The following is a 72089-nucleotide window of genomic DNA, read 5'->3' as shown; positions in this document are numbered from 1 at the left end:
TCCCAGAGGACCAGGAGTGCCTTACCTGCTCACTGAATGTGAGTGAAGGGCTGTCCCAGAGGTTCAGCCTTGTCTGGGAGTTCACTTTTGCATCTGCTTGTGTGAAGGATACATGTGTTCTTTACCTGCCTTCTTACAGAAGGTAGCCTTGCAAGGGAGTTAGGAAGGAGGTAGTTATAGGAAGCTTGATTCTGGTCACACACTGGCACTTTCTCCAATCCAGCTGCATCAGCAATAAATCTGAGCATTTGATTTCTCTCTGTCTGATTTTTCTATAGATCTTTCAACTGGTTCTGGACTTGAAGGCGTGCCAAGGAGTGGTCATTACCCTCCAACACTTCACGGGGCTGATGTCATGGTTAAAACGAGAACAAGGATATTAAGAATCTAGCACAGTGTGTTACACATGGTAGTTGTTTGGTGACTGTCAGATTCCCCTCCCATGTCTGACTGTAAACTGAACATGACCCAGCCTGTATCTTACAAATGCCCCTCCCCTTCCCCTCCCCCCATGCTTAATTAGTACAGGGTTTCAGATGTGAGCTAAGACTTTTAAGAGCCAGAAGAGACTTTACCAATCTGTTAGTTAAATTTCTTCATCTTCCAGATGAGAAATTTGAGGACCAGAGATGCTAAACGCCTTACCTGAGATCACACAGCTAGTAAGGGCCCACCTCATCTCTAAGAGCACTGTGTGATTTCATAGAACAAAGGGAAAACTATGTCTTCTACAGAGGGTAAATTACAAGGCTTCCTAAAACCTGAGAGCTTTGTCAAGGTAAAATGTTTTCATTTTGTTGAAGACAAGAGAGCTCCCAAAATACTTTTCTTTTGACCTACTTTGCTCTTACTCATCTCCTCCCCGCCCCCGCCCCCATCATCAATTGCTTCTTCTTGGAAAATCCTGTTATAGTTTGTCATTGTATCTGCGGCTCTGGTTTTAAAGACTTTCTCAGGTGGAGCAGGGACTTAAGAAAATACTCCCCAAGAAGACTCTGAGAGACAATGCGGACATACTATACCTGTACTTTACTTCTCCACGTGTCTTGAACTTGGGAAAATGCAACTGAGGGCAGTGGAGGAATGATAGGCCCTTTTCCATCCTCATAGAGTCCTTTGTGGGCCTAACGATGTCATAGAGACTACTTGCTCTTGTGGTTATCAATCAGAGGCCAGCTCTAAAGAGAGATGATAGCCATATTGAGTGTGTATATTTCTTTTTTCCCTGGACTGAATTGTGTTACGAATTCATGGTCTCATTCCCCTTCAGAACATCTCAGAAAAATAGGAGAAAGGCAGATCTTTCTAATCTCATTTTGAATGTAGGAAAGCAGAAGGAAGAGAAATCAAGAGATTTCAAGACATTCTCCCTTCTGCCATTCATTGCACTTGGTATTTTTTCCTGGAATGTTACTTCCCCACCTGACTTTTCCTGGAAAACTTCTACTCGCGCTGCAAAAACCAGCTCCTTGAAACTCACTTCCTCCTTGGTGCTCCGTTGCAATTTCTGTGTTCTATTTGGCATGATGCTTGAGCAGTTTTGCTGTGATTAATCATTTATATGTCTCTATCTTTCAGAAATGGATTCGTCTTTAATAACAATCGCTAAAATCCTATCATCCCCATTTTATAGAGAAGGTCACATACCTCAGAGGGGTTACATGACTTATTCTAAATCACATGGCCAGTATGTGATGCGGCCAATTATTGAGCATAGGGATGTCAGCCTCTAAAGCCCATTCTCTCCACTACAGTCTGAAGCTGTTAATAACAAAGGATTTTGTTATTAAAGAGAATGCATTTTACCCTTAGCTAATTCCTAATACCAATAACTAATTACTAACTCCCACTGGTAGAATGCTTTATGATTTACACAGCAGTTTTCCATATACATCATCTCATTTGATCCATATAACAAAGCTGCAAGGTGGGGATTGCGCAACAGTTTTAAAGTTTATGGCTTTACAGTTGAGGAATGGAGGCCCAGAGAAGGGACTTGCCAACAGCCATCCTGCTATTTTGTAACAGTTAGCACTTTGCAGGAAATTAAACACGCATCCCCTGACAACAAATCCCTTTGCCATGTTGCAACAATTAATTCAGGTCCTCAGTAGGTTTAACATGCAGTAACGGCAGAATCTCCAAATAAATAAACTGTACATAGTCCTTAGGAGACCAGGACATTGTCTTTGGTTCCACATGTCGTCAGACTTTTCCTCCTTTGGCAGTGGTGTGGTACAGTGGACGGTGCTGCACATCAAAGTCAAGGGAACGAATCCCAGACCTCAGAATGTGATCAAGGACAGTGGTTTGTCTTCCATATATTTATCATATTGTCACATGACTTGACTTGGTGTTACAGAGTGGCACTTCTCAATGCTTTTATTTTTCTTCAAACACATACAAGACACACGCCTGTGGGAGCACGCAGGTATATGCATTATTCCTCACGTTCTAACTTTAACTTGACCCTTTTCTACTCAAGAGAACAAAGAAAGGAGTGAGAAGGACATTATTAGGAGAAAAAGCTATATCTTTCATTTATTTTGAATAGTATATATATATATATATTTTTGCCAAGTTTCATATCTTAGAGGAAGCTTCTGACACAACTCACAGCTCACTGGGTCACACCTGTGTGATGTGTTCCATTAGTAAGAGTAGAAAGTTAACTACAGCAGGGCTCCGTCCTCAAGGAGCTCACAGTTGGGTGGGCAGGCAGACATGGAGCACCGACTAGCATTCAAGACAGGAGATCCTGGTACTAAGAATCTTTGTACTGGCGGTACAAAGAAGGAGTGAGGAAGTATTGGATTGGGAAAAACAAGCAAACTTTGATAGAAAACTGAATCTTTTTTCCCTTTATTGTTAATTGAAGTGTAGTTGATTTACAATGTTGTGTTAGTTTCAGGTGTACAGCAAAGTGATTCAGTTATACGTACATATATATATACATATATTACATATATATGTATGTGCGTGTATGTGTATTTGTATAAATCTATTCTTTTTTCAGATTCTTTTCCACTATAGGTTATTATGAGATATTGAGTATAGTTCCCTGTGCTATACAGTAGGCCCTTGTTGGTTATCTATTTTATATATAGTAGTGTGTATCTGTTAATCCCAAACTCCTAAGTTATCCCTCCCCCCCCAAAACCTGAATCTTTGAATTGAAACTTTGGGGGTGAGTGATGTTTTCATAGGTAGTAGGGGAAATTGAGAAAGAAGATGGAAACATCGTGAACATCATGATACCCTCTGTTGGGCCTGGGGAATGCTAAGTAGCCCTGTTGCAGTCAGAATGGACATTTGGAAAGAAGGAGGTAGGAAATGAATCTGAAAAGTAGGTAGTACTTGAGTGTCATGCTCTTGTGTTTGGATGCGACCCTATAGACAATGGGGAACCATTAAAGATTTGGAGCAGGAGCCTGGCGTGATCCGGCTCAGGTTTCTGGAAGATCACCCTGGCAGCTCTGATTCTATGGCGTCAATGATCATAACCTGACAAAGAACGTGCAGCTCGAAGTGGGGGACGAGGAGTGCTAGTTGATGAGCTGAAAAGAAAAAAAAAAAAAATCTAAGATCCCATTTTCCTACTTGTGTCAAGTCAAATAAATGGAGCCAGATAAACGTAGAAAAAAATCGAGACAGTAGCAAAATTGCCTGGAAGCAGAATGTTTTTCAAAGTCCCTAATGAGGTGTCAGTGAACCTAACGAGATGGAACTCCCTACCCTACACCTAGTTTTTCACGCTGTCCTTTTCATCCACTCATAATTAAGTTGTGAAATTGGAATTATATCCTAACATTAAAGACGGAGGCCAACTCTGCCTGCCTCTTGCTTCTCCAAAGAAGGTGACTCTGAAAAGCGCTCTGTTCCGTTGCTTCTTCTCCCAGTGACGCTTCCCCTGATGTGGCCGCAGGCGATGGCATTGTCGTTTTAGATTTTGATTAAGAAGGGCCACGTGGCTCCTCTTCATTGATTTCAGTATTGAATTCCATCATTCTTAGTTAGGAATTATTAGGCAGCTGAAGTTGAAAGGAAAATGTCACAGTCTTTTTGCGCCGTTGGCTTGTTAGTGGAAGGGAAGGGTAGGCCAGGGGAGGGAGGCATGCACTGTTGGCCAGACACTGGGTGGGGTTCTCTAGATATGTAAGGTCCCTCTGATTCTTTCAGGCTGTTACTATGAGAGGAAAGCCTTATTCCCATTTATGTTGATGTGGAAACTGAGGCTCACAGGGGTTGCAGGCCTCGTATATAAGATCCTCCAGGTTTATTCCAAACCCATGCTTTTCCCTCTCCACTGGGATAAAGATGGCGACTTCATTTTTAGACCAAGAGGGTCCACGGACAGGAGGCTTAGATCTATCAGCCGCCGCTCCGTGAGTGTCTCCCAGCGCCCCGTGCATCTTGCTAGGGCACTTTGAGGTGCATTTTTTTTTGTTCCTACAAGAATGCTTTGTAGGGACACTATTTGCTCCTTTTTCTGAGTGAGCTAATTGTGGCTCAGAGAGTCTAAGTGATTTACCTGAAATCACACAGGAAGTACAGGCTCCACCTCACTGCATTGCTTTCCAGTTGAGATCTCTACAGGATAAAATGCCTCCTCTGAAAGGATGAGGCCAGTAAGAGACATTTCTGGTACTGGGGCCAGCTCCCAGTAATTGAGATACATGTAAGGCAGGCCCATTTTTCTGAAACCCTGACGTACTGGAATATAGGGGTAGGGCCCAGAGGAAGATGAGGAGAGGAGATCAGAGGCCGGCTCTGTACAAGGGGGGCAGGAGCTCTGGGCAACATCAGCCTGGCGCAGAAGAGCACCTAGCATCACGAACTCACTAAAGAAATACGAGCATCGTGTCCTTTTCTTTTCAGGACTCTTTAGATAAACTTATTGAGCAGATTCATAAAGCAAGGACTGGAAATGCGGCTGCCCCATGACTAGCACAGCCGTGGATGCCCCCTCGTCCGGTGGTTGGGTCTGTCTGCTCCCCACTGGGGCGGCTCCAGCCCCACCTCTGCTCCAGCTTTTCTGAGGAACCGGTGCCTTCCTCTCCAATGGAAACACTAGCATGGACTCAGGTTTCCAGGTCAGGCCTGGTTCTCTCTGCTCTGTCCGTCATAGCTAGCCCAGTATAAAAATGCAAATGCAGGTCCATGATCTCCGACTTGGGACCTTAGGGGCCAGATGTCTGTCAGAAATTTAGAGTATTTCAGATCTGAGAAAGACCATATGATATGTATATTACATATTATGCAACACTCCCTGCCAGGCTTGGGGCAGCACCCATCATCAAGCACATTAATATTTCTGCAGTAAAATCTGTAATAAATAAATGTAGCGCGAATAAACACTGTAAGTAGTGTTCCATCAGTACAGGTCAGTTTGTGCCCTCAAATGAATTCAGATCAGTTTAGATATGCTGCCAAAATGAGTTACATATAGATGCAAAAATTCTCAACAAAATATTAGCAAACCGAATGCAACAACACATAAAAAGGATCATGCACCACAACCAAGTTGGATTCATCCCAGGGTCACAAGGGTGGTTCCACATATACAAATCAATCAATGTGATACACCGCATCAGCAAAAGAAAAGACAAAAACCGCATGACCATCTCAATAGATGCAGATAAAGCATTTGATATAATTCAAAGTGAACTGCACACACACACATGCATGCACACATAAAACTGTGTTTTCAGGACTTTTTGGATTTTAAAATTCAGATAAGAGATTGTAGGTTAAATATTTGTAGCTCACATAGATTGAGTTCCTGTTATATGCCTGGCATTGGACTGAGCAGTTTACAGACACTTACTGCATAAGAATCTCAGGGCCTATGACGAATATAGTGTTACTATCTGTGTTTTGCAGCGTAGAGCTGTTCTGTGCAATCAATAGCCACTAGTCACGTACAGCTATTTCCATTTAAATTAATTAAGTTAATTTAAATCAAATGAAATTTAAAATTCAGTTCCTCGGTTGTACTATCAAGAGCTTGATAGCCGCGTGTGGCTAATGGCTATGTATTGGAGTAGCTGTGTATGCCTAGTGCCTACCATACTGGGAAGCACAGAATGTTTCCATCAGAGCAGAAAGTTCTATTGGACAACGTTGGCCTACATGTTGGACAGGGTGGTGGTTATGAGCATGGATTCTGGAGCTGTACTGCCCAGCACCACCGTTTCCTAGTTATACGGCTTGGACCGAGCTTCTTTGCCTCTTGGCACCTTAGTTTTCTCATCTGTAAACTGGGGATAAAGATAGTACCCACTTCATTTGTTGCTGTGAGGAGTAAATGAGTTCATACATGTAAAGAACTCAGAACAGTGCCTGGCTTGAAGTTATCTCCTAGTAGTATTACCTATTATGCTTATTATTAAAGATGGGGAATTCAAGGCAAGAAAGATGTTTTGAACTCTACCTCCAAGTCCTTGCTGTTAGGCTGCATGTCCTATACCCTCTCCAGACATGCATCCCGTTCATCTCTTCTCCTGCATTGCTGAATGAGTGAATGGATGAGAGAGGCTGAGAGTGGTGACCTGGACACCCAGAGTGAGGAACAGCTGGTGATATCCTGGTCTTTAAAGTCAGGCTCAGACGTAGAGACCTACAGTGAACCATGGCTGTCCTTTATTGATTCCTCAGACCAAGACTCAATTCATATCTTTTATTTCCACTTTGTTCCATTTTCCTGTGTCTAAGCTTAATTTTTAAAAATCAGCTATAACTAGGCTATTGTAAGGCATCGAACCTGCTGTCAGGACTATATATTTGAGATAATATGTTGAAGCTTCATTGATTCTGTTTGACAGCAGTCGAAACAGAAATAGAGTGGAGCTGCTGCCTGGAAATCACCCAATGAGGTCCCAGATCACTCTCGCGAGAAGCACCTGCCAGACGTGCCTGCAAATAGCTGTGCGCAGTGCCTGGTATGGAAAGAGGGTGTAGTGGTTGCTGCAGGAACCCCAGGCATGGAGTCAAATGGGATGGGGTTTGGTTTCAGTCCTGAGCCAAACCTGGGCAACCTTCTCATATCGCTTCAGCTTTTCGAGCCTCAGTTTCATCATTTGCAACAAGGGGGTAATTATTCTGATTCTGTCTCCTTCACATATTGTCATGAAGACCAAATGCAAAGTAGATTAAAACACTTTATTAATTATAAAGCACTGAGCACACATAAGTTACTTACTAGTACAGGCAACACTTTTCTTCTGGTAGGAAGGGACGCCTCTGAGCTTTGGGAGAGACAAATAGAAATATCTGGTGTGCGTTAGTAACTGGCATTGCTTATTAAATGTTTGTCATTTTTGGCTTAGTGGAAAAATAATGTTGTAATATACATGTTATTAATGTCAATTGAAAGATGAATAGACCATCTTTGAGAAGTAAAGGAGTATGCTAGCATTGGCACTGCTCTTTTGGGGCTTACTGAAAGGAAGCCCACTGGTGAAGGCATTGTCTTTAGGTGGTCTTTTGTCTTCTTTATAAATTTTGAACTTTATATTTTGAATTTTGCATCAGTAAAAACTGTCCCGCTTATAAGCTTCTAGTTTTCCTTTTAAGAAACAGTGAGAGTTACACCATCATCATCTCTACCCCTACTCCCCTGACAACCACCAGGAAGCTTGTAATTATATTAATGCTTATTTGAGGTTGTCACCTTATTCTTTCTTCATGCAGTTTTAGAGTTAAAGAATTGAATTACAGAATGAGAGAACAAGAGGAAAGAGTAGAATTTAAATTTTTAATTTTTAATTTTTAAATTTTAAATTTTATAGATGAAGAAATTGAGAATCTAGAAAGAGCAAGAAGGATGCTTAGGGACTGAGGGCCAATCACTGGCAGACTAGAAATAGAATTGCTGTCTCTGCCTCACAACCCATTTGTCAGGCATGTTCTGATCAAGATTCGTATGGTGAGCATTGAAGCAGATCAAGGGAGTTAGGTAAGTCTAATGTATATTGGAGGAGCTTGATGTAGCCATCTCGCCATAGGGATGACCTGGCTAATGGGACCTGAAATACTTGAAGCCTGTGGCTACTGTATTAGTTAGGAATGTGTGTAGCCCCAAATCATGGCTCCCAAATAATAGCAGCCTAAACAAGTAGAATTTAATATTCCTCACCTAGGAAGAAGTCTACTTCTAGGCAGTTGTTAGCATTGCTTCAGTTGTTTAAAGATGCCTCCAGGGACTTAGGTTCTTTCTACCTCTTGTTCACCAGATGGCTGCCTCAGTGCCAGGCATCGTATCACTGTCCAAGAAGAAAGAAGAAGGGAAAACTGAAGCTAAAACTTTCCCAGAATTCTTTTAGCAGATTTCCACTTCCATTTAATTGTTTAGAACTGTGTCACCTGGCCACAGCTAACTTCAAGGGAGGTTGGGAAACTGAGTATTTATCTTTCTAGCCTCTATCATTGGGATAATATTTTTAAAAATTAACAATCAGTGGGGCACAGCCATAGACCAATCGCAATGGATGCCAAGCGTGAGCAACTGGCACAGTTGTAACAATGCATACATGAATGTTAGCCTTACCTATTGTAAAGGGTGACCAGGGAGAAGAGTGTTAAGGGTTGGTGTTGAGTAAGTCTCAACAGTGTTTGATGCTGTACATTGTTCTGCATCAGGGTCAGCACAGGGTCAATAGTAGATATTTTAGGCTTTATGGCTTTATGACCTCTCTTGCAGTTACTCAACTCTGCCATCATTGTGCGCAAGTAGCCATAGACAATACGTAATCAAACGGGCATGGCTGTGTTCCAATAAAATTTTATTTACAGAAACAGGCAGGAAGCCGTATTTAGCCTGTGGGCTATAGTTTGATAGCCCCTGTTCTGCATCCATCTCCACATTAGGGATGTCCTGGCAATGAGACTGGAGTACCAGCAGTTGGTTACCTCTAGCTATCTCTCTCTCAGTGGTATCCAAGTGGGCATGGCCAACATGTTTCCATTCTTGACTAGATAATTCTGCTTCCTGCCCTAGTGGAGAGAAGCCATTTCTTTCTCCTTCAGGCTCTACATCCCTCTACCATATACCTACTCTGAATAGTGACATGGAAATTCAATCTATGTCTTTGAATTTGGCGGACACCTTCCAGTATTACTCAAATACTGTCATCTTGAACGGTCATCATGCTTGGGAGATTCAATAAAATAATGATTATGAAAGTGCTTTGTCAACTCAAGAGTAGTATGCAAAAACTCCTACTTACTACAACCTTCTTATCTGCAGATGCTCCCCGTGCTTCAAGGACCTTCTGTACTTTCTAAGGTTTGTTCACATTTCCTGGCATCACATCTGCCCTATTTGAGAGCAGCTTATCTTTCCTTCGGCAGCATAGTCTGCTTAGGGGAGTGTATTAATTCCCACGATAGGGTCATTGAAGTGAGCTCTTCGTTTACAAGAACCCCCTAGGGACTCCAGGACACAAGCACATAGCCACACTCATACACTCTCATTAGATGGAAGTTTTTGCTGTTTGTGCCTCAGCCTCTGACAACAGATACTTTATGATGGCACAGTGGATGATGCAGAGGAAAAGGTGGGACTTTTAAGAATCAGATGTTTGCAAAAGTCAAATTATGCAGGTAGGATGCCAGTCATAGCCTAGCCAGTTATGTGGAGGAGTTTGGAAGGCATGTCATTCCGCCGGGTACCACGAGCCACACGATTGTCCGAACCAGAATCCTTTGCATCATTGCATATCCCTCTCCCATGTCCCTTCCAACCAATCAAGGGCTTAGTCCTTTTTGGCCAGAATCCTACTCACCTCCTTTTCTCCTTGCTGAGTTCTCCTTGCTTTTTTTTTCTTTTTTTTTTTTTCATTTTTCATTTTCATACTTACAAGTGGGTAATTTGTATGAGAATCCAAGGGCAATGCATGCCAGACAGAGGAAACAGTAGATGCCAAGGCATTGCTGCTGCGGGATAGGGAGAAAGGGTGCAAGTGGCGTGAGAGGGTCAGGGAGGAGCGTGGGCCCAGATTTGTATGCGGCCTGCTGGGCCGTTGTAAGGCCTTGGGGTTTATGCCAAGAGCAGTGGGACCTTACTGCAGCATTTTAAGCCATCAAGGACCCAGTCTAACTTCCTCAAGACCCCTGACTGCTTTGTGGAGAAAGGATTATAGTTAGATCAAGAGGGGAAACGTGGAGAGCAGTTAGGAGGGAGAACCAAAGGAGGGAGGAGAGAGGGAGGGAGGGAGAGAGGATGAGAGAATGAACGAATGAGTGGTGGCTTTTGGATTATGGCAGCCACAGTTGGGAAATGGAGAGAAGTGGGTAGCTCCAGGATGGTACCAGAGAAAGAGAACTTAATGAAATGGGAGCAGACACTGAGGGTTTTCCAGGGGAAAAAGGAAAGCACAGATACCCTGACCCAGGGTTCCCAAACCGTGTTCCAAGAAAACACCATGTCCTGTGGAATGTGAAAAGTTGTTCTTCGAAAAAAGATCAGATTCCTTCGTGATTTAAAAACAAAAAAGTCTGGACAATGCTGCCTCCTGTGTTGCAGAGTGAAGGTGAGCAAATAGTATATTCAGGGCTCTCGGAAACTCATTAGTAATGAGGCCAATTTAACTTTCATGTGGCTTTTCTCAAGTCTGTTTGATCCCACAACTCCTTTCACACAGAACACCTTGCTCTGGGCCAGCATTCCACCCAGAGTGTTTGATGGGACTGGATGACCTAGAACAGCATTCTTATCTTATTCATGGCAAGATGGTGGCCCAGAGAGGGGAAGTGACTTGCCCAAGATCACACAGCTCGGTAGAGGCAAAGACTGGCAGAAATCATAGCTTGTCTGACTTAAGACACACTGCTGCTTCTACCCCAGGGTGCTATCTGCATCTGCAGAGAAGACTTGTGCTGTTGTATCGATAGGGTCCTGACTACAAATAACACGCATCCTCACCGGCTGCATGAACAAAACACTCTGCCCCACACTCCACCCTCCCAGAAGGGCCCTAATTCAGAAATAGTGATGTGCCATTCCCTGGCCAAGGTGTCAGGCTTATAAATTCTTACCGTAGTGTACAAAAGAGAGTTGTAAAAACTGCACACAGGGAGAAATGCAACAGTCGGAGTGGCCTGAGGGGTCGAGTCCTATTGAAATATGTTTGCAGATTCCACTGCCCAGCAACAACCCAAATAACAATGGGCTATAATGAGGTGATAATTAACATTGAATCTAGAGTCAGCAAAAAGAAAAGATTTTATATTTTAACGGGGTAGAGATGCAACTTGATTGTAATTCTGGATGAGCTCCTGGGGGACCTGTCCGTTGTTGGAAAGAAAAAAGAACACTGCTGTGCTTCTGGCTGCAGGGCAGAGAAAGTGTGCTTCTGCATCAGATTTTAAATTTTATTTATTTATTTATTTATTTATGGCTGTGTTGGGTCTTCGTTTCTGTGCGAGGGCTTTCTCTAGTTGTGGCAAGCGGGGGCTACTCTTCATCGCGGTGCGCGGGCCTCTCACTGTCGTGGCCTCTCTTGTTGCGGAGCACAGGCTCCAGACGCGCAGGCTCAGTAGTTGTGGCTCACGGGCTTAGTTGCTCCGCGGCATGTGGGATCTTCCCAGACCAGGGCTCGAACCCGTGTCCCCTGCATTAGCAGGCAGATTCTCAACCACTGCGCCACCTGGGAAGCCTGCATCAGATTTTAATCCAGATTTTGCCATCTCCTAGCTGGGCAATTGTGTGTGAGTTGCTTAACTTCTCTGGCTTCAGTTTCTCACCTATGGGACAGAGATAATATGTCATTGCAGGGCTGATGCAAAAAGTAAATTGAATCCTGTGTGTGAGGTACCTAGTATGCCTGACTCACTAGGCGCTTGGTAAACGAGAGCTATTCGAATTATGTGTGTGGTTTTTCCCTCTTCTAAACACCAGATCATTCTGATGGCATTTGTCCTGAATGGCCTTGATATTAGCTATTTATGCACTTAAACTGCTGAATATACTTTTGATCTTCAAAATGATAGAATCCCACTTTGAACTAATTTAAGCCAAAGAGAAAGTGTTGTGTTTTGCTTATTTGTTGCTGACAATATTAGGTTACCTTATGTCATAGTGGTAAGGGCAAGGGAGTAGTTTGGCTCCCGGGACAACTAGAGCCTAAGGCTCAAATAAAGCCACACATCTCTCTGTCTCTTGACTCTCTGTCTTTGTTCTCTGTGACCAGCTTCCTGAGTGTGGAGAGAAATCACTGCCAGTGATCCTTGAGGACTCAGTTTAAAGTTTAAATATCTAGGGAGAGTCCCTGATTGGCCTAGAATGGATCAGGTGCTCAACCCAGGACCAATCAACTAAGGCTAGGGTGAATGAGCCTACGAGAACATACCAGCATCTACTCATTATCACAGAGTGAAAGAGAAGGATTATGCAGAGAAGAAATCAGGAATGGGAGCTGGTGGGCAGAACAAGAAATATCCAACCCCCCCCCCTTGAAACTAAGCTCTTTGTGGGAAATCTAGTAGACAGCTGCTTTTTCACTTGTTCAACTTCTACTCTACCTTCCTTGGTCAACAATACCCCCTTTGGCATTGGAGAACTCCCCTACCCCTTCCCATGTGCTTTGTCTGGGAGTGTAATCCATCCTTCTTCAAATCTACTGAGCCATCAGCTTTTCCACATTCCCATGTTTTTGGCCCACGTGAGCATTGTGCAAGTTGCGTCAGTCAGACTCTAGTTTTCTCCTGAGTGTTGGTTCTTGGGGAGACTGACTCATGGGTTAGAGCAGAATCATTCTGTTGACAGTCTTACAAAATCTGCCCATGAGCTCTCCCTACTTTGATTCCTAGAGCTTTATAGCTCTTGCGCTATCTGAAGCCTGATTGTTCCGTTCTGCAATCCACTCCAGAGCTACCTTCAGTGATCTTCTAGGAAATCCAACTACTTGTCTAGGTTAGCCGGAGTTGATTTCTGTTGCGTGCAACCAAAGATCCTTAACAGATGCAGGCAGAGGCTGAACATTATTCATGTCAGTATCCTCCATGCTCCTACTGGTTCCACTGCTACACAAATGCTCAGAAAACATGTGGTGGACTTGTTCTTTCTTTTATTTCTCCCCATGTCTTCCTTCAAAGATAATTCTAGATCAAACATGATATGTAAAACGGTTACAAGAGAGGCTAGACTACTTGGGTTGAGGAGAGCCCAAACCCTGAAGATTCAGCCTTCACCTTGCTCCTTAGGGATGTTTAAAGAACCCTAGTAGTCTCTGGAACACAGTTTGAAAACCTTTGCACTTGAGGGTGCCTCAGCTCCTTTCTGGCACTAAGGTTCTACAGTCTGACCACATGCCAGGGCTTCCCTTGAATCCGGGGTGTGTCATCCTCCTTCAACCCAGAACCATTCTCTGTATCAAAAGCCTGTTCCATTTGGGGCCCCCAAAGACACCTTTCTCTAAAGTAATATCTCTGCTTTAAAGTGCCTGTCAGTCTCACGCTCAGCTGAATGTTTTATGTACTTGTCACTGGGGTATTTCGTACTATTTGGAGCGTTTATATGTCATTAAGCATAAGGCAGCTCAGGTTAATTGAAATTGTTATTTTTGGAATTGAAGTTATTATTTTTTTCTTTAATTGAAGCCGTTCCCCAGAATAAAATTGTCACGGACTTTGGAATTCACAGCAGTGGCTCTGAAGATTTAGCGCACAGTAAGATCACCGGATCTCAGTGCAGATTCTTGGGCACCACCCCTGAAGATTTGGGTTTCGTATGGCTCCAGTGGGTCCTAGGAATCTGCATTTGTAAAATAGGGGGAATAACTGTGAGAACGTCATTAATTTGTTTTCATTCTTAAATGCAGTACTTTGTTTAAAGATCTTAGCTTAGTGCCTGGCTTTATGATAAGGATTTGATAAGTGAAACCATTATTATTGTTAGTTTTGTTTGTGATATAGTATCCAACGAGCTTATCCAGGACTGATTCAAGCAGGTGTTGAAGTCAACAACCAACCCTAAGGGTGGTATCTCTCAATTCTGTCTATTCTCTGCCTCTACTGCATTAGTTCAACTTCACTATCATCTCACACCTGTGTCATTAGCACAGCACTTCCTACAGCAGATTTCCTCGATTTCAGTCTCCTTGTTTGAGTTAATTCTCAAAAAAATAGTGAGAGTTATTTTACTAAAATCAAATCTGATCGTATTCCCTAATGCTGAAAATCCCTCCATGACTCCCCATCTCTTTCAGAATGAAGCCTAAACGTCTCACCTGTAGTCAGCATGGTCCAGTTCATGAGTTCCTCTCTAACTGCAACTTCCTACTGCATCTCCTGCTTTCTGTAGTCAGCGACCCTAAACAAACTGTGGGTCCCCCAAAGTCTCACGCTCACTCTTCTTGCAGGCTTTGCTCATTTGGTTCCCTCTGCCTGAAACACACTGGCCCCCCTTTTGGCTGGCCAGAGGTCCTTCAGGTGTCCTTTTGGCTGCTCCTCTTCTGTTAATCCCGCCCTGGCTCCTCAAAGGCTGGTTTAGATCCCTTTTTTTTTTTTTTTCTTTTATTTATTTCTGGCTGCGTTGGGTCTTTGTTGCTGCGCGTGAGCTTTCTCTAGTTGCAGAGAGCGGGAACTACTCTTCGTTGTGGTGCGCGGGCTTCTCATTTAGGAGCACGGGCTCTAGGTGCACGGGCTTCAGTAGTTGTGGCACATGGGCTCAGTACAGAGACCAGGATCCAGCTCTACAGAGAAAGAACTTCCAAGAGGTTGGTGGAGTCATGGTCTCAGCAAGATGGCTTAGTTCACAGCAGGTCCTCTCTCCTAGAAGACACTCCTGGAGTAAGAGAAGGAGCACGGGGTTCAAGCAGTAAAACCACAATTTCAGTGCTGCCCTGTCACTGAAAGCTTCACGGGGCTGGCACGTCACTTCATTTTTCTGGGTCCTCATTGTCCTCAACTTTAAAATGGAGCTAATAGTATCTACTCCATATAGTTGTTTCAAGGATGAAATAGTAAACTATTTATTTCAAGTTCTTTGCATATTGTAAAGCTGTGATCTTCTTTGCTAGGCTGTGAGCTTCTTGAGGGCAGGGGCTTTGATGTGATGCATCTCTGTGCCCCAGTGCCAGGCACGTGGAAAATACTAGATGAGGTTTTGTTGAATAAATAAATGAATGAATCAAAGGGTGACTGAATGAATGAATGGATAGGGAAAGTCTGACCGCTAGGTTGCCTAAGCAGGAAATGACAGAGAGGCTCAGAATAGCCTTGCTGGGGTGAGTTGCATACACATTGCTTTTCCCTCCTCCATGGAAACTTCCTTGAGGTGGGGACTGTTCCCTAATTCTCCCCACCACTCCTGACTCAGTGCCTTGCGCACCTGAGTCAGTGCTTAAAAAACATTTAGGAGGGACTTCCCTGGTGGTCCAGTGGTAAAGAATCCACTTTACAATGCAGGGGACGTGGGTTCAATCCCTGGTCAGGGATCCCACATGCCACAGGGCAACTAAGCCCATGCGTGCCACAAGTGCTGAGCTGGCGTGCCTCAACTAGAGCCCGCCTGCCGCAAACTACAGCGCCCAAGCACTCTGGAACCTGCACCACAACTACAGAGCCCACACGCCCTAGGGCCTGCATGCCACAACTAGAGAAGAGGAAACCCACATGCCACAACTAGAGAGAAGCCCGCGCACCACAACGATGGGCCCATGCGCTGCAGTGAAAGATCCCGCATGCCTCAAGGAAGATCCCACGTGTGGCAACTAAGACCCAATGCAGCCAAAAATCAAATAAATAAAATACTAAGTAAATCTTTAAAAAAAAACCAGAAACAACAACAACAACAAAACACTTAGGAGCTTGAGGTGAATTTGTTGCCTGTGTTACAATTTTCCAGTGGTTTGAAGTAGGTATATACCGTCACCCCCCATTTTATAAATGAAGAAACTGAGTGTCAGAGATGTTTAAATGAACTGTCCAAGTCTGCATGGCTGGCAAGGGACCAGTCCAGGACTAGAACCCAAGTCTTCTCACTCTTAATCCAATGCTTTTTTCCATCAGAGAATTTGTCTCTTTGTCTCCTGGCCTCCCCTGTCAGCAGTGTTTCTGAAAAGAAATGGTGTGTGCACATACCCAGCAAGCACATGGTGGGCCCTAAAGCAGTGGCAGCCTTATGCTAATGAGAGGGAAGGAACCCCAGCAAAGAAGAGCCTTCTGATGGGTGTGGATGAATGTTTACAGATGGGGTCTTGCTTTGAACGGAAGGAGACCTAATTTTAAAATGTATTCAATTATTGTCAAGCCTAGGGGGCATTTAGAAATGACCATTGCTAACCACCCAGACTAGGAATATTCCATGACCGTGAGACCCTGCCCTCTGCAGCAGACTTTCCGGTCTTGAAAAAAAAGCATCTTTTCCGGTGCTTGATCTCACGTGGGAGTGCCAACGTGCAAAATTTATGGAGTCCTCAGAGTTTTTGTGGTGGCAAATCACAAGACTTTATCCAACAGAAAGAGAAGCTTGCCTTGGAGGGTGAGAACATACTTTTCAGACATAGCGATGGGAATACAAACAGGCCAATTCAATTTCTTTTGGGGTCATGGTTTGTAGCTTTACTGAATGTGTGGCGTTCCCTTTTGAAAGTCCATGGGATGTTTTCACTTCAGAGAATAGTTTCCACATCCCGTTCGACACCAAGAAATGGGTAATTATTATATCATTTGGTGGTTATTTATCACAGTTTGAATGGAAATAAATTGCTTCAAAGTGAAATCACACTACATGGTTACCTGTCTGCCCTATTAATCTTTCGTTTAATTTTCTTTATTTTAATGTGCATACCAGTGTTTGTGACCTGTCTCGTCTGTCTCCCTCGTAATTCCCTTAAACACATTTAAATATGTTAAGAGAAATTAAATGAATGGGTTAAAGGAAGGCTCGGGATTTGGGAAATGGGGGTTTAGCTGAGAGCAGTAATTTATTTCTGAATTGGCTCTCCCTTCTCATGGAACAGGAGCATACTGGAAATCAAAAATGGGTAGGGCTTCCCTGGTGGCGCAGTGGTTGAGAATCTGCCTGCTAATGCAGGGGACACGGGTTCGAGCCCTGGTCTGGGAAGATCCCACATGCCACGGAGCAGCTGGGCCCGTGAGCCACAACTACTGAGCATGCACATCTGGAGCCTGTGCCCCGCAACGGGAGGGGCCGCGATAGTGAAAGGCCCGCGCACCGCGATGAAGAGCGGTCCCCGCACCGCGATGAACAGTGGTCCCCACTTGCCGCAACTAGAGAAAGCCCTCGCACGAACCGAAGACCCAACACAGCCAAAAATAAATAAATAAATAAATAAAGTAGCTATAAAATTAAAAAAAAAAAGAAGGGCAACAACAAAAAAAAAAAAATGGGTAAAACACATGGATATTCCTGCAATAGACCAGCTAGTTAGAGCACAAGTGGTGATGACTGTTTTCTGGGTCCGGCGCTATCCACAATGCCCACTTTGGCAATTTTCCCAGTGATTTCATTTCAACTAATAAAATCCACAAAATAGCACTGCCTTTCTCTCATTTTAAAAACGTGAAATCAGTCTTTCCGAGCTTCTTTGTTTCTGCCCTAGTCATCTAAACTCTGAAAATGTGGCTGAAAGGGCTTGTTCACTTTCATTTGACAAATATATATTGAGGGCCCACTGTGTGCTAGATATTGGGCAACGGAGGTCCTTTCTCTGAGGGGTGACCGTCCGGTGAGGGAGACTTCTCTGTTGTATTTCCCTTTCTGTGCCTAGCACACTGATGTACAGATATGATGAAGTAGATACTGTTTTCTTAGCAATCGTTGGAGAATACTTTTTAGGGAGAGGTTTGCGGCATTGGGAATATTTCTAGATAAGACTTCTTGAAACAGAAGCTGATCCTTCAAAGGGTCTGAAGCTGAGACGTGCCAGACATGGGCTGTGGGAAGGGGATTTGTTGTTGCTCTGAAATGGGAGGAAAAGTGAGAGGGTGAAGGAGCCCAGACGTGAGCCCCAGCCTGAAAACGCACAGCCTGGTTACTAGGACTCAGTTTGACAATGAGTGGCGCCATCGGAAAAATGGACCAAGGGGCCAGTTCAAGGAAGACCAGGGACAGAGGTGTAGGTTGGGAAGCCTGAGGCAGGACCCAAACTAGGTCAAGGTAGGTGAGGTGCTAGCCTCCAGGGCAAAGTTTAAGAAAGCACCGAGAACTCAGTCATCAAGATAAGTAATATTCGAATGCCATATTTTAAAAAATCACAACGAGTGCCAGAAGTTCCATGATAAGCACATTATCAAAAATTGAAATGGTGACAAGATCAGTAACCGGGGTGGTGTGGAGCCATATTGGAGCCTGAGACAAAAGGAAAACTTTGGTAATACTGAGCCTGTCTTTAAACATTTCAATATTTCGACATTTATTTAAATTATTTTGCAAGTAGTTTTATTGGACCACCGCCACACCCGTTTGTGTACATATCGTATGGCTGACCTCAAGCCATAACACAAAGTTTGAGTAGTTGCAACAGAGACTGTATGGCCCACGTAGCCTAAAATATTATTGACACTCAGGCCCTTTCCAGAAAGGGCCTGCCACCTCCTAGACTGGGTGATCCCTGGGTTCCCTTCTGGTTCTGATATTTGCAGACTATGTTTTCGGTTGACTTAATTAGTTACTTTTGATGCACGATGGACCCTAGCCTTTGAGGATATTTCATTTTATGTTTTGTAGACATTGTGTTTTGCATTACATTAGATAAGCTTTAACAGAAGGCTTACAGTGTATCAGGTACCACACAAGGTCTTGAGTGATAGCTTGGTGCTGTTCAGGGTATCTCGCCTTTCCTCTTATTAGACTGTGGGCTGCTTGAGGATCCTTGGGGGTGTTCAATCAGTGTTTCCTGAATTTACCAGATTGATTACCAGTGGTTCTCAGCCCTGGTCAGTCCTGTCCCTCTAGGAGGCAACTAGACATGTAGAGGGTGGTTTTAGTGTGGTGTTTACAGTGGCTTCAAGTTGCTACTGGAGTATAGTCGGTCGAGGTGGGATGCTGAACACCCCATAATACGCAGAATGTTTCATCCAAGAAAGAAGAATTGTCCCTCCCCAGATGGCAGTAGAGCCCCTGAAAAACACTGAGCAACCCTCTGTTCCTGCAGGTAAGTTCTGTCCTTTGCCTCCATCTATTGTCCATTTTCGCATCCTTTTCCTGAGGTTACAGTAGAATTCTGTTTTTTGTGTAATGTTGTACCACTTTAATGGAAATGCTGGTTTCAGGAAATATGAAAATGACTGGTTGAAAGGCTTTGAATGATGCTTACCAGGCTTTTCAGTTATTTTTTTATTGAGTTGTATGTATGCTAATTCATTAAATTCATTAAAGGAGAAAAAAAGTCTTTGGGAATACGCACAGCTTGCTATTTCCTATTGTTATTCACAAAACATAGATTTTTCTTGTTCCAGTAAAAAGAAAAAGTCATTTTGGTAAATTGACATCTCCCGTGTTTCAGGAAAAGTCCTCTTAAAGAATGTCCTTCTCTAAGATCTTGCTTTAAAAATAGGATTTGACCATCTCCGGATTAGAGAACGTGGAGCAAGGAGAAGGTGTCTCATCAGTTGTTCTAGGACTTTGGGGAAGACAGCAGGTTGGTTCCTGATACCCCCACCCTGGCAGGCAGTGTCACTCAGAAGCCACCTCCCCTGTAGAGAGTCAAGTGCTTTCTGGGGTCCAGCTTGATCACACTCTCTTCTTTCTCCTTCTTTATGTTCTCTTTCCTCTCCCTTTCCTCTCTCCATCAAACTTTCCCTTCCTTGGTCCCATTCAACCACACACCAGTGCATTGTGTGCACCATTGTGGGAGGCAGAAAGAGTTGTGGGTAAAAATGAAGCTGATAACGGGTTGGATTGCAGCTCTACAGCCAATTAGCTGTGTAGCTCTGGGGAAGTGACTTAACCTTTCTGTGCCTCAATATCCTCATCTCTAAACTGGGGATTAAATAAGTTAATACATTTAAAAAAAAAAAAACAAACCACTCAGAAGAGCATCTGTCAATCAGTAGGTATGGAGTGAATATCTGCCATCGCTGTGTGGAAAGGCCTGTGGTAGGCGTGATGGGGATTTGTGTCAGAGCTGGATTGAACCTCAGGGGCCAGGTAGCCCAGATGTCTGGAGCACGGAGAAACCAACTCTCAGCCACTGTGAAGTAGATGCCTGAGGGGCGGGGCTTTTGACCTCCAGCTCCCCTTTTGAATGCCCTTTGTGTTTACTCTTCTGTTTGGGATTCTGGGGGTGGGGCGGAAATGTTTCTATAATTAAAAAAAAAAAAGTTTAGTTCACTGATCTCTTTATATCCACCATATTTACAGATAGAGAAAATAAATTGCACAGAAGGGAAGTGACTTGCCTTTAGCTGTCTGTCAAGTTAGTGATAGGTTAAGGTTAGAAACCAATCAATTAACAAATATTTGTTAATACTTCATATGTGCCAGGTACTGTCCTGGGCCTTAAGTTCAAAACATTGTGTAGGATCCTCTGGGGTTTTTTACATCGAGCAGGCCCCCTCACCCACTATCCAGCCAGCCCCCCTTAAGCCCCTCCCCCGGCACCCTCATATTGTTCTCACTCTCTGTTCTGAGCTGGGCACCTCGCTTCATCCTGGATGCCTCTTCCCATGCCAGTGCAATCCCCTTAGCCACTGACCTGATGACTGGTTTTCCTTTCTGCAGCCTCACATCGATCCAGCACTATTGTGTCCCCTACTCTGATCTCTGGTTTCCCTCCTTGACATCCATCTTTTCTCCCCTTTGATGTTATTGTTTTGATACCCTGGGTAAAGACCTTACCTCAGTCTTTTGGTCCTTGGGACCCTTGACTTCAAGGTCAGGAATCACACCAAATACATTCATTCATTCAGTGAATATTTATTGTGCACCTACTTTGTGCCAGGCATGTTCTAGGTATGTGGGATATAGCAGTGAACCAAACAAAAAGAAATCCCTGCCTTCATTGGAGCTTACATCCTCATGGATGGTGACATTCAGTAATCAAAACTTTCTCTAAGTTCTCTCTGCATCAGTTTCCTTATATGTGAAATGGGGATAATAATAGTTCCTACCCCATAAAGTTGTTTGGAGGTTTAAATTAGTTGTTATGTGTAGAGCTAACAAGAGACAAATAAATATTAAATTGGTAAAACATATAGTATGATAGATAGTTATGCTAGGGAGATGGAAAACAATTTGGTGGTTCCTCAAAAAGTTAATAGAATTACCATATGAGCAAGCAATTTCAATTCTAGGTATATTCACAAAAGAATTGAAAGCTGGAACTCAAACAGACACTTGTATACACATGTTCATAACAGTATTCTTCATGATAGCCAAAAGGTTGAAACAAGGCAAATGTCTATTGAAAGATGAATAGTTAAACGAAATGTGGTTTATACACATACACACACACACACACACAAATATTTTTCAACTTTAACAAGGAATGAAATTCTGACATGTGCTACACTACGGTTGAACCTTGAAGACATTATGCTAGGTAAAATAAATCTCACTCCAAAGGACAAATATTCTACGATTCCACTTGTATGAGGTAGCTAGAATAGGCAAATTCATAGAGACAGAAAGTAGAATGGTGGTTGCCAGGGGTCAAGGAGGGAGGGATTGGGGAGTTATTGTTTAATGGATACAGACTTTCTGTTTGGGATGATGGAAAATTTCTAGAAATGGATAGTGGTGATGGTTTCTCAGCACTGTACATGTACTTAAAGCCACTCAATTGTATACTTAAAAGAGGTTAATGTGGTAAGTTTTATGTGAAGTATATTTTACCACAATAAAAAATGTCCAAAAAAATGCTACAGAGGAAAATAAAGCTTGAAAGGAAGGTAGTGTTGGGGTGATGGTGAAGAGGTTAATTTTAAAAGGGAGAAATTGCTGAGGAGATGACACTTAAGCAAAGACTGGAAGAAGTAAGCCACGTGACTCTCTGGGGGGAGCATGTCCCCTGGCGAGGGACCATCCCCCCCACCCCCATACAGAGGTAGTGTCTTAAGACAAACCAGCATGATCTGGGTGTGAACCTGGGTGTGAGTCCTAGTTCCACGTTTATTTTCTGCATGACCTTATACAACAATCTTAGTTTTTTGTGTGCCTCAAGTTTCTGGGTTTTATAAAGGGTATAGTAATACCTACCTCAGTCAGTACTGTATTCAGTGAAATAGTGCACAAGAGATTCCTCAGCACAGTGCCTGGTACCTGGCTGGTCTTTAACAGCTGCCTGAGTCAGCTGGTCCCGTTTATGGCCAACATCTGCTCTGATATGTTAGTTGGTACCTGTGCTGTATGGGTTATGAAGTATTTTGCTATCACCCCTGGCACGTAGTAAATGCTGAATAAATAATAGTTTTTTCCTGGTTCCTTGATTTTGATTCAGGCAGAGTTAAAAGGCTAGAAAGGACTTAACATAGTACTTGTTACATTGATGGTAAACAATAAATGTTCGTTTTCTTCATGTAATCCATTGGTCATTCTTTTGTTCATCAGAAATAAATAAGACACCGTCCCTGTTTTCAAGATGCTCGTTATTTTACTGTTGGGAAATCTAGTAAAGCGTGCAGGTAAGGGTTTAGACCATCCCTGGGGATTCAGGGAGGGAGGAGGTGTGGCCTGGAGTGCATGGAGGTGTGACTCCAGGTGAGCCTCCCAGCCTGGCTGGGACTGGGGTGAGTGATCAGGGAAGGGAAGAAGCACAGGTACAGTGGTGAGCACAGAAAGGGTGAGCACAGCTCACCTGTGGACAAACATTGCTTAAGTGGGATTTTATCCGCCTTAGAGATGTTATTCTAGCACGTCAGGAAATACCCATTTCTGAGGGGCCCATGTAGGACTTGTGCTGGGTCTCTTCCATTTGCCCCTCCATAGCCTCTTTCCTTCCTTCCCCACCCTGCTCTGTGCCTTGGGAGGCTGTCCTCTATGGACCACGTCAACCAGATTCCTTGCCCTCTGTATTAGTTTGCTAAGGCTGCCGTAGCAAAGCACCACAGACTGGTGGCTTCAACAACAGAAGTTTTTTTTCTCATAATTCTGAAGGCTAGAAGTCCAAGATCAAGGTGTCAGCAGGGTTGGTTTCTTCTGAGGCCCTTCTTTCCTTGGCTTGTAGGTGGCCGTCTTCTCCATATCTTCACGTGGTCTTCCCTCTGTACATGTCTGTGTCCAAATTTCCTGTTTTTATAAAGACATCAGTCATATGGGATTTGGGTGGACCCTAATGATCTCATTTTAATTTAATTGCCTCTTTAAAGACTCAATCTCCGTATACAGATACATTCTGAAATACTAGGGGTAAGACTTCAATGTGTGGATTTTTAGAAAACACAATTCAGCCCATAACACTCTGTGACTTCTGGTTGGGTTTAGCCAATGGGGAGCATCAGCAGGATGTAGGGAGTGGAGGGGAGTGAGTTGGGGTATTTATTCTCCTAGTTGTTGCCCTGTGGTGTCACTGAGGACAGACGTCCCAGATCCTGCCTGGCAGCCCTCTCCACACAATCCCCCTGCTCTCTCTCCAGGGTCGGGTGACCACTCTTTCCCCTGCTCCTTCAGAATGAGGATGATGATGGAGCCAGTATTACATCCCCGTGATTTCCCTCTACCCACCCTACACCTTTATAAACAGGCCTTTTATTAAACTCTCCTCTAGTTGCCGAATTTGAGTGTGTCATCTCATCATTTCCAGCTGAGGCCCTGACTGTGGGGGAAGGGTGGGAGGGTGCAGGGAGGGAGGATTTCACGCTATTGCTTATGATGAGCTTCGCCAGCAAAGGAGATGCCCTCTATGTACTCTTTTTTTTTTTTTTAATTTATTTTTTATTTTTGGCTGCATTGGGTCTTCATTGCTGTGCACAGGCTTTTCTCTAGTTGCGGTGAGTGGGGACTACTCTTTGTTGTGGTGCGTGGGCTTCTCATTGTGGTGGCTTCTTTTGTTGCAGAGCACGGGCTCTAGGTGCGCGGGCTTCAGTAGTTGTGGCTCGTGGGCTCTAGAGTGCAGGCTCAGTAGTTGTGGCGCACGGGCTTAGTTGCTCCGCGGCATGTGGGATCTTCCCGGGCCAGGGCTCAAACCCGTGTCCCCCACATTGGCAGGCGGATTCTTAACCACTGCGCCACCAGGGAAGCCCTATGTACTCTTGTAGACCTTGATTTCTCAGTGTTTCTTTTTTTTGTGGCATCCTCTACTGCTTGCTTTGCCCACTTAAGTCGGAGGCAGCATGGAGCAGTGGAAGGAGAAGATGAATTTGAGCAGCAAAGGTCTGGACTCAAAGGTGGCTCCTTCACCTCCCGTGGTATGATGGTGGGCAGGTTTCTTTATCTCTCTGATCCTTTCATTTCCAGAATTGTAAACTGTAAAAGAAGCCTCAAACATTTTGTTGTGAGGGCTTGATTATATGACATTAAATAAGAGAGCAAATGTTCAGTAAATGTTTCATCTTCTTTCCTCAATAGAAAGAGTCCTTAGTATAATTTCATTTTGGAAACACCTGCGGGAATCCTAACTGAGCAGTAACAACAAGAAAGGAGAGCCAGAGTCAGGGGTGGGGGACCAGATGGGCCACACAGAGTCCCCTGACTAGGTGACTTTCCGCTCTTCTCTGTTCCCCGCCCTGTTTCCCCATCTGTACGGTAGAGGCAGTGGTAGCATTTTGCTCTCCTCCCATGAGGGCCACTGGGGTGCAGACACTGGCTCCCTCTCCTGCCTCATCTGGTGCCTCCTCCCCTCCCCCGCTGGCTTCTTACAGTTCCTTCCATGCTTCATGCTCTTCTTTGCCTTGAGGCCTCTACCCTCATCTTCCTTCTGCCTGGGAGACCCATATCTCTCTCAACCTGATGATCTCCTGCTTATCCCGGGGAACTCAAGTGCCAATAGTTTTTCCCCAGGGAAAGCTCCCTGACACCCCCCTCCTTCACTACAAGGATCAGCCCCCCATTATGTGTTTTCAAACCTCCTGGAACATCTCCTTCATATCATTATTAATAAAACTGATGGTTTACCTCTGTGTTTCCCATTACGGGCAAGCTCCATGAGAGCAGGGCTTGTGTCTTTCTTCTGACAGTCGTGAAAACTGGTAAGAGCAGACTGCCTGGGTATCTCTTTAGGTCCATCACTTGCCAGCTGTGTGGGCATGTGACTCTCTGTGCCTCAGTTTCCTCATTTGTAAAATGGGCATATGAATAGTACCTATCTCATAGGGTCGTTGTGAATATTAAATGTGTTTGTAAATGTGAAGTGCTCATTACAGGGCCTCGCATGTAAATGTTAGCAATTGCTGCTGAAGTCTCAGCCGGCCACATCCAAATAACTGTACAATGAAAAGAGGTTAAGAGTGAATTTGGGGACAGGGCTAAGGTGAGGCCTGCCCTCTCCCTTTGGGGTGGTCTCTGTAGTTTGACAGGTAGATTTGCAGGACAAGGGAGGCTTCTTGGCAACACTGTTATGCTAGGGGATGTGCCCTTCACCATCCCATAAGCAATGGGGTCTCGGGGTGAGCAGCCTGGCCTGTCCCTCCTGGTGGGAGTGCCAGTAGATATTAGGAGAACGGGCAGTTAGCTGGGTTTTGAACGTAGCCTTAGACTTCTCCGCGTCGGGTACAAGGCGGCCTTGAAGAGGAGGTAGCAGAGATGTTTGGGGGATTTACCTTCAAGATGTAGGTAACTTGGGGAATGTTTGTATACCACAGATTCTCTTTATTTGTTTTGATTCTGCCTTCACGCGGTGACTAGAAGTCAGGAGTCCTAATTTCTGGGTGTGTATCCTGGCAGAAGTTGCTCAACCATCTCAATTTGTGGTTTCTTCGTTCATTAAGTAGGGAAAATACCACAGTATCACTGTCTTATTGATTACTTTTATCCAGGGTCTAATGACCTCATTAACAGATATGTAAATAAGTGCATAAGCATGCATGTGCACACACACACACGTACACACGTGTGCACGTTCTCACACCACAGCTGGAATAGCTATCACAAAGCACATTCATTAAATCTCATCTTCACTACTTAGAGAAATCTCTAAGACTGTTAGATTATAATCAATTTACACCTCCTTTACAAACAATTATAATAATCCTTATTATCTGGTTTCTTGGTTTGAAACAAATTAAAAATTGGTAGGCATGATGGACCAAAAGGTGGCAAAGGAAAAGGGCTGATACTGCCATGAACAGGGGACACCGGTCACACAGCAGTGACATTAATTTTTAAATCCTGGTAATTTGGGGTCATTATCTTTAAGGGCAAACACTCTTCAAAATCTCTTTGATGTTATCATTGTTTTTTAAAGCAATAGCATTTTAAAACCAGAAGGACCCAAATGATGCTCTAGTCCAAAGCCCTTATTTTCTGGTGAGAAATTTAAGGTAATAAAAACACAAAACTAGACTGCAGCTGAGTCAGGGGGAGAGCCCCCCATCCCCTGTTCTTCTAACTGTATTATTTTGCTCCTCCTTTTATTGGTCAACACATACATAGTTAACACCATTAAATGCCCAGGTCTCTCCTGGACACAGAGCCTCTGCCCTCCAGGGACTTACACACTGTCAGGAATGTTTGTCTGCATGAATGTAACTGCTTAATTATTAATACCTTTTTAGGCATTTTTAGATATGATAATTGGTCCCTTCAGGCTCAACTTCTACTACGTATATGCTGAGGACACAGAGATCGTCAAGACATTTTCCTGTGACCAGATTCACAGCAATAAGTGTTAAGGGTGGGATATTTTAAAAGATCAATAAGGAATACTTTGGCAAGTAGTTACCATGTGCCCAACACTATTGTGGGAATTTAGAGTGACAGGGAAAAGAAAAAATACTGATATGATTCCAGCTTTCCAGGAAATTATAACAACCCCAGAAAAAAATGGTGGGAAGGGGCCTCCAGGCAAGCTCACTGTTGAGAGATAGAGAGCCTGGACTTGGAAATCTGCCTTGTCCTGAAACCTGGCTTTCCTGTGACCTATGGACACACATCTAACACGTGTGCATTATCTGCAAAATGGGGATAATAAGAATAATACCTACCTCTTAAGAGGGTCGTGAACATTAAAGAAAATAATGTACCTAGTACATTTCCTGGAAGATAGTAAACACTCAATAAATACTAGCTTTTTTGCAGGAAGGGGGACCCCTTCCAGGGCCCAAGAGTGGGCTCTTGTCTAACACTCAGAAATGAATTGTCCGAGGAGACACACACGCTGACAAAGCAAAAGACTTTATTGGGAAAGGGCACCCGGGTGGAGAGCAGGAGGGTAAGGGAGCCCAGGAGGACTGGTCTGCTATGTGGCTCGCAGTCTTGGGTTTTATGGCAATGAGATTAGTTCCTGGGTTGTCTCTGGCCAATCACTCTGACTCAGGGTCCTTCCTGGTGGCGCGCACATCATTGAGACAAGATGGATTCCAGCGAGGAGGATTCTGGGATGTTGGTAGGACATATGGACTAGCGTCTCCTCTCTCCTTTTGACCTTTCCCGGATTCTTCTGGTTGGTGGTGGCTTGTTAGTTCCGCATTCCTTACCAGGACCTCCTGTCCCAAGATAACTCATGCAAATGGTTATTGTGGTGCCTGGGTAAGGTGGGCGGTTTCAGTCAGTGGTTCCTCTAACAACTTTAGTGTTTCCAGTTGTGCAATAAAAACTGAACATACATAGAGTATATGCAATTGCACATCAGACATTTATTGAGTGCCTACTCTGTGCCAAGTTCTGTGCTGGGTGATGAGAATAAGGAGGTTGATAAAACAGACCATGTCCTGAGACAATTTGCTGAGCAGGAGTCTGCAAACTCCAGGCCTGGGGCCAAATCCCACCCAGGGCTTGTTTCTGTAAATAAAGTTCTCCTGGCAGAGTTGAGTGGTTGTAACAGAGTCTGTGTGGCTCCCAAAGCCTGAAATAATTACTACATGACTCTTTACAGAAAAAGTGTGCCAAGCCTTAGTCTAGAGACTTGCTACTCAAAGTGTGGTCCTTGGACCACAGCATCAGCATCAGCTGGGGGAAGTGATAGTGTTACCAAACACAAGTTCTTGTGCCTGTTGCACAGTGAGGCCAAACCAAAACGTTGGAGTTTGGAGCAGAGAATGGTTTATTGCAGGGCCATGCAAGGAGACGGGAGGCTCATGCCCAGAAAACCCCAAACTCCCAAATGGGTTTCAGCAAAGCATTTTTAAAGGCAAGATGAGGGAGGAGTGTGGTTGGCAAACTTCTTGGTGTAGGAATCCTTTGTTCTTGCAGCTGTCCGCATAGAGTCAGGTCACGATGTTCCTGTAAATCTCCAAGAAGGCAAATGTTCTTCTCTGTTCTGAGACTTTTTATCTTTAGATAAATGGAAAAGTGTTTTACTCTTAAAGGTCAGAGCCTTGAGAATTGGCTATCCTGTATATTTCAGGCTATAGGCAACATTCTTAACTCGAAGCAAAAGCAATAGAATACAGAGGTTAAAGTAAAAGAAACGGATCTAATATGGAGTCAGATTCCTTCTTCCCTATTACAGTAGAAGTGCAAAATCTCAGGTCCCACCCCAGACCTTCTGAATCAGAATCTGCATTTTAAAGCAATCCCAGAGTTCTTTGAATGCACAGTCAAGTTTAACAAGCACTGCTCTAGGGGACGTCAAAGACACTTAAATAACTTACTCACCTGGTGAGTGAACAGTGAAGTCCAACGTGAACGGTGAGGTACCCCACCTGGTGAGGCACAGTGGGAAAGCATTATAATAGAGGCAGGTATAGAGGACCATTTCATATGTATTTACTTTGTGTCAGGGGCTGGACTAAATATTTTGTATACAGTACCTTAGTTGGTCCTAATGATGGTTAAAAGGAAGATACTACTTTTAGCCTCTGTTGAAAAAGCCCAGACTTAAGGAGGCTACATGATTTTAACCCAGGCTTTCAGTTAGTGAGTGGCTGAGCTGGAGTGTGAATTCCGGTCTCCCAGATTGCCAGCCACATCGTCATGTTGTTCTGCTTACTAAAAGCAACACAAAAGAGGGAGTAAGGAGGGATTTCACAGAGAAATCTTACAGAGTTGGCTCAGTGCCCACCTCAGTCAGGGTCCAATCAGGAAAACAAAATCCATTCAAAGAATGTAAAACAGAGGAAATTTAATTCAGACACTTGGTTACACGGCCATGGAGGAGCTGGAAAGCCATCAGGAGATTGGGAGGCGTTCTGCGATTAGCCACGGCAGGAAGCTGCTACCCCCCTTAGGCTGGAGGAACAAAGCGTTGGGATGATGTCACTGCAGCTGGGCAGCCAAAGTCACCAGGGAGCAGCTGAGCCCCAGTGGGCTCTCCAGCAGGGGGTCTGGGCACGGGATCACAGAGCCGCGGGCGGTGCTGCTCAAGGCAGAGCCCGACGGGAATAACAGGCTTCCCCCGCTCACCCTCTGTTCCTCCACCAGCTAGAAGCCAGCTAAGGTAGGAGCCCAGAAAAATGTGTCCTGCAGGGATCAGGATTCTGTAGTAGAGAGCAGAGCCAGCAAAGGGCAAGCAATGGACCCAATAGCAAAAGGGCCAGGGGAGGACCTGCTGGTGCCCTGCAATCTCCTCCCTGTGCCAGCAGAAGGCCCCAGACACTGTCATAAAGTCCCCTCCAGAGTCTCAGGCATTCTCTTAAAACTTTTCATGTCCCATATTGCTGTTCTTGTGCTTTGTCTCTCATTTTCTTTTCTTTTTTTCTTTTACCCCCTTGGATGCACCCTTTATTTAAACTGTCATGCTCCGCAATCCCCTTCTGTCCCTAGCCACTGTCTTTCAGCTTTCCTAATTACACACTCTGCTGCCTTTGGGTCAATTTCACCATACCCCCCCATGCCCAGTAACTAGATTCAGTGCTTTGGGCCTCCATTTATCCAGGAGCTGGAAAAGAAACTCTTGAATGGGGTCTTGAGTGATGATGAGCAGGGTTCTTCAGGCAGAAAAGGGGGATCTGGTGTTCCCAGCGAGGTGAGATAGCAGAAAATGGGAGGCAGATAAAGCTCAAGGCCTAGGGGAGAGTTTGTATGCCACCCTGAAGTGGTGGTAGGGAGCCTTTGAAATATTTAAATAGGATGAGATATAATTGTATTTGTGTTATGCAAACTTCACTCTGGCTGCAGAATGGTTGTTGGGTTAGAAGAAGTCAAATTGAGAGTAGAGAGGCCAGTTAGAAAGCTGTTGCAGGAATTTTGAGTGAAGGATAAAGGGATAATGTTGACTGATCTATGGAATGTCGGGGTGGAAGAGGATGGAACGGCAGGAGAGTCTGCACAGGAACAGCTGGCTGTCCCCCCAGATCTCTCCCCTTCCCTGCTTCTCTTATTGAAGGAGACCTGATTTTACTTGGGTGCTGACTCTTCATTTAGACCTTACCCTAATAGGGGACCCTCCCCAGATCAGAGAGTGACTTACGATTAGTTCAGTCATGGCCGCTCTCCTCCCTCTACTGGGGTTTGGACTAACAAGGATGTGTGATAGGATTCTGGATGATGAAAGGAACTGGAATTTTTCTGCAAACTGGGGGTGGCAGAAGGTGCTTCAGGGAAGCAGTTTCTTATTCTTGAAGAAAGGTTGACAAGGAGAAATTCATCTTTTTTGCCTCTAGTTGTGACTGAGGGAAGAAACCAGCACGGTGGCCATCCTGGGTCTAGGAGGAGGTGAACAGAAGGAGATAAGCCAACCCCCTGGGGACCAAAGAACTTACCTCAAAAGTACCATTGTATCTTGTAATTACCCAACTCTGGAATTGTCTGTGCTGTGAGACAGTAAACCACTTAAAGTTTAAGCTACTTTTGGTTCTTCTCTTTTTTTTTTAAACAGCTTGCAGCCAAAAGCATCTTAACAGATACAGACAAAAATTAGCAGCCGTAGGACTTAGTGGATCTTTTGGTTGTGGATGGTCGCGAGAGAGATGACTGTAAGAGGAGTCATTAGTTTTGCACTTGGGTCATTAGGTAGAAGATCATACTAGTTACTAAGATGAAAAGCCTAGGAATTGGTTTTAACAGAACGGTGTAAGGACATGCATGGTTTGAAAAGCGAAAAGTTTAGTTGGTTTATAGGATATGTATGGGGGATTATGGTGAGCCGGGGGTGGAAGGGACAGTTGTGGTCATATGTCGTGTCCTGCACTGTTGCAACGTGGCTGGATGTCAGGTCTATAAGTTACCATCTCTGTGACATTGGGCATGGTGCTTAACTTTTCTGAGCTTCCGTTTTCTAATCAATAAAATGAGGCAAATCCTGCCTAGCTCGTAGGGTAATCATTGTAATGATGCAACGCAGTATATACGTAAACCAAACATAAGAGTTATTATTTCATGGGACACACAAGGGGAGCTCTGGGTAGTGATGCACTGAGGGCTGCACTAGATTTCAGCTGGCAGGAGGGCTGTGACATGATTGGAAGAGCAGAGGCTGGTGACAGAAAGCTCAAGCCAACAGTCTCTGCTGGGGTCTAGACCTGTAGTTGGCAAACACCCCATAGGCTTTGTTGTTGAAAAGAAAGCTTACTCCAAAGAGTAAATAAATAAAACTGATTTAAAAAAAAAAGAGCTGCTTCATTAGAAGAAGCAGGGAAAGAGGGGCCCAGAACAATTTCCCCTCCTGTGCTTACCTTAGTAGCTCCTGAAAGGGGTCCCAAGGAGTCTGTCGATCCCTGTGCAAAGCAGGTTGGAAGTTGTTGATCTAGACAACAGTGGCTGTGGAGAGGGTGCAGCAAGGTGTGAAATATTCAGAAGGAGTGCCTTTGAGGAGCACGGGTTAATAAATGTGTGTAACACTGAATCAACCTATTCAGCTGAAAACTCTCTTACCTATAGAACTCCTACTCATCCTTCAGAATATAGCTTAAATGCTGCCTCCTCCAGGAAGGCTTCCTTGACCAGCCCCCAGGTATCCTTTCTCTGTGCCCTCTCTGCCAGAGAAATTACCTCCTTTCCAGCCCAGCTGCCCCCGTGACTCTGAGCTGGGCTGTGACTGTTTTGCCTGTGTAGCCCCTATAGTGCCCAGCTAAGTACTTCGCATTTGTCTGAATTGTTCTTCTAAAGGAGTAGTGGGTGGAATGATTGAGGTGCCAGCCTGAGGATTCGGAGGTGGGAACTGGGGGGCTAAAGGTAAGACAGGATGCCCACCCTAAGAAAGTTGTGGTTTGGGTTAAGGTCAAGAGAGAGACGAGGATGGCTTAGAGCCCAGATTCTGAAGGCTAAATTTAAACCCCAAGGGACATGAGCCTAGAGGTAAACAGAAGGGAATAGGGGCCTGATAGGACGAGAAGAGAAAAATAAGATGCAAAAAGTTAAGTAGTGTGTCCCAGATCCTGCGGGCAAAAGGACCAAAAGTGGCCTTGAAGCCACGTCTCTGACTCTAAGGCGTGCGACCCTCTCGCCCTCTCTCACCTGTCCCCTTCCCTTCCCCTCCAGGGGCCTGCACAGGAATGGGCATGTGGCCGCCTCTCCAGAAAGACTTGATGGAGTGATTGAATGAAACTGTGTCGTCTTGATTCTTTTTCTAGATTTCAGCCACTTGTTTCAATGGTGTTTTTCTGACCCCGCTTGGCATTTCAACCACGAAACATCAGTGAGCTTGCGTGTTGTTACACATCAACGCGGTACCTCCTCTCCCCGCTGCCTCCCCCACGCTGGTTCTTGGTGCCCAAGATCAAAGAGAAATAATGTTCAAACCGCAGATGAAGAAACAAGGCTGGCTGCCTTTGATGTCAGGCAGCAGCGCTGTAATCTGTGCCCCCGACTTGCTTTTACTGCTGATGCAATTTGCAGCTGCGGTGTGGAGTCTAGGTAATTGTTTCTCCAACCCAAACGCTACTAGTATTTTTTATTTAAGTGTAAATTTTCATTTGGCTAAATAAATACTTCCTGTCTGCCCCCAGCGGATGGTGGCCCTGAAACACGACAGCGCTGGGGGTTTTCGGGAAAACAGGTAATCAGGAAGGCCTTACAAGAGGCCATTATGTAGAGTGCAGCTTTCCTTAACTTTCCCTTTTATTAGGACAGTGTAATTTCAGTTTCATAAATACTAAGAGATTTACTGCTGGGCACTGGGGCTATCCATCTGATTCACCTTGGAAATTAAGGCTCCTGCCTTCCCTGCAATGTTTCTCTTTGACTCTAATATCACTTTAGCTGCCTTTAGGAACCAAGCCAGGATGTAAAGAGTTCAGACCATTTTATTTTTTACAAGGTCAGACTGCTCATGATTCCTAATAGAGAACATTGAAAACCTTTTTATTGAGGGGCAACTTTTCTTCTAACTTATCTCTCCTTCCAGAAACGGTTGCAGTCAAAGACATTAACTTAAAACCTTAATCTTTGTTCAAGATAATAATAGTAGTGGTAGTAGCAGTAATAATAGTGACAGAAAAATGTCATGTGCTTGTAAACATAGAACAGACCCAGTCCTAGGCACTGCATGCACAATATCTCATGGAACCCTTGCAATGACCCCGCTAGGCAGCTATTTTAGCTCTATTTTGTAGAAAAGGATGCTAAGACTCAGAGATATTAAATGGCTTCTCCCTAAACATAGTAAGAGAGGCAAAGCCAGGATTGAAGCCATTGTTTCTCTATATGCTTCTGGACTGTGTTTTTCCTAGGCTATGATATGGATTTTCACAAGGCCATAAGTTACGATCAAATCAAAAGCAATGACGTGTGGTAGGAAGTGGAGCAGGGGATCCATGCCCCATTTTGCTGAGTGATGGCTTATAAAGCCCTTACTACTAAGCTATCTGGAGTTCTTCCCTCTGCCTGGAATGTCCTGCCCTCTGTGCTTTGCTTCCCCTCCTGCCCTGGGTTCCATTGTGGGGACTCTTCCCGCATCTCATAAATAGTCCCTCCCACGCCGTGTTGGGCTACTTTTGTTAACTTTTCTCATGGCACCATCACATTGTACTGTAGCCTTGGTGACTATCCCCTCCACCAAGCAGTGAGCTTCTCGAGGCTGGAGATCATGTCTTATTCGATGTCATATCCCAGTACCTGGCACCATGATTGCTGCATGGATGGTGCTCAAGAAACATTTATTGAATAAATGAAGTGAATAAATAAATAGGTGAACAACCAACTGTCTCATCATTGAGATAGTTAATATTATTTCCTTTCGTATCTGGTTGAGTGTACTCCAGAATCACACTTAATTCCTAGAGGAGGTGTGTCTGGCTTTCCTACTTGTTACAGTAAGGTGGTGGCGAGAGGAGGCTCAGCATTTCTCCCTGATGGCTGTTTCCTAAAGAGTTCTGTTAAAGAAGATATAAAGCCTGAAGATTTCATTAATTAATCAGAAGATGAGTTTTTATAGGTGGACGAATGCCCACAGCATGTAGCACACAGCAGATGCTGGGTGAATGCAGATCCTTCTCTGTCACTTGGATTCCTCTCAGCAAAACGTTGCTCTCCTATGTCTCATTTTTTTCACTGTCTTTCAAAATACTTTCCCTAAAATTATTAAGGCAAAGCTCTTGTTCAGACAATACCTTAATCTTCTAAGGTTAGAGACAAGAGCTCTAAAATAAGAACCTCTGCTCGGGGAGAGATTGGAATTCTCTATTTTCATTTCTGAGCTGTGTTTTGAACTCTGGTTTAAGTGTGGGAAGAACCCAGCTTTCTCTCTTGATCTCCTTAGCATAGTAATGCCAGGCTGACATTTACAAAAGGAACTTCACTATGCATGCTTGGAGAACGATGGAGGAAATGGTTGATAGAAACAGTAAAAAGAGTCATATGTTTGCATTCCCCAGTAGAATGTGAGCTCCAAGAAGACAGGAACTATACTTAATTCCTACTTACCTGGAGTTCACCTGCAATACAGTGAGTGTTCAATAAATACTTGAACGAATGAATAGGTGAATGTAGAAAGGAATGAATACACCAAACCTTGAAGAGCTTGACTAAGCCCTAATGTCACTTAGATGCTGTCACTTAGGCCTTGACAGATTTGTGCAAATTTCTATTTCTTTCCTCCTTCCTCTCTTGCTCTGTTTTTCCATCTCAGCTTCCTGTTACCAAGTGGTAAATGCCCTTCTACTTCCTGGCAGGGCAAACTTCCTGTCCTGCCCTGGGTTGAAATCCTACTCTCAGGTCCACCCACTCTCAATCTCCTCCCACTCAGTTCTAGTTTCCCAGACTGGGATCATACTTAATTCACAGCTGATTGGCCCAGCAGGTGTGATTGGCATTCATTGAGCCCCAATGTTAGATCAAGCTCCTCCAATCTGAGATTCTTCCCATTTTTGGAGCCTTCTTTAAGAAGCCTGTGCTTGTCAGTGTGACCTAATGGGCATATAATGAGAACTGATATGCGGGCGATAACAGGATGGTAATCCTTTGTTTTCGATGATTAATGGATTTATGTTAAGTTTTCCTTCTTAAAGTGCTACTCCGTAAAGTGTTAAATGCCTTTAAACGGCCATACCTAGAGAGTAATAAGGCTCAGAACATAGCTATTGAATCCCAGTACAGAGCTGGGGATACCATCATAGCTACAACATCTGGTACCTTCTACCTACTAAGCGTCTTATATACGCTGTAATATTCAACTCTCACCTCAAAAATACCATGCAGGTATAATCATTGTTTCCACGCAATTGTTTCCATAGTATATTTGAGGAACCTGGATCTTGGAAATGTTACACATTTTACCTAAGGTCCCATGGGCAGGAGGTGACTGAGTAGAACTGAAACCAGTGAGTCTGATTGCAAAGCTCATGTTCTTTGCAGTCTAACCAACAGCCGTTCCACAGGGACTTCACAGTGTATTACGGTGCTATCTGGTGGGAAGTGCTAGATGCCAAGCACTGTTGAAGCAAAGGGGCGGAAGAGCGAATGGAAGACGTTTTACTGGACTTTGAAGAGTGAATAGGGCTTCTCTGGCCAGGGAACAAAGGGGAGAGAATGCCAAGTAGAAGGAACAGCGGGGGTGAAAGCACAGAGGCGTGGGGATACATGCATGCCATATTCAGGAATGGTGACTAGTTCTGTGGAGCAAGAAACGTGGTGTAGGGTGGTGAGGCAGTGAGGGTAGAAGTGGTAGCCAGCAGCCAGAGCGGGGACTGGAGAAGTAGGTTAGAGCTTTAGAAGCTCCGAACTTTAATCTGTGGTTAATGAGATGCCATAAAAGCCTTCCAAACCTCAGATCAATTGGCCGGATGTTTCCTTCTCCCCAGGGCCTGATACTAATAGTGGAACTGTACACATAGTGACAGATGGACAAGAGAAAGTGTGTGTGCTGGGGAAATCTTTTCAGCAGGATGCTTTAAATCACTCCCGCTACATCTATACATAGGAGACTTCAAACCAAAAAATATTCTTTAAACAACTATGTATACGTATATATACATATACATGTTCACATTGTCATGACAAACTTCAATTAAAGGTGTTGAGCTGGAACTGTGATTCCAGGTGGTGGCATTACCAAGGGAGGCTGTCCCACGGTTTCCAGCAGCTCTGCTAATGAATTCCTTTTGCAGACCCCCTGTTTGAAATGGAGCGTAATGAGAGCGATGGTTCTGCCCCATGCAGGGCAGACTTGGAAAACAGTGCCTTATCACCGTCTAATTAAAAACATTTAAATACTTTAGTGGAATATATAACAACACCTCAATAGGATAAGTGGAGGAGGGTTGGAGCCTTTAGGAGAAAATAATTTTATTTTGCTGGGGGATTTTTTTAGCCCTTTTTAAAGGAGACTGGTTGTATTTAAAATGTGAGATTTTATGTAACGTTTTGCATAGAGAAAAAGTAAAATATCAAGATGACCTTGAGCCACTGGAACTCTGGGTAGGCACCCAGAGGGCAGCAGTTTCATGGTATTGGCCTTATTTTTTGAGAAGGGACATTTAACCCAGAGGGTTCTAGAACAGATCACATAGGAGAGGCGGATATGGACCCAATTCCTCCAGCTGTCCTGTGCCACTGCTCCTGCGTAACAGGCAATTTCCTAAGCCAACATCCTCTATAAAAAAGGATTCATTTTCTTCTTCCTGATCAAATACCAGTCTTCCATTTCACTGGCACACATTAAATGCCTCATGTAAAATCCCAAGTGTATTCTACCCATTTGCTTCCAAAGGCAATCTCACTGTCATGTAACAAAATGCACCTATGCTATTAACTCACCTGTGGGATGCTGACCTGTACATGCATGCAGTTCTTCAAACATGTTTCCCCCAACATAGTCATTATCATTTACTCTACAGTTCCTGTGATAATCCCATGTTTATGGAACTTAAATATTACATATATATATTCCTCTCTCTCCCTCTCTCTCTCTCTCTCAGAGGTAAGTATTTATTTCTCCATTTTATAGAGAAGGGAACTTAAGCTCAGAGAAGTAGGACAGACTTGCCCAGGGACCTGCTGGCCAGTAACAGATGAGACTCGGGCTTGAACCCAGGTCTCTGACAAACAAAAGGCAGGCTTTTCCACTGTAATGTGCTACCACTGGCGCTCAGATCGGGGTCTGGTTCCAGTTCCCAGTTTGCGTTTTGAGATTGGAACTGCACAGCTCTTACTGCAACCAGAAGTATAGCATTTCTTTACCCCTGGATATGTTTCATCAGTGAGTCACCTTTTAAAACAGGATTAATTCTGGCCAACCCTGGGCCACTCTCCTTCCCTTCCCATGGCAGAAAGGAAAACAGAGGCACACAAAGGAGACAGTGGTACCCAGTGACATGCACAGGCAAAGCAGAAGAGAAAGAGGAAGAAAGCCCTGAGCCTCATATAAACCTCTCCACCCCAATTCTAAAGCAGAGAGAGAGCAACAATAATGACAATAATATTAATAATAGATCACCTATACTGTAACATTTACTGAAATTTATCTTTGCCAGGAATATCTCATCTGATCCTCTCGACACTCCTATGGGGTACAATTATTCCCATTTTACAGATGAGGACATCAAGGCTTAAAAACTCAAGTTTAAAAAAGCTATTTAAAGGCTTTAAACATATAGGGGGTTTTTTGTTTTTAAATTTTTTATATTTTTATTTTAACTTTTTTTTACTGAAGTATAGTTGATATATAATGTTATATTAGTCTCAGGTGTACAACATAGTAATTTGACATTTATGTACATTATGAACTGATCACCATGGTAAGTCTAGTAAACAGATTGAAGTAAAATATGTAGCTTTTCAGTAGGCTATTTGGAGGTCCTGCCTATGGCCCTTGAATATTTCTGACCTCATTTTTCTCCCCCCACTGCCCTTTCTCTGGCCACAGTGACCTTTTTGCTCTTCTGACGGCACAGCGAGCAGGTAACCTTCGCAGGGCCTATACTTACTGTACCTCCGCCCTGGGCTGTTCTGCTTGAACAGATTTTCACTGCTTGTCCCTCACTGCATGCTGGTCTCCTCTCAAATGTCACCTCCTCATGAAGCCTTCCCTGACCACCACCGATTACTCCCTATTCGTTTAATGTTGCTTAATTTTTCTTCTTCAGAGTCATTATCCCACCTGTCATTGTGGTCTATTTGTTCATTGGGCTCCCTCTCTAGGATATGAACATCATAAACAAAGATTTTGTCTATTTTATTTACTGATGCTCCCCAAAAGCCTAGAACAGTGCCTGCCCCATAATGAACATTCATATATCTGTGGGTTGAGTGATTTGTTAAATGCACAACTAACTGTTATCATAGGTTGATTTCACTGTGAGACGTCCCGCATCACTAAATTCACAAAATACAGACTCAAGTTTGCCACATGGATCCATGCATTCTTTCCGTCATTCAGCGCTTCCTGAGCTCCCCTGCACCCCCCTTGACTCCAGGCTTTGTGAGGCATAAACAGAGTGCATGGAAGAGAAGAGCCAGTAAGAAGATGAAAGTACTGTAGGGCCGGGGTTGTGTGTGTGGGGGGGGGGGGTGGGCGATGCACAGGGAGACAGGGCACTCCTGCCCGAGGAGGAAAATGTGACCTCTGTCCCCAGGGCCTCCTACTGAGTAAATGAAATCTGTGGTTTGTCCTTTGGGGTGAGCTTGCTCATTCCGTGATTAGGAAAATCAAAAGAAAGAAGTGATCAGATGGGACTGTTTTTCCACCAGAAATATCCCTCACATGGGGGCTGGAAGGGAAAAGATGTAAGTAAATGTGTGTGCTTCCACTCTGGGAGCTGAGGAGAAGGAAGCGGTGTCTTGTGCTGTTTTATTGACACCCAAGCATTCCACTTATCAAAAATCACAACTTAGAGCTTTCTTGAAGTGGGTTCATTTTCTCCTTTAAGCCACTTGACTGGTTTTGGCCAGAGAGGAGTAAATTTCAAACCCCTTAAAAGCCCGTTTTCCCACAGCCTACAGGCTAGCCATGATAATGGCCATGATCCCTGCTCCTTCGAGCTTTCAGGTGATGGATGTCCATGCTCCTCACCCAGGCTCACCACCGCCTGGAGAATTGGCCCCTGCCTATCACTCGATTATGTCCTGACCTTTCTGCACAGGTGCCTGGGCCCAGCAGTCCCCTGAATGAGCTGTTTTTCCTCTTCAGCTATCTATCTGGGCTCCTTCTTCTGCCTGGAATGCCCTTCCTCTCTTCTTTCTTTGACTCTCTCCCCCACTCCGCCCTCATCATCCGTTAAGGGTTCATCTCAGGTGAAACATCCTCCAGGAAGCTTTCCCTGACTGCTTCCCATCCCACACCTTCTCCTGCCCACATCTCCACTTCTGGACTCCCATTGCACCCTCAGAGTACCTTTGACTTAGTCATCTTGGTGCTCTAATTCATCTCTGTACTCATGTTACCTCCCTCTCTAGACAGGAAGCTCTTTGAGGACAGGAATTTTATTTTTGCATTTTTTTTAAATCACTGTTGGTATAATCTTTCTTGAGCACCAGGTATTTAATGCTAAATTAAGCCTTTGCAGGCTGGTTAAAGACCTATAGATGACCCTTTATTTCCATACTTGATTACTGAGGAATGGTTTTGGGGTATTGCTAGAACAATGACTCAGAGAGCCTAAAGGATAAACAGATTAACTGCAAGCCAGACTGGATTTGGTATAAACATTCCACATCAGAATGAAAAACCAGGGAAGAGAAGCCTACAGCATGGTGTGGTTGGGAGACAGGAAACTTGGACTCTGGTCTCAGTCCTTCCACTGTGGGTAAGTCATGGCCCTTCTCTGGGCTTCTCTTTCCTCCTCCGAAAAAATGAGCATGTGGGCTGAGGGATGGCTGAGAGCCTCAGGATCTAGAATCCTACAATTCTATGATACTTCTCATGGATTACACACTTTTTCATGAGCTCAAAGTGTGCATTACCATTTCAGTGTCTTGTGGTAGCAAAAGGTATACACTCCTTTACTGCATCCCGAAATATCGGGCTAGGAAAGGCAAGCCTCTGACCTCAGCAGATAAACTTAGAAGTCCCCACCACACATCACATTTCTCAGAAGAAAGTGCATTTAAATGGGGGAGGGGGGATGAGATGGGGAATTATTTATTCACTGCTATTTAAGGCTCAAAGACGTAGAATTTATTCTTTATACTGCATTTTTCTACATAATTTCTCATCTCCTACATATTTTCTCAGTTAATCTTACCAGGATCCCTTTGAGGGAACCATGATGGGCAACTAGGTAGCCATTAATGCCATTCACCAGAAGGTTCTAGTTCCCCATTCTTCTAAGAGCATAGTAGGAGAATAATTTCTGGCCCGCAGTGGTTGGGGGGTAATCATACAACCAGTTCTGTCCAAGGAGTTGTAAGTTTCCAGATATAATGTTTATTAACTTCAGGCTGAGCATTTAAGTGAAAGTATGAGGCCATCTTGGGTTTTCTGTTTCCTCTGCCAGGGTGGCCAGAAATGTTCCAATCAGTGGCTCTTCCATTAGCTTAGGTCCTGGAATGAGGCTAATGTAGAGAAAAGCCCCCTAAGTGAACTGGGAGAGACATATAGCATAAGCAAAATCATCTTTATTATTTTAAATCGCTGACGTGTTGGTGCATCCCAACTTAGTATATCTTGACTGACACAGGCATTAGCCCCATTTTTCACATGGGGAAACTGAAGCTCAGTGAAGTAAAATAAACAGACTTTCTCGGGGTCATAAGAACGTCATAAGTGCCCAAGCCTGGGATTTGAACTCAGGTCTTCTGACTCCACATTAGTGCTATTTTCCCTGTCTCACACTGCTGCCTTAATTAGCAGGAGGTATTAGGCTTGATTTCATTTGAGCTCACCCTGTGGGTCCTGGTTTTCATCAGTGTTTGGAAGATAAAATGGGAGAGGGAGAAAATCACTGGCTTTGGAGTTAAGCAGATGCGAGCTTGAGTCCTGGCTCTGCCAATTATTAGCTTAGTGTCCTTGGCCTGTTGCTAGAATGTGGTCTCCTAGGTCTTCTGATTCAACTAAGACTGCAGAGGGTGGGAATTCTTGATAGCAGGGAATACTTACTGCTAATGGTATGATATCAAGCATCGGTGGCAGTATGGGTAGATATTGGGGGTTGGGGTCTGCTTTCCCAACATCCTCAAATCAGAGAGGCTGAGTCACTTGCCTGAGGTTATACAGTAAGTGGAAGAGCCTGAATCCCAGCCCAGACCTCTCTCATTCCTCCCAGTGTGTCTCACTGCCTCCAGAGGAAACTAGCTCTGCTATAACCCTACATCTGTGAGGAAGGAAAGGCACAGCCTGATTGTAATGATTGACTTCAGCGTGAGGAGCCTTCCCATTCTGTTCATGTTTGCCTTGGAGCTTCCAGTTGATTTATTCTTTGAATATTTCTCTCCTTTCTCTTACTCTGGCTTAGCACTGAGAACAGCAGGCATTGCCTTGGCAAGGCTACAGGATAAACTTGCTGCTTTTAGAACATCTGCATACAGCAAAATCTTTATTTTTTCTCCCTTGGGCATAATCTTGGAAAACCGCATCTGTTATTCCGGGTGCTTACCTGGCTGGGCTTATTTTTCCTCCCTTGGATGGAGAACTGCTCTGTCAAGATATGAGGAAGAGATTTCACACCCTCTGAAGTCACAGACCCTCTGTGTATTAAAAATACAAAACAAAACAACAACTAAACAACAAAAAAAACCCCTCAGAATCTTGATTGAGTCGTAAAGTTTTATTAAAAAGATGAAAGCACCACCTGTGTCCCAGAGTCCTTCAGTTCTAGGACGTCAGAGTCACCGGAGATGCTTTCGGGGTCTCTTCTGATTAAGTCACTGAAGTGCAGGCAGTGGTTGGGGGTTTGAGTTTCATCTTAACAGAAAGACCCTGCATTTCCCAGCTACCTGTACCAGGACACATCTCTCCTCCCCTTTCTGTTCGCTAAGCCACATTTACACGCAGCTGCCTCCACCTCATCCTCTCCAGTGAACTTTCCGGTACCTGGGGAAGAGAAACAAAGACCAGGGTCAAAGTTTGAAACTCAGTTCTGCCTCATTCATTCATTTATTCATTTATTCACTTTAGAACAATTATTGAGCACCTACAATGTGCCAGGCACTGTACTAGACACGGAGGAAACACCTGTAATCCAATCCCTGACCGCATTGTTTTAAATAGTGGAGATTTGAAAAATGACACGGCAATTATAATATGGTGTGATTAACTCATTAATAATTAACTCACAACCTATTCAACAATACTGAACACCGATTATATGCCAAGCACTGTTTTAAGTGCTCGGAATATAGGGTGAGCAAAATAGACAAACATCTCTGACCTCATGAAGCTTACCTTTAGATGATGTAGGCAGATAATAAAATAGCTAAGTGTATGATGCAGTGATAAGTGATAATGATGAGCATCACGAAGAAAAATGCGGTGCAGTAAGTGGCGAGGGTGTGATGGAGGGTGCTGTTCTAGCTCGGGTGGTCTGGGAAAGGTCCTCCGAGGGGGTGATGGTGGAGGGGAGCCCAGCGATGATATGGGGCCGCGAGACTGGAAGCCCTGCGTCCTGTGGGGCATGGTGAAGGGCGTCGAACCCGTGTCTACTTGTGACTTTGGTTGGGCTACTTGACTTCTCTGAGCTTTTGTCTCTTCCTACCTTGAGGGGGTTTAATGCGCTGCCCGCTCACCTCCTCTGATGGTGGAAATAAAAAGAGAAACTGTTCTTGAAGGAGCCTCCTTGCTGTCCCTTCTCGGACCTGTGAATTACTCTCATTGGCTAGTTCTCCAGGAGGCCCAGACTCATAATAGTCTCACAGCTTCAGTGGTGCTGATGTGAAGTCACAGACTCGGCTTTGAATCCTGCCACCAAAGAGAAGGTCTCCCAGTTTCCCTGAGCTCGATCCCCTCATCTGTACAATGGGGATAATGAACTGAACCTGTGTTTTCTGGTTATTGTCGGGACTAAGTGAGCTTGTGCATTTCATGCCCTCTAATGGGACTTGCCTTGTAGGAAGCGCTTTGACACTGTGTTCACTGGAATAATGTCACTATCATTATATTTATTAATATTAAAAATATCAGCGACGCATGTGGACGCCTCAAGCACATGACTGGCGTGTCATCAATACACAGTGAATATTATTGCCCTTCCCTTCTCTTCTTTCCCACTCTCTTTCCGGTGATGATGTCTCCTTCCCCTCTGTCCTGTTTGATCCAGAGCTGAGGTTGCAGAGAGCTGGCATCTGAGGTTAGGCTCAAGGAAAAGAACAAGGTAAAGAAACTTGAACCTGCTTCTTCTTGGAAACTTTCGTTGCCCATCAACAGAACACCAGGCTCTGTTCTAATCACTTTACATGCATATTAACCAATTTTGTTGCAGGAAGGGGGACCCCTTCCAGGGCCCAAGAGTGGGCTCTGGCCTAACACTCGGAAATGAATTGTCCGAGGAAACACACATGCTGACAAATCAAGAGACTTTATTGGGAAAGGGGCGCCCGGGTGGAGAGCAGCAGGGTAAGGGAACCCAGGAGAACTGCTCTGCCACGTGGCTCGCAGTCTCGGGTTTTATGGTAATTGGGTTAGTTTCTGGGCTGTCTCTGGCCAATCACTCTGACTCAGGGTCCTTCCTGGTGGCGCGCGCATCACTCAGCCAAGATGGATTCCAGTGAGGAGGATTCTGGGAGGTTGGTAGGACATATGGACTGGCGTCTCCTCTCTCCTTTTGACCTTTCCCGGATTCTTCTGGTTGGCAGTAGCTTGTTAGTTCTGCATTCCTTACCAGGGCCTCCTGTTCTAAGATAACTCATGCAAGTGGTTACTATGGTGCCTGGGTAGGGCGGGTGGTTTCAGTCAGTGGTTCCCCTAACAACTCCCCCCTGAGAGACGGGGGGACCCCTTCCTGCAACAATTTGATCCTCGCATTGACACTATAACGCATATACATTGATTATCCCCATTTTATAGTTATGGAGACTGAGGTATAGGTATAGTAAGTAACTTCTCCAAGGTCACTGAGCTAATTTGCAAGGAACTCTTTAGCGCAAGCCGCCCAAACAAGAGAGAATTTAGGGACTCAGGGCGGTAATTCTTTAAGGAATTAAGATAAGAAAATAGGTGGAAAGCTTCTGAGTATTGTGTCTCTCCAAAGCCTGAAAGTAGCAAATGAAGGGCAGAGGGAGCCTGAACCCCAACAAGGAGGCACTCCATGCTGGAAGGCATGCGGTAGAGGGGTTTCCCTTGTCACTTGGGCTCTGCTTACCTTCTCTGATCCTCCTTTCTCCTTCCCTGGGGCTGGCAGGCATGTCCACAGACAACTGTAAATTGCTGATCTTTGTGAAAGGCACTGAGGAAAGACAAAGTGAATCATTAAAGAGAAGAAATGGAGTGTCCTGTCTTTGAACTCTCAGACTCTGGAGCAGAGCAGTGCTTGGAGCTCAGTGCTGCTTGTTTCAGAACTCTAGGATCAATAATTGCCCACTCCCTACACCCTGCCCTCTGAGAATTGAGGCACCCCCTGGGCACTGAGAGGCGCGGTGTGGATTCCCAGGCGCAGAAGAAACACGAGGAGGACTTGGTCCCCAGTTTTGGAAACTGCTGATGTTTCCTTTCTCTTTTTCTTCTTCTGGAAAAGCAGCTGGCTTTGAGGAATAGCAGGTGTACTTAGTCAATTAGACTGCTGGCACACCCATTGATCTTTGGGGAGCTAAGGTTAGAAGAACAATTGCCCAGCCTGTAATCCTTCTCCACCTTTCTCTCCTCCGGACCTATTAGAATTACATACGATTGTCAATGCAAGCTTTGTTCTCCTGGTGTATCTCTCCCTTCTGCTATTTCTCTCTTCCTATCCATTGCTGTCTCTGTCTTCTTCATTCTCATTATTTTCCTGACTTCCCCTTTTTCCTTCTCTTCTCTTCTCATCTAGGGAGTAATGAGCCCATTTGGTCAATTTCAAGGCCATTCCCTGACTTGCCGCAGTTCATCTGTCTACTGGGGTGACAGCATTGTGCAGACGAACATTTGGGGAATCAGACAGGTGGGAATTCAAATCCTGGTTTTTGGCCTATTTGCTTTGTGATCTTGGACAAATCGTTTAGCTTTAATCATCTCTTCTTTGAATGATTGGATTGGATCAGCATATGAGTGTGCTCGTGATTGGCCCATGACACGTGATTCACAGATGGTGATCAACATCATCATTATTAATGATTATTGTTCCTTATAGAGAAGGGGTATGGGTAAGGTCATCCCCTGCCTGTCCCAGCCCCCCCCCCCCGCAACCCAGATCTCAGCAACAATCATTGCCCCTTAAGGCTCCAGCTTCTCAGGGCCTGAACCAATAACAGCACAGCCTGAACCAATAACAGCACAGCCTGAACCAATAACAGCACAGCCTGATGGAATAGTAGGAACTCTGTCCTCAGAAAAAGGGTCTAGAAAAGTCAGATGTGCAGTTACCCAGGGTGAAGATGAAGAAATCCCCCATCCCCCCCAACGAACGGCATCGGGCTGCAGCTTCCCCATCTGACCTCTCCACGTGTGTCCACTCTGACCACCTGGCCTGTTCCCAAGTTCTTGGTTCCCTCTCCAGGTTCCTGCTGGGATGGAGCCCAGCCCAGAACCCCTAGCCTGGTGAGATTTCAGGTTCCTGCCAACTCTGCATTCCAGAGCTCAGTGATTCTTCTTCTTTGGCTTGGGGTGCAGATGATACTACAAAAGCCTGGTGCTGGAGGGTGTAGCTGGGGATGGCCTGGAAGTTGGCTTTTCAGCTTCCCCAGCACCACTGCAGGAAAGAGCCCTCTGTCACTGCCTTCAGAGCCATCAGTGACAGTGTCATTTGCAGGCACTGAGCGGAAGGGGAACAGGATTTATTCATGATTCTTGGCATCAGCAGAAATATCCTGATAGTTCTGAAAGTGTGCTGGATTTGAAACCAGCAGACTTGGTCTGAGTCAGGGTTCTGTCACTGACTAATTACAAAAACTTGGGCAAGTCAATTACCTTCTTGAGAGACATTCCCTACCATTCAGTGACAACAATCATTTAATATGGATGCATCTACAAAGCGGTTAGTAACGCTGGCTCCTTCCTTTCTTAAAACACTCTTATACATATGAGGGATACTTGTCATGGATTTCTATTCTGCTTCAAGAGACAAGGTGTTTATAGCAGTTGCCAGTTACAATATAAAAGGCAGCATGGCACGGGGCCTAAGTACAGGGACTCCCGTAAGAATGAGACTGCCGGGGTTCACATCTCTGATCTACTTATCAGCTGTGACCTCGGGCAAGTTAACCTACCTCTGTGTGTCTCCATTTTCCTATCTGTACAATGGGGCTTGTGATATGAGTACCTAACTCATAGAGGTTTTCTGAGGATTTTGAGAGTTAATAGACACAAAGCTCTTAAAACCATGACTATCACAGAGGAGTCTTTGTCTCAGTGTTAGCCACTATTATTACACGTCTAACTCGCAATAGCTCACCTTAAATGCCTCCCTCATTGATGGCCATTCTCTTTCATTCACCCACTGGCCATATTTGATGGCACTAGGGGTGGGCCCCAGATCTTAAGTTAAGCTGATCAGAATCACTTCCCTGGTAATTTGGGAATGAAGCCAAATAATGATGTGTGTATGTGTGCATGTGTGTGAGAGACAGACAGACAGACAGACAGAGGAGGATGAGGGATTTGTGATAAATACACTCAAAGGGTTTGGACAAACATCTTCCCCCTACTCCCCAACCGGGTGGAGTAGGGGTGCAGGAAGAGAAACAGAGAGACCCACAGAGAGAGGCAGAGACAGAGACAGAGAGAAGCAGTCAGAGATGGAGGGAGGAAAAGAGGCCAGCGCACACACGCAGAGTGGAACACAGGTGAGAGAGAGAGAGTTGGGCAGCTTTATAGGCCCTGGTTCTAGTGCCTTCTTGAAGCCCAGCTGCATGTCCAGAGCAGCTTGGGCTCCAGAGCACACTCCTGTGTCATTATAACAAATCCCTCTGGATCAGTCAGGATAGGCTAATTTATGCTTCTGTAACACGCACAACCCAAATCACAGTGGTTTCATACCACATAGGTTTTGCTCTTTCTATGTGCCAACCTACACGTTCTACCAGGAAGCTATTTCTTATCATCCTCACTCAGGGATGCAGTCAGTATCCTGACATGCTCCCACAATAACTTTGGTAGGAAGTAAATGTGGCAAATGTGCACTGGCTCTAGAACTTCCTCTTGCAAGTGACACAGATTGCTTCTGCTCACAATTTCATTGGCCAAACAAGTCACATGACTACATTTATTGTTAAAGGATTGAAGTAAACTTTACCATGTATTAGTAAGTGGTACCCAGACTATTTCTGAATGTCCTCTGATAACTACCATGCCCACTTTTCTTCTCAGTTCACCTTGAATTGCTTTCTATTAAAATAACAAGTAAAAAGTCCTAACTAGCAGAAATGATAAGAAAAGATATTCTCAGTTCCCTAGGTGGTTGGATGTTAATTTGTCTGGGATAAGCAGTTGGTGCTCTTGGACCCTAAGAAGGAGCAAGCCAAAGGGGGAATAGGGTTATGGAAACTGGATGAAAGGTGTGGTATTTGAGCTGGGCTATGGAGAAGGGGAGCATTTGCCTAGCACCGTCATGATTCAGTCTTCAAAACTTTAAAATCACACATGATGTGGTGGACCTTGGGGGTAATGCAGGCTGGAGTCTGCATCCCTGCTCTTTAGGGATGGAGTAAGCTGATGAACAGCAAGCACCTAGAATATCACATGGCACTGACTAGCTGTTGAGGAAATGTTACTTATCTTCCCTTATCTTCTTACACAGTAATCTTCTCTTTTTAGTTACTGCTGCTGCAAAGTTTTCATCTTATTTTCCCCTGAGGAATCTAAACACTTCATACTGGCAGTATCATTGGGAGCCATGTGATTGAGGGGTTTGCCATTTTACTGGGAAGACTAGTTTAATTGTTGGCATAAAGTTCATTGCCTTGGTGTTATCAGCCAACAGATTTGAGGCTCTGAGATACCATCTGTTCCTCAAAAGCATTTTTCCCCAGAATCTTCCCTGAGAATATCATTTTCCACTTAACTTCAGAGATCCATTTTCCTACCTATTAGTGGAAATCTTGGAATATTATTATTCTTTCCTTATGAATAGTAACCTGTAAAACTAAAGACAAAGAGAAGTAGATATAGAATAGTAGTTGAAGCCTAATGATATAAAGTTATATTTCTAATACACAGCTTGAAACAGGTTCTCCTTTGCTCTGAAACCATCAATGGGGGACTTCCCTGGTGGCACAGTGGTTAAGAATCCGCCTGCCGATGCAGAGGACACGGGTTCGAGCCCTGGTCTGGGAAGATCCCACATGCCGCGGACAACTAAGCCCGTGCGCCACAACTACTGAAGCCCGCGTGCCCAGAGCCTGTGCTTTGCAACAAGAGAAGCCACCGCAACGAGTGGTCCGTGCACCACAACAAAGAGTAGCCCCCGCTTGCCACAACTAGAGAAAGCCCGCATGCAGCAACGAAAACCCAACACAGCCAAAAGTAAAAACATAATATAAATAAATTTATTAAAAAAATAAAATAAAACCATCAATGGGTCCTCAGTAACCACAGAGTGAAGTTCAGGTACAATTTCAGTAATATCTCCCATGATGTGTTATACTTCCCCACTTTTTGCTTTTGCCCATATTATTCCTTTACGTTGTATACTCTTCCTCACATCTCCAACCACTGAAATCAGCTGGACAGAAAAATATTTAGAGTGCATTTGGTTGTAAATAATAGAAAACCCAACTCAAAGAAACTTAAACAATAGTGGGATTTATTGGCTCATATATTTAAGAAGTTCATAGGTATGGGAGAATTCAAGGTTGGTTTGATCCTATGGCTCATCAGAATCACAAAGTGATGTCCTTTCTGTCTCTTTGATCTACCTTTTATGGAGCCAATTTCATTCCTTGAGGTCTCAAAATAGCTGATAATATCCCCTTGGACTACATGCCTCCTACTTTCGCTGGGGAACAGAGTAACATTTCTGTTTATTTAACTTCTGAATTAATTTCCAAGTTTCCTCTGGTTATACCTTTATAAGTCAGTCGTCCATTCCGAATTATTCTAAATAGTGTAATGGGTGGCAATGAATGCCTTAAGCTTGGGTTATGTGTGCATTCCTGCACAAGTCACAGAGACAAGTTGACTTAAGCCAGTCAGCTCCCCCATCTCTACTCCAAACTCTCCCTGAATTTCTTGGTTTGAAATTCCCCAGTTGGAATTTCCAAATCTATAAGAAATGGTCCATGAAAGTATGCATGCTGGAGCTGCAACCATCAATACATCTAATATTGTCACACTTCACCTTGGCTATAGACTCGAGAAATATTTATGGAGGACCTACTATGCTCCAGGTATTCTACCAGATACAGTCTTAGGCTCAAAGGAAGTCAAATCTGGTGGGTGTGAGGTAGGGGGAGGATAATACAGAATCTTTTGAGCATCTGTTCAGGCGCTGTGATAGAGGTAAGCACGCGGTACTGTATGAGCCCAGGGAAGAGGAGAGGATACTCATTATGGAAGGTGGTGGTAGGTGGGGTCACAGAGCTTTTCAGGGGAGATGATCCTGAGCTGAGTCTTGAGGGGACGCTTGGACTTAATCAGGTAGGAATGTGGAAAGAGGGGAGAGGAAAGAATGACATTCCAGACAGGGACCCAGTATGTGTGAAGACAGAGCAATGGGAGAAAGCATGGTGATTTGAATAATGCAACTACTTCAGTACAGCATAGAGTCGAGAGCTTGGACTCTGACATTAAAGTGTCTGGGATTCCACACCAGTTCAACCATTTAGTGGCCATGTGATGGATAAGTTACATGGCCTCTCTGGGGTTTAGTTTCCCCATTATAAGACAGGTATAATCATAAGAGTAACTGCCTCATTAGGGCTGTTGGTGAGGACTAAATGAGTTATTACGTGTAAAGTACTTGGTTTACGCTCTACCACAGAAGCCCTGTAAAAGTGTTGGCGATTGTTATCATGGCCAGGGCTGTGTGTGTGTAGGGGCACACCTACTTATCTATTTGGAAGAAACTGAGTCTGGGAAGTAGATGAGAAGCCTGGAGAAATTTGATGTGATAGATAATACAGTCTTGCTTTTCTTTTGGTTTCAGCCCTGGCAGAAATTCAAGGTCTGAGAACTATAAAGAATGTCATTGTTCTTTTCTAAACTGATGGGCTGAGCGGCTGAGTCAGGGATATTTTGCATGATCTTATCAATGTGGTCATCTTACCATTGCTATAATCATTGCTGCTTAGCAATCTCCTCAGCGCAAAAAATAAGTCAGGATAGCTTGTGCTCAAAGGTTTGTGCTTTGGAATCAGACAGATATGTCTGGTTTGACTCCTACCTTGTCATATGTATATGTCTTTTAATTCTCATACCAACTCTGTGAGCTAGGTCTGGTCTCCAATTTTGCACATGAGGAAACTGAGGTTTGGAGAAGTTAAGTAACCCTCCTACCATTATGTAGATGGTAAGGCTGCACTTTAAGCCCAGAGCTGTGAAAGCTAGAGTTTTTTACTTCCGTGTGTGCGTGTGTGTGTGTGTGTGTGTGTTTTAATCTTTAAAATGGGATAATGATAGTAACTCCTTCATATTAGTGTGACAATAAAATGAGATAGTGCTTGTGAATCAATCAGCACCGTGACTGGCCCAGAAATAAATCTTTGATAAATTAGCTCTGGTGATGATGATGACATTTGACTTTTTCATGTTTTTAATAAACGTCAAATTAACTAATGGGTATGCAGGCAAATGTAGGGAGGGGAGACCATTCATTGAGACTACTGTAAAAAGAGTTCATGCTGATTAATCTGGTTAAAATTGCAACTCTCCTGCATTATTTATTTATTTAAATCATCTTGCTTTATTTTTCTCCGGAAAACTGCTCAACATCTAACATACTGTACTCACTTACCTTTTTATTTCTGCATGTTCCCCACTAGACCGTAAACTCCATGAGGGTGGGAATTATAGTCTGTTTTGTTCTTTGTTGCATTCCCCCATTCCTAGAACAGTGCTTGGGAATGATACGTGCTCCATCAATATTTGTAGAGTGAATGAATTAACTAGGAAATTAGTACATCAATTAACATTCAGGATAATGACATTTCAGGTCCCTTTCAGTTCTGAGATCCTATGATTCTGTGTGTTTCCATGAATTTCTCAATCATTCCTACTTGGAAGAATAGGATAGTGGGAAGGTATCTGTCTCCATTATTTTGCTGACAAGGTCACAGGTACTTCAAGAGTCTCTAGCCTTTGGTAGCCATGAGCATTATTCTCCATGCATTCATTCTTTAGGTTCAGGATTGGCCACTTCCATATTTGGTTGGCATCACCTGTGTGTCAAACATCAATGCCATGTCAGAGAGCAATGGTACCGTGCTTTTCTCAGCACCTGCTTGTGGAGGGGAGTCACGGCCATGGTCCTTGTATGCTCTTCTATGAGCAGGCCAGCAGCTGGGACTCCACCGCCTTCTCACTTTCTCTTCTGGTCTAGACACTGTTCTCGGTTGTTTCTCATGTGGACTCCAGATCCTTCCCCATCCACACGGTGTGTTTTCCCAGGTTAATACAGATCACATCAGAGACAGTGTTGCCTCAACTGGATTAGCAGCTGCCTTCGTTTCGTAATGAATATCCAGCGTAAGAGGACTTAGTCTTTTATAAGCAAATGCAGATTCTCCTCGTTACTTCCTGTCCTGGCCGGTCTTGCTAAGCCTTTTGGGGTGCTCTTGATCTTCTTGGTGTCCCCAGAGCTCCGTTCTCCTCTCCACTCACATGTCTCACTGTGCCTCCGCCCACAGTAGCTCTACCCATGCCCTTGGCTTCAACTGTCAACTCCATGCTGATGACTTCCCCACCGTCCGGTCTGTCCCCTGAGCTCCAGACCCTGGTTTCCATTGCCAGTTGGACATCCCCACCTGGAAGCCCCAGGCTCTTTGCATGTTCACACTGAAATCATCACGTGTGCCCTTAAGCCCGCGTTCTTATGTCAGGGAATGGCGACACCATCGCATCCGTCTAGCTGCACAGACCCTTCTTACTCCTTTCCCACTTCTTGGCCTCCAGTTGGCCTCCTAGAGATGCGGATTTAGCATCCTGATGACTCACAAATCTAGCCACTCCTCATTTGTATATCCTAGTGACAGGCCCTCATTGTATCTTGAATACATACTTTTAAACATTTTGCCTTCAGTGTTTGCTTTCTCAAATACATTCAGTTCACAACAACAGAGTGATTTTTCTAGAACCCATTTCCAACCATACCACTGTCCTGGTTAAAACTATCTGTGCCCTTCTGCAGGAGTGAGTCTAAGCTTCTTGATCTGCCTTGACCTAGTTCTCGGGCCTGTCTGCCACCAGGATGCTTAGTTTCCTCATCTGCAAATGGCATATGTTAATCCCTCTTGTAGGGTCACAGTGAGGATCAAATGAGCTAATCCAGGTAATATAGGTCGTATATGCCAGACACATAGTAGGTGCTCAATAAATGCCAATCCCCTTCCTGCCTCTTCCTGAACCACCGTTTGGAATTGATCATGGACTTCAGCAGAGATTTCTCTCCTGTAAATTGAGCCTGAAGTCTTTCTACCTGCCTTTCCTTTGTGGAGGCATAAGCTGAACGCCATCCTCCTGCCCCTCCCCCATTCCATCTCTGTGATGGCGGATCATCAAGTAATTAGGACACTGAGCAATTGAAACTGTGTCAGCTCCCTGATGGATCAGTTCCTAAGCGCCTGGCCTAGTACTGAGCGAGGCATGTGCTTCTCTCCATACTACCCCACCAAGAACCCCAGGCCTCTGCCTGGGATGGCTGGAAGGAAAAAAAAAGGGAAAGCCTGGGGTACTGATGCTGTGGGCAACACCAGCAGCTTTCCCTCTCTCCATAGGAGGCTTTTTAGTTGGGTATTTGGTCATGGGGGTTAGTGAGAAAAGCAAGGGTGTTGGAATCAGAAGATGTGGGTTTGAGTCCTGGTTCAAAGCCTTACTGCTTTGTATCTGCTACAAGTTCCCTAAACTTTCTGAGCCTCAGTTTTCTCAGCTCTGAAATGGGGATAATGCTCTTTTTCTCACTGGGTTCTTGGAAAATTACAATTAAATAATGGATGAATTATATAGGATATCATTTCAAAATGGGGACACTAAATATTGATTATAGGTGTGCTATTCTGACAAGGCATTTAGGGTCACAGAGTGGTATTCTCATAGCCGACTTTCGTTTTTACTTCCTGTCTGGGAGAACTGGGTGAACTTGTTTATTATTCTTTCTCAGTCTTAGTATATTTAGTTTTAAAACAGGGGTAATTGCCCTCACACTTCATAGGGTGAGTTATGTATTATGTTCTTGGTAGACTGTCAAGTACTAACAATAGTTATTATTATTACTCACACTAATGCTGGTGAATCTAATTATTTATCTTAATTAAATCATGAGAGTGAATAATATTGTTCTTAGAGGCTAGCACACCCATTGAAAGCTATGGATAAGTCACTTAATCTCTGTATCTGTTTCCTCAAATATAAAGTTAAAAGGATGAGTTTGGTCAGCACCTAGAATAGGAGCTGGTATACAGTAAGAGTGCAATAAGTAGAAACATAGTAAGTGCTCCATAAATACACATTGAATAAATTAATGAGTGAATGAACAATAAAAGTTATTTCACAGAGTTATTTTGAGCTCTCTATGGAATGAGAAAGTGCATTACGTACTGTGGGGGGAGACATATAAGGGACTGTGTTATATGGCAGATCAGCCCTATAGCCTGCCTAGTTTTCTCCTGCCATCTCCTGCCACAGTAACCTCCTTCCATGCCTTTGTGTGCTCGTTTCATGCAGCAGAGGTGGGGTCCCCACATCCAGCCCTCTGGGGACTGGGCCAAGGTTGCCTGTGAAGCCCGTGGAGACCATAGTGTGTGTAATCCCAAGCAGAGTGATGGTAATAAACACACTGGAGGTGCCTTCGCTTTCCTCTGGTCCCACTCACTCTCGTACAGTCCAATTTGGAGGAACACTGAACCCAAGAGTCAGATATTTGTGCTGGTTTAACCCATGACATTCCTTTTGAGGTTCTAGAATGTTCCAGAAATCTGTGCAGACAACTTTTTAAGCTTTGCTATGTTCCTGACCAATGGTGAATGAATATGTCCCCTTTGTTCTAAAGGTAGCTGAATTAAAGAAAGAAAACATTTCAGCACGGAGTTTGGAAGCATTAGAGAAGCTTACTGTCTCAGACTCTTACAGACATGAGGACCTTTAGGTAAGGGCTTCTACCATAACCTCCCATCCAATTTCTCTTACATCACTCTTGGCAGGTGGCCAGCCAGCCTCTTTGTGCATACTTCCAGAGGTGAGACACTTGCTATTTTATTCAGCATCTCATCTGCTGAGCCAATATCTTCCTGCCCTATTTTACCACCTCGATCCTAGTTTTGTACTCTGGAGTTTCACCAGAGAAACCTTGTCCCTCTTCTATTACCTCTACTGAAGTGACCCCATTTCAAATGTTTGAGAATTGTGCTCTTGACCCATTGTCTTCTTTTCTTCATGCTAAGCCTGCCTTTAAATTTGTCTTGCTTTTTTACTGTTTTCCATAATAATATACGAAATTTGCTGGGTTGAAGCTTATTATGTACCAGACTCCGTCCTAAATGCCTTATTTAGTTAGTTTTTAACCCTCGCCACAGCCCCTGAGTACGGAACTCTCATTACCCCAGTTTTACAGATGAGATAGTTGAGGCCCAGCGCAGCTAGTAAAGGGCATACCTGGGATCTGATTCTAGGGTGCTGTCTGCAGAGTCTGCACTCTGAAACCCTAGTCCATACCCCTCCTTTCTGTAATGTTACTAATAAAATAATATAAATGGTATCATTATAGGTACTGATTATTGGTGGGCTGCTAATTGCCGGACTCCACTAGGGGTTTTATATACATTAGCTCTTACCCTCCCACAGCGAGGAGATCTCACTGTTTACAGGAGAGGACCCTAAGGTGTCAGAAGCCAGTAATTAGTTTGACCTTCCCTCTTCTGCTTTATCAGTGAAGCTCACGCATTAACGCTGGCCTTCTCTATTCCAGCCACTGTGTTAGGGACCGGGCTGTACAGTGATAGGCAAGACATAGTTCCTCTCCTCTTGGTACTTACATTGTAGTAGAAAAATAGGCATGAAACAACGAATTACACAATTGCTTATTTCGTTTACAATGTGATGTGAATCACTCAAATAAGGAATTAACATTATATTTGATACTATGGAGGAAAAGTGAAATGTGTAATGAGAGGGAATAACAAGGGAATCCAAGATTGTCAGACAAGAAGGAATTAACTAGTCCAAGGGGGTACTGAGAGGGGGAGAGGATACTCCAGGCAGAGGGAACAGCATGTGCAAAGGCACTGAGGTGGTGTTGGGATGCCGGGAGAGTGAACTGTAGGCCTAGACTGGGGAGACAGGCCCAGGGGGCCAGGCCTTTCAGAGCCACAAGGGCCAGTTGGGAAGTTCAGCCTCTGAAATGGGGAATATTTTATTTTGTTTGGAAAAGATCACTCTGACTGCAGGGCGGAAAATGGACAGGTGACAAACAGGTGATTACAATGCCTGGTGGTATCTGACGAGCAGGACTGTCACACCTTGGGCTGGACTCTCTGTTAAGACCATAGCGAACTCCTGGGGCAGGAGCACAAGGCCATGGTCCAGAGCCCTGCCTGGGAGCCCAGGTGCCTGAGTTTGAAGTCTGGCTCTGCTTCTTAGTAGTGACACGACCTTAGCCAAGTTACTAATCTCTTTGTGTCTCAGTTTCCTCACCCATAAAATAACACCTACTTTAAGTGATCATTGTGAGATTATGTGAATTAATATATATAAAGCGCCTAGAACAGGGCCTGGCATATACTAAATGTTATTTTGTAACTATGATTATTTGTTTAATGGCCACACACACTGTTGATTGAAAGCAATTGTGGTTAATTAAATCTGAAAGATCATTATAATGTAGCAAAAAATAGTTTTATGAGAGTTTTAAGCCTAACAAATTAGCCTGTCTTTCCAACTAAACAGCGCAGGTCTTGCTGAAGGCCTCCACTGCTCAGGAGTAGGGGTCTAACCCCTGGGTGATTGTTTAAAATAGGACTTGCGTGTGTACTTACTTTTCTGTCTCACAGTGTCTCATGTGCCCATTTATTGCTTTCAGGATGTTCCCCGACTGGAAGACCATCCCCCTGCTTGGGTTGCTGTTGGTCTTCCTCATCACTTTCTTGGTTCCATTTTATTCAGGATTTAGCCACAAAGAGCCCCCTCCCTTACCACTTGTGGGGGACACTGTGGGGTGCCCCCAGGTCCCCTTTCAAGGAGGATTTGTTGGCCCAGCTGCTGGGACTGCAGTGGGAAGACAGCTTTTGCTTGCTGGCCCCTCCCGGGATTGCTCAGCAGTAGAGAGCTGCCTCGTCCAAGGTCAGATTCTTCCTTGGGCAGCACTCATCTAGTGACTTGTTGACATGGAGAGATAAAGTCCCAAATCGGACAGCTCTGCATGGCAGGTCCAGCTCAAGGACAACTCCCCCAAAGTTGTCCTTGGGGTTGCATTGCAGCTTGATGTCTCGCTCTAGGGACCCCTGCTTCCTGTGCCTCCTTCCCAGGCATGGACCCCAGAGCACTGGACATTCGAACACTCTACACCCTCCTCACTCTCCGAGCGGCCTCAGGGGGACCCACCAATTTGTGGCTCTGCCTGCTGCCCCCTCAGAGACAAAAGGAGACCACCGCGCCCCACTCTTACCGGGTGCAATTTCTCTATAGCACGAACAGAGTCTGTCATGAACTGGATTTGATTATTACAGTTTCCCCTCACCTCCAGTTTCCTATCCTAAAATATAAGATTCTTGTCTGCCTCGAAGGTGCTCAACAAATATCAGGTGAATGAATTCGGTACAATATCATGGTTAAATTCCCTCAGCATTTGGAGCTAAACTTCCTGGGTTCAAATCCTGACTGTGACACTTACTAGCCAGTGATCTGGCACAAGCTTTTAAATGCTAGGCCTACGGCATGAATCGCACAGAGTAAGTGCTCAACACATCTTAGCAGTAAAGGGTCAATTCATTCACGGGGTTGTCGTGAGGATTAAATGAGGTAATGCATGCAAATCGCTTAGTTAACACAGGGCCGAGCTCAGAGTAAGCGCTCAGTAAATGTATCTGTTGGCGTCAGCAATTGTCTAGGCGAAGTCACTGGAAAGCAGGTCTGTGTCCTCAGCCTCAGCCCCGGAATCCCCCGCAGCGCCAGGCACCGTACGCCAGGTCTTTATTCTGCACACAGAAGGCCCTTCAGTTGGTGAGCCATCCTCCTCTCCCAGCGCTTGAGGGCAGAGCATGGCCTGCCTTTACTCTGAGAAGTCCACCCTGCCTAGTGCAGGGCCAGCCAACGGTAAATTCTTCACACACACATTTCAGAGCGGGGGTTTGAACCAAATTTCAGTGTCATCTCATTGCTCAGATGTGGTCTCCATGGCGACTCCCAGTCCAGCAGGTTGAGGGAGGTGCTTCCAGATCTGGGGTCTGGCACACTTGCAACCGCTAGACACGGGCCATATTCTTTCGCATTTCTCAGACAGATTGTGGGTTGTGTGTTCATTAATTAAGATGAGAGTAATTGGTCCCGGCAAATAGTCTGCACATCAACTTGCAAACTGTGTGTACAACGAGGCCCCATGGTTCTTCCTCTCCCATCTCACATCTCTATAGCTGGTTCTTTGGCTCCCAACTGTTTTCCCAAATCCCTAGGCCCTCCTTTTACTGTAACAGTTGAAGAATAAAGGGAGAGTAGGATTGGAAATGGAATTTTCTTGGCTTATTGAAAGTCAGTTCATGCCCAGGGAGGGAAGAAATAATAAGCCCCCTCATATGTATGTACTACTTGGTGATTTTTGAAAAATTCTTTCACCTGTGGTGTCATTTATTCCTCACTTCATCACTGGGAAGCAGTTATTATTATTATTGAAGGCGTTAAGATCTCAGGCTCTGGAGCTCAAATCGTCTCTTCTACTTAGTAGCTGTGGAAATGGCAACTTGCTTGCCCCTTTCATGTGTCATATTCCCAGTGTGAATTATCATAATAACTTCGGACCCAGTTCACAGGATTACACTGTGGACTAAATGAGACCATGCAGGGAAACCACAGAGTCTACATTGTGGGCTCTTAAGGTTTTTGTTGTGAATATACCCATTTCACAGGTGGAAACTGAGGCCTCTGAGCTCTCTAGCTAGTAATTGGCTTGACAAAAGTTTAGACTTCAAGTTCTCTGGTTCCTAAATAGACTGAATGTGTGCTCAACGTGGGGCTCTGGGCTTTACACTTGACTTTAGATGACAGTGCTTCTGGTCTACAGAGTGTGCTTATGTGCAGGGAACCTTGCTCCCACAAAACATTTCCTGGTTTTTTTCCCCTATGATGGGGTTAATTTTCAGTCATTGTAAAAGGTGTCATTCTTCCCCCTCGTATGACAAGATGACTTGTACCTTTTCTCAGTTATTGGACCCGCAGGTCATTTCTACATGCTGTTATTTACAGCATGGTAACCCCAGAGCAACCAAAAGGCTCTGCTGCTTGCCTTACTTTCCATAATTATTTTGTTCTTTTCTATCCCTTAAACAATTCCGGTTATGGGTCTCTTCTAATATTCTGCTATCCAGGGCCAGTGTCTGCCTGGGGATGGGGGCTGTGCTGTCCAGCTAACTGCTAAACAGTGCCAAGCCCAGGGCCTATCACATGATACTCCCTGCATCAGTGCTCAGTGCATGGTGAATGGACAAATTCGTTAATCAATAAATCGAGGATATTAGCTCATAGGCTGAAATATTGGATTCTGGCCTTCTCGAACTTTTTAATTGTATGCTCATCCACGCCCACATGCAGTTGTCTCTTTTTGTGTGCATTCCTGACATTTCTTGCAAATGGCTCACCCAGGTCCTGATGTAGGTTCTTCTGGGCCCATCCATGGGAGGATAAGCATAACGCATGGTTTCCACTCCTCTTGGGTCTGTAGGTTGCAGAGGACTGAGACACTGTCTCAAAGCAGAAAGCCACCTGTGTGCCCAGGCAGGCCCTCTGTCGTATGTCCCACCTGACGGTGCATTGAGGCTGGGATTCCTGGCGCCATGGTGAGTGTTTCCAGCCCGCACCAGGAGCAGGACCGGGAGACCTCGGTGTGTTTTCCCATGTGGTAGCTTTGTGTCTTTGCATGTCTTTGAGCGGCAGAGTGGCACAATGAAAGACGAGTGTTTCAAAAAGGAATCTGGAATAGCCATGTGGAAGGTCTTTGAGGCCTGGAGACCAGCCAAAGTCTGCTGGAATCATGGAGCCAGAAGCCCTCCTTGAATTGCATAGGATTCTCCCCTTTGAAAGTGACTGAACCACATGAAAAACCATGCAGTGGAGGAGAAAGCCCTGAACAAGGACTAGTAAGAGTCGAGTTCTGGTCCTCACCTCCTCATCGATTAGGCCTGTGACCTTCGACAAGCTCTGTAGCTATCTGAGCCTCGGTTTCCTAATCTGTCCAATGGGGACAAGTTATCCGTGCCCTGGGTGATTCTGTTGTGTTGTGGTAAAGCTTGAACAAGATGATGGCTGTGGAAGAGGTTTGGGAAAGATGACATGTGCTACATGAGACACATTTTTAGTGTTGTTATAGGGAAGTGAGGAGCTATAAATAGGATATTTTAATATAGTGAAGTTTCCCTGGATGAGATGGCTTCTTATTCCAAGGAGAAAAATTAGTTCGAGCCCAAGGCTAGTCATTAAATCAGCAAAACAATTTTCCTTCTGTGGGCCTCAGTTTCCTCACTCTTTGAAATGGAAGTTAGATTAAATGGTCTTTAAATTCCTACTAGGGGCATGTTAGGATACTAAATTCGGTTAATTTATGGGGAGCAGATTAGTGTCATGGAAGAGAGTTCTCTGCCCATTTTGGGGCAAGGAAGTCACATTTACTGATTCCTGACTGCTCTGTGTCAGGTACTTCCCTTTCCTGCCTCATTTAACTGTCACAGAGCCCTGGGAAGCTGGATTTATTTTCCTCACGCCACGGAGAAGGAAACAGCCTTGGGAAGTTATGGGTTGAATTGTCCCCTCCCCCTCCAGATTCACATGTTGAGTCCTGACCTCCAGGGCCTCAGAATGTGACCTTATTTGGGAATATGGTTATCACAGATGTAGTTAGTTAAGGTGAGATCATGAGGATGGGCCCTAAACCAATATGACTGGTGTCCTTATAAAAAGGGGAAATTTGGACACACACACACACACACACACACACACAGAGGGAGACTTCCAGATAAAGAAGGCAGAGGTCAGGGTGATGCTTCTATATGCCAAGGGGTGCCAGAGATTGCCTGCACACCACCAGCAGCTAGGAGAGAGGCATGGAACAGAGTCACCCGCACACCCTCACAGCCCACAGAAGGCGCCTACCCCACCAACATCTAGATCTCAGATTTCTAGCCTCCAGAACTGTGAGATGATGAATGCTGTCATTTAAGCCACCCAGTTTACGGTACCTCGTTATGGCAGCCCTAGGAAACTAACACAGAGAGGCTAAGCAACTTGCTCAAGGTTGCAAAGCCAGGGCTCGGATCCAAGTCTATTTCACTCCAAAGCCCGCAGACTTGTCATTGCATTCACCCTCCACACCCTGGAATGTCTAAGCTATGCGCGTGGAGGAATGGGGCCGGCGAGGATGCTTTGGGGTTCATCTCCGCCCGAGCGTCCTCTTCTTCCAGCCCCCACTGCTCCCCTGCTCTGCCTAAGGAAGGCGATGGAGTCGCTGAGGATCAGGGTCCCGTCCTTCTTCCCCTTCCTTCTTGCTGGCAGCACTGGAGGAGACAGCAGGGAGGCAGACAGCCCCTGGCTTGGCTGACTTCCCCAAACGGTGGCCTCCCGCAGCTAGAATGTGGCTTCCCCCTGCCGAGGAGCCAGATGCCCCACATCGGAATGTGATGTCACGGCAGGAGGGGGTGTGCGAGCAAAGGTAATCGGGGAGAAGCTGCTCAGGCTGATGTCCCCTTTTTTCTAGCAGCCCATGGCTCCTGGCCGAGGCGGTTGAGAGTTGGTGGTCTACCCTAGGACTTGTGTGCACTCACTTACAAAACCCGAGGCAAGCGTTCCTGTTGGCAGTCCAGAACTTACTGGGTGCTCAGGCAGGTTCCCCAGCCCGCACTCACAAGCTCCCCAGAGGGCGGCAAGGGTAGCAAGGAAGAGCCCTTGGAAAGAAGTCATCCCTGCCTGAGCACCTGTACTTTCTCACTTTGACCTCCTACCTATCTCCTCCACAAGGCGGCTCTAACCAGTCCCTCTCTGCCCAGGGGAGAAAACGGGCACAGAAAGGTGAAGAGGGTTTGCCAAGGTTACACAACAGGGAGAAGGTAACCTAGGGTTAAAAACTGGTCTGTCCACACAAGTCTCAATAGCTTTCTCTCTGCAGCTTAGACCGTAATACAGAGAAGCCAGGCCACAAACCTGGCTCTCTTCTCTATCTGCTCCTCAGCTTGGAGGGGCCAGCAGAGAATGGAGAGAGAACTCAGCACCCTCTGGTTTGAAAAAGTCCAGACTCCTTAACCTGGACTCCACCTAACTTTCAACTCCTTTCCCACACTCCCTCCACCCACTGCCACCGTCCCCCAGAACACAGAGGCCAGCTCCTGCCATCCCTACGCTAACCCACTACCCCCGAACATCTTTGCTCAGGGCCTTCTCTCCCCTAGCTTGGTATGCTTGGCCTTGCAGAGCACAAAAAACCCTTCTCATGTGTCAAGTATCCATCTCCTTGGTGCAGCCTTCCCAGACTCTTCCAGGAAGCTTTACTAACACGGCTTTCAGTGTTGGGACAGCAGCATAGCTTAGGGACTTCAAGCATCAGCTCTGGAGCCAACTGCCTGGGCTGCTTCCTCTCTCTGCCATTTCCTGGCTACGTAGCCTTGGGGAAATTGCTTAACCTCACTCTGACTCTACTTTCTCATCTGTGAAATGGGATGATGATAATGAGGGCCTGCTCCATTAGGTTGATGGGAGGATTAAAAAGGATTAACCTATGCACACTACTATATATAAAATAGATAATCAACAAGGACCTGCTATATAGCACAGGGAAGTCTACTCAATACTCTGTAATAACCTATATGGGAAAAGAATCTTTAAAAGATTAGCTATATGTATATGTATAACTAAGTCACTGTGCTGTACATCTGAAACTAACACAACATTGTAAATCAACTATATTCCAATATAAAATAAAACTTTTAAAAATTAAAAAAATAACAAAAATGATAAATGTGTAAAGGATTCCACTTTGTACATTGGGCTATCAGTAATTCTTCCTTGCTTGTCTGCCCTTTAGACTGTGTGCTCCCTGAAGGCAAGGACTATGTCTTACTTGCCTCTGTACCTCCCATAATTCCCAACATGGGGCCTAGTGCCTGACTGATAAATATTTTTTAAACAGATAAATAACCACATATATAAGTAAAAGGAGACGACGAGACTTAACAGTGGCTCTCTCATGTGTGTACCCAGCATCAATCAGGTAATAACAACATTAATAATAGAATTAGCTCATCATGTCTACTGAGTGATTACTATGGGTCAGGCACTGTTTTAAACACTTTGCCTGGTAACTCATTCAATTGTCCCAACAACCCTCCAAAGTAGTAGTTGCTGTCATTCTCATCATCATTTTAAGGATGAAAAAAAGGCACCTGGGGTTTCAGGCTTCCCTATGACGATAGAGCTACAACGTACCAGAGCATCCTCATGGCCACTCCATTGTGGTATTTCCAGGGAAGGTGTGATGGCAGTGAACAGCCCAGGCAAGAAGGAAGAGGATCCTGAGCCAGCAATTCGTGCTAAGAGACAACATGGAGTGAGGGAGGCAGGATGGGACAGGGCTATGCTTGGAGCAGGCAGGTGGGGCTGAAACTTTCATTGCAAATGGCCCTGCTAAGTTCCCCACTTTTCTCAGTGAGTCATTGCAGTTGTCTTAAAGGAACTGAGATAGAGCAGAGGGCCATCCAGCAGCAGGTGTGGTCCTACCTAAGGCCAGGAAGAGGATGATTCCTTCCTTTTTTGTGTGTTGGGTTTCTAGCGTCTAGTGGAATGCCTGACACAGAGTCTGTATTTAATATATGGCAGTCGAATAAATGAATGAGGAATCAGGGACTCCAGGATTCAGTAGCTTGCACAGGTGTCCAGTTTCCACTTCTGTTCCTTTAAACCACTTCTCATCTGTATGCCAGAAAGCCCAGGTTAGGGGAGAGGGAGCACGTTTTTACACGATGAGATTTTGCATCTCCCATCCCCGGCTCGGGCAGCAGCCTTTGAGAGTCCTACTCTTCTGGAGCTCCAGCGGGCATTGCTATGAATGATGAGGCCTCCGGCTGGTCTCGGTGCTGAGCAAATATTAACACTTTGAATCAATTGTGCCTCCTTGATTACTGGGAAAACTGTTCGGAGGCCGGCAGAGAGTTATTGCACCATGCAGCAGTCGAGCATGGGAGATATAGTGGGAGTAGACGGCATAAATGAGTTTAAGGCAACGATGGATTTGCACTTGGAAACCAAAATCATATGGTGAGGTTTGCTGGTGGAATTGCAAAGTACACCTGGAAGAATGCCAAGAATAATGCAGATGGGCCCCTTGCTGTCTCAGCCCATGCTTTCCATGGTGGCCAACTGTAGAATGGGGAAATTAATAGTACCTACCTCACAGGGTAGCAAGGAGGAGTAAATGAGTTCATACAGATAAAGTGCTTATTAGCACAATGCTGAGCATGTAGTAAGCACTCAATGAGCGTTAGTCAGCATTAAAACGTGCTGGGTACCATGAATGCAGCTAAGGATAAGAGACTGGCCCCTATTGTCCTTATGAATCTTACGGTGTATGGGTAGCCAGCTACATAACTGTTGTGTAATGTGATGGGTACCATGATGGCAAAGATTCAGGGCGCTGTGCAACTCAGAGAGGGGTTTCCCCAAACTGGACTTGGAGGGTCAGGGAAGACCTCGCAGATGAAGTGGCACAATGGAGAAATTAACAAGCAGGAGGTGGCCAAGTGGAGATCAGGGGAGAAGATGTTCCTAAGAACAGGCAGTAACAGTCTATACAAAGACTTGGAGATAGAAAGAGTTATGTCCACTGAACTCAAAGTTCAGGCTAGCTATGATGTGCAGTAGGTGGGTGTGCTAGTGCCCTAGGGCTGCTGTGACAGAATGCCACAGACTGAGTGGCTTAAAACAATAGAAATGTATTCTCTCTCAGTTCTAAAGTTTCGAAATCTAAAACCAAGGTGCTGGCAGGGCCATGCTGTCTCTGAAGGTTTTAGGGAAGAATTCTTCCTTGCTTCTTCCAGCTCCTGGGGGTGGCCAGAAATCCTTGGCATTCTTTGGCTTGTGGCTGCATCCCTCCAATTTCTGCCTCTGTCTTGATGTGGCTGTCTTCCCTCTGTGTGTGTCTCCGTTTTCTCTTCTTATAAGGACACCGGTTATAGGCCCACCCTAATCCAGTCTGACCCCATTTTAACTTAACTAATTACACTTGCAAGGACATTTTTTTCCAAATAAGGTCACATTCTGAGGTTCTGGGTAGAAATGAATTTTGAGGGAACACTATTCAACCCAGTACAGGGAAGGTGGTCAAGGGGAGTGGAAATGAATGAGAGTGAAACAAAGATAGGAACCTGATTCTGAAGGGATTAATAATAAATAATAATCATAAACCAACATTCACGAGCACTTACCACGTAGGGAGGACCGTGGTAAGCACTTTACGTATATCAAATGCAGACTCCCTTTGAAGGAGGGAGGGTCAGGTTGAGTGAGGCCAGAGGGAGAACTCAGAGCTCAGAGTTCACCACGTGTGTCATCGGTCAGGGTCCCCATAGGAAGCAGATGGCAGGCTTGGATTAGGATAATTCAAGGAGGGCTTAACGAAGGGGCTGCTTACCAAGGTATGCGCAAGGCATAAAGAAACCGCAAGAGAGCAGGACACCAGGCTGTTACCACCCCTGAATCTGAAAGATGCAGCTCAGGAAGCAGGTACTGGAACCCAGACCAGAACACTGTGTGAAGAGGGCCACCCTGAGAAGAGCTGTGACCTTTAGTTGAGGGAGGCAGCCAGCCCAAGGTGACCACAGAGGGAGAAGACAGCCAGGAGAATAGATACCCTGCCTTGACTCCTTCTTCCCTCTGGTCTCTTGTTGAGACCCCACTGGCCAGCCCCAACCGGAAGCCAGAGAACAAGAAAGTCCACTGATGTAGTCCACGTGTATCAAACTCATGGGGCCCTGAGCAGAGTGGAGAGGGCTAGAGAGTGGATCTGGAGAGGCAGACAGACAACATCTTGCTTTAGAATATTCATGAAAAGGGAGAGCGTAGGCGCCAGAAAACAGGCAAGTTAGATGGTGGTGAGAAAGTCGCTATAATCTAACACTAAGAATACACACTACTGTATATAAAATAGATAACCAATGAGGACTTACTGTAAAGCACAGGGAACTATACTCAATATTTTGTAATAACCTATAAGGGAAAAGAATCTGAAAAAGAACCTATATATGCGTGTGTGTGTGTGTGTGTGTGTGTGTGTGTGTGTGTGTATCTGAATTGCTTTGCTGTACACCTGAAACTAACATAGCATTGTAAATAACTATACTCCAATTAAAAACAACAGAATGAGCATGGGATCTGGGGTGAGACAGGCTTGCATTCACATCACTAACTCAATCCATCTCCAACCACCTGTGTGACTTTGGGCATCTGCCTCTTTGTAGGGTTATTGAGATGATTATACAGACCAATACAACTTAAGTACTTACCACAGTACATGGCACTGGTAATACATACTCAGTGAGCATTCACTACTGTTGCTATTATTATGAACAACACTGAACAGCAATCTGTTGCAGTGGGGCCTCTCTTTTTTTAATTTTATTTTATTATTTGGCTGCATCAGGTCTTCGTCGCGGCATGCGGGCTCTTCGTTGTGGCACGTGGGCTTCTCTAGTTGTGGCACGCGGGCTTCTCTAGTTGTGGCGCGTGGGCTCCAGAGCGCACGGGTTCAGTAGTTGCGGCGCACGGGCTTAGTCGGACTGCGACATGTGGGATCTTAGTTCCCCGACCAGGCATCAAACCCGCGTCCCCTACATTGGAAGGCGGATTCTTAACCACTGGACCACCAGGGAAGTCCCAGTGGGGCCTCTCTTGAAGGCCGGTGGCCAGTCACTCTGTCCAGCATTCATTCGTCCATTGACCCATTCAATATGCATTTGTGAGCATCTTGTGTGTGCCCATCATGGGTCTAGCAGGTAGTGGCGAGCAAAGCCAACAAAACTCTCTGCCCTCCTGGAGCTTACATTCTGATGGGGAAAATAGACAATAAACAAACAAATAAGGACAACAGACTGCCTGAAAGTCATCAGTGCTGTGGATAAAACAAAGCAGAAAACGGAGAGGGGGGATACTTAGGATGGGATTGAGAGTTGAAATACAGCTGCAAGAAGAATCATTGAGCAGGTGATATTGGAGCAAAGATCTGAATGGGGTTGAAGGAGGAAGCCATTCTGATACCTGAGGGATGGTCCAGGTAGAGGGAAGGACAAGGGCGGAGGCCCTGAGGCCGGAGCCCGTGGGAGCATTTGGGAAGCAGCAAGCATGCAACACTATGGGAACTGAATGCAGTGAGGTCAGAGGGGTAACAGGAGCGAGACCAGCAGAGCCCATGGTCTTCAAAGGACTGGGTTCTGCATGACACAGCAGTACATTCTGCAGTCCTGGACATCTCACATTAATGCTATTCCCCCATCCATAAAATGGGGACAATAATCCCTTTTGTTTATTCCCCAATTAGATTGTAAGGGTCCAGTAAAAAGATGGGTTATGATGTTGTTTTGAAAATAATTATTTGGCAGGAGAATGTTCTTATTGCTTAGTAATTTTGCCCTAGTCTACCTGCCGCTGAGTAGAAAGACTGCCCATGCCCTCGAGAATGTGGCCCTGCTGGACCATTGCTTGATACTGGGTTGTCGTCTGTTTCTCAGCAAAACTCATCTTTTTCCTTTGCCTCTTCAGCTCTGGGTCCTGGATTTTAAAACAGTAGTTTCTCCCCACTGTGTTCCATGCCCCAAACCTCCTCAGTGGAATTGCAGACCAGTAATTCACAGAGGCCTGTTATTTTTCCTACATGCAATAAAGACTTTCTGTAGGTTATGGGAAATAAATGTGCTTTTTACTGTCATCTGTGGTTCTTATTAAACTTATCCCCTCAGCAGGGAAATACCTTTGCAGGACCAAGCAGTTTTATGTCCAAACAGCCAATGAGCTGATAATGGGTTTTATGTCTAGCTGTAACCAGCGGCCTTGCAGGCAGCCCTTCCTGCATTGCAGTCAGGAGTTGTGGGTTTCTCAACGCACGGCGTATAAATACTTCTCATTAATGTGGTGGTCTGTGCTCGCAAATAGAGTAGCTGGTCTCCCCATGCCAATCTGCTGGCGGAAACATGGAATCCAAGAGGACTGATGGAGCTGAGGCAAAAAAGCCGGACCAAGAACGAATGGCATGAGGTTATGAGAAAGGCTGGAGCATTGGAGAGAATACTTTACACTGGTGGAGTCTTTAAGCCAGGAGTAATTGTTTAAATTGTAGATACAGGAGCTGGGCTGTTATCTCTTAGTGGGGGAATAGAAGAAGCAAAGGCAACTAAAATCTATTGATAATTATTCTGTGCATGAAGCACTTTACATAGGCCATGTTTTTTGATCTATTTTTTTTTAAAAACTGGTGAAATTGACATTTTAACCCTGATTTTTTAAAAGGAGATTGAGGATTAAAAGCCTTCCGGTTGACACAAAACTGAGCCAAGGTTGAAACACAGGTTAGCTACATCAAGTCAGACAGACCAGCTTCTCTACCCAGAAAACTTCGTAAGACTTAGTGTCTTCATCTGTCAAATGGGGTTGAAAATGTCACACCTGGAGATTTGTGGTTTAAAGGACCACCGTGGTGCTGGTGTGTAGTTCATGTTTGGCAAGAAGAAAACCCTGACTTCTGGCCAGCTTTTTTCTTCCTTCCTAACTTCTTCCCTCTCTTTCTTCCCTTCAGTATTATGTACAAGTAAAAATAACCACAGGCAGTAGGTGGGACCACGGCTTCAGTGAGATGATGGGAAGTAAAATCCAAACCTAGGTGTTACCAACAGAGTATGGTTGACACCATGGGAATCTCATACTTTCATTTGGAATCACAGTATTGGTTTAGACTGCAGAGTGATTTCATGGAGAGTTGTTTAAATGTAAATATAGAAATTGGGGTGCTTTCCATCACAATTGGAAAAGGGAGGAGGAAAGTGAATTAGTACTTTTTGGAGCCTACCATGTGGCAGCTACTTGCATGTATTATCCTTATGATGTTTCCAAGAGAACATAAGTTCCATGAGGGCTGGAATTCTGGTCTGTTTGTGTTGACTGGGGTATCTCCAGCACCTATGCCAATATGTGGCATGGAGTAGGACATCAGGAAATGCTTGCTGAACGGACTGTGGCTATTTAGGACCAGCGCAGCACCAGGCAAAAACCGATCAGCCACATGGCACTGAGCATGATGAAGATAAAGCAGTCTGGCTAATTTTCTCTCTCATTCCCCTAAATATTGCTTAGATTAATCCCCTCCTCTTGATCACACTTCCACACGACACATCATATCTCACCCTTATTCCTGCCATAGCCTCTACTTTGTTCTCCACACCATAACTGAATCGATGTTTTACTATGTAGCCAGAAAGATTTAAAATATATATATATAATAATGACTCTTCTCTCTTATATCTGCCAATAGCTCCATGTTTTCTTTGAATGTAGGCCTAAACCTTTTCAGGCTCATGAGAGCCTGCTGGATCTGGCCCATTAATCTCTAGCCCTGTTGGTCTCCTCTTTCTGTTCTGTACTGCTTTTAGATCCTCAAATGAGCCATGCTCTCTCTTGCCTCAGGTCTTTGCACATCTTCTGTTTGCCTGGAATGCTGCCCTGTTCATCCCCTGTACCTCTCTGTACAGTCCTTGTCCTAGATGATCTCTACTCATTCTTTTAGTCTCCATTGATATCATTTCTTCAGGGGGCTCTGCCTGAGACATACCCACATAAGGTTCCCAACTTCATGCTTCCATAGTGCCCTGCATGTCCTCTTTTCATACACTAATAGTTTTAAACAATATTTATTTTTCCACCATGCTAAAAGCCCCTTGAAGGAATAGATGGATCCTATCTTGTTTACTGCTGTGTATATGGCATCATATGCAATGCCTGGCATGTAATATGTACTCAATAAATATTGTTGAATAAATAATCATCATTTAATACTAAAAATATCCTGCAAACTAAGAGTGATTTTCCCATTTTCAGATAAGGAAACTGAAGTCCAAAGAGATGAAGTTTCAAACTCAAGGTCACATAGCAAATGACATATTTCAGAGTCAAATCCGAGTCTGACTCCAAAATCCATGCTCTTTCCACTATTCCAAAATGAATGTTTCCAGCAAATCAAATGTCCTGTTTACTGGGAGATCCCAACATGTATCATGTGTTTGGTACCAATTTGCAAAGAATCGAAATACGCCAGACAATCAGTTCTTTCCCTGTTGACTCAAAAGGCCCTGGGGAGTCTCTCAGTGTGGCTGCTGAATGACTCTGAACATAATTATCATTGGAAAGGAGTGTAAAGATAGTGCAGATCATTTATGTCTTCTTAGTTCTGGATTCTGGACACGCAGTCTTTAACTAGACTTTCAGGTCAGACAGAGAGATGACCTGATTCACTTCCTGGCCTGAGACAGTGTCAGCAGAAGATCCCATATTTCTCACATTTGAGAAATATTTGAACATGTGATACAGTTTGAACAGATTTGAACATGTGATCATAGTTAGCAGGACACCCAGGCTGGGAGCTTCATTGCACCATCCCACATGTTCTGTGAGATGCCACTCATTTGTATGCCCCGCAGGGGCCAGCAGCAGCAGCAAAGGCCAGCTTCCCGCACACCGCTTCCTGTACCACGCTGTCCGACGTGGCAGCCGCAGGCCACACGTGGCTATCGAGAACCTGAAGTATAATTAGTGCCACATGTTAAAATGATACTATTTGGTTATATTCAGTTAAAGAAAATGTGTCGTTTAAATTAATTTCACCGGTTTCTTTTTACTCAAATGTGGCTACTGGAAAGTTTAAGATTATATAGTGTGGCTCACATTCATGCCTTGCATTGTATTTCTCTTGGACAGCACTGTTTGATACAATCCATAGAATAATAAAACAACACTTTTAAAGTAACTACAATTTGAATATACTTTTTCAGCCTAAATATGTGCATAAATATCATGTCATGATAAGAATTAGGAGGGATCTTGGAGCTTACCTAAAATGTCCTTATTTTATAGCTAAAGAAACTGAGACCCAGAGAGATGAGGCAACTTTGCCCAAGGTCACATAGCCAGTAAGCGACAGAGCTGGGTTGGAACCCAGGCCACTAGCACCAAATCAGCCTCCTTCATTCAGTGAGTGGCCCACAGAGAACAGGCATCATGGGACTTACAATGTATCCCTGGGAGCTTCCCACCTCTTTGTCCCCAGCACCAGTGTCTGGCACGTGACAGGAGCACTTTTATTTAACACCCGCTCGGTCTGGAATGCTTTACCATACTGCACAAAAGGTGCAAAGATAAGTAATGCGCAGGTTCTGTTCTTTAGAAGCTCACAGTATGGTGGAAAAGATACCGGATGGATAGTAGCCAGTTAAAAATCATAAAACAGAGATCTGGCAAAGTATAGCTGAAAGCTAATGTGGAAATATATTCAACCTCACTAGTAATTTAAAAAATGCAAATAAAACTCTGATGTTCCATTGTTACCTTATTCATATTCTTTCTGGTTTCAGAGGGATTGAAAGTAGTTCATAATCCTACATTAGAAACAGATCAATCGAAAATAGAATTAATAGAAAAAAATAGGGGAAAAAAACGCAGTTATTCTTTCTGCAAACATATCCTGTTGCAGGGGCAAGACTTCAGCCCAAGTAAGTGGTTTGGACTATATGAACATTTCCGTTACCATGGTGTCCTTTACCCCAGTTTGCTTGGCTTTAGAAAAAAAATAGTTATATCCCATTGGATACTTGATATACACTGAGCACAACCTTTATCTCCGTTTACTTTTTAAAAATCCAAAATTCCCTGGCCTTCCTTCAGTATCAAAATGGGAAAGTTCCTTGGGAGAAGAAACCACGTCTTGTTCTGTCCCCCAGTGTCTGCCACATGACTTCACACGTAATAAGACTCAACTCAGTAAAGCTTTTCTGAATATAGGAAGGTACCCACGTTTATTCTGTGCCAGTTATGTTCCCACGTACCTTACAAGACTTCGTATAAATGAACCATTTAATAATCTCAAAATCCCGAGGTGCTGAGTCTCAATTTGCAGGTAAGAAAACAGAAACTCCAAAAGGTTGAGAAACGTGCCCCCAGTCCTCGGCTACCAGGGATTTGAACCCCTAATATATCTGGTTCCAGAGCTTGTGCCACTATGTCACGTGAAGAAATAGAAGAATAAAGGGAAAAAAGAGAGAAAGAGCACAGGGGAAAAAAAGAGAGAGA

The sequence above is a fragment of the Eschrichtius robustus genome, chromosome 3, assembly GCF_028021215.1.
Source record: "Eschrichtius robustus isolate mEscRob2 chromosome 3, mEscRob2.pri, whole genome shotgun sequence".
NCBI lineage: Eukaryota > Metazoa > Chordata > Mammalia > Artiodactyla > Eschrichtiidae > Eschrichtius > Eschrichtius robustus.
The sequence above is the reverse complement of the archived record's forward strand: the minus strand, read 5'-3'. Positions refer to the sequence as shown.